At 38.7% G+C, this 72,089-nt stretch overlaps 2 protein-coding genes across 2 annotated transcripts; one reads left to right on the top strand and one right to left on the bottom strand.

Annotated features, from left to right (window-relative positions):
* Positions 1-1,895: 1,895 nt before the first annotated feature.
* Positions 1,896-3,610, bottom strand: LOC147603627 (Galactosyltransferase family protein). Its single transcript, XM_086796036.1, has 2 exons — positions 3,496-3,610; positions 1,896-3,056 (listed from the first exon to the last, which is right to left on the bottom strand). Exon 2 carries the CDS (start codon positions 2,975-2,977, stop codon positions 2,063-2,065), a length of 915 nt encoding a protein of 304 aa, XP_086652162.1. The 5' UTR covers positions 2,978-3,056; positions 3,496-3,610; the 3' UTR covers positions 1,896-2,062.
* A 38,643-nt stretch (positions 3,611-42,253) lies between these two features.
* On the top strand, positions 42,254-45,237 carry LOC147603626 (uncharacterized). The gene is made up of 3 exons (XM_086796491.1): positions 42,254-42,405; positions 44,789-44,996; positions 45,094-45,237. Exons 1-3 carry the CDS (start codon positions 42,383-42,385, stop codon positions 45,172-45,174), a joined length of 312 nt encoding a protein of 103 aa, XP_086652617.1. The 5' UTR covers positions 42,254-42,382; the 3' UTR covers positions 45,175-45,237.
* The last annotated feature ends 26,852 nt before the right edge of the window (positions 45,238-72,089 follow it).

Here is a 72,089-nt window from a genome sequence, read left to right as displayed (position 1 = left end):
TTCAAGGATTTCTAGGTTTTGAGAGTGTTTTGAACAACATTTGTTTGTATTCAAAACTAGCATTACAAATCTTTTTGAGGAGCTTGCGTTTTGAGATTGGTTCAAAAAATTGGTCAAATGTTGTCTCTATTGAAGCATTTATAGGAATTGTCTCATAATAAGACTTGTTTTTTTAATCAATGAAGATTAATTTAATCATGACATTGAAGTTGTGCGATAAAAGTAGTTATATTTTGCTTTCTAGTAACGATAGCAATAATTTTGTATTCAAAGTGAAGCTCTTTGTTGTGAGTCTCTAATGCAACTTTTGTGTCATGTTTTTTTGTTTGAAATATTCTAAGATTTTGTAGGGATAGGCTTGTACTTAGACATCAAATAGTGAAAAATTTGGCAAATTTTTAATTTAGCGAATGAATCACTTACAAGTATGTTTTAAGTTAAGCAAAAAAGTCTCTTTTTAAAGTTCTACTTTATTGGGCACGTCAAAGATTCTTTTGGTGCTAGATTTGGATTGTTTTTAAAGGATTTTTTTGGTCTCTCAAAACTACAACTCACGATCGGTTGTATTTTCAAATGGCTGGGTGTTAAAGTCATTTTTGACATTAAGCAATTCACAATCATTCCCTTGCAACACGTCAATACTTGTGATATCTTCTCTTCCCTACTCTTGCTTGCATGTATGCTATTGGATCTTGCTTGCTTGATGGATGTATGCTAGATAAGTTTGTTTGTAGGTTTTCCTCTTGCATTAGCTTCTTCTTCTGCTCCCGCTTTTTTGTGAAAGAGAACCTTTGTGAAGGATCTCTCTTTTTGCCTCTATCTAGGCATGGAGGTCTCTACCTTCACCCCATTTGCAACACCCCCATTTGCAAAGGAGCATTTTGGTGTGCGTTCCGGTGTGACAACGGAGTGAGGATGCGATGGACGAGCTAGGGAACCCATATTGAAAAAGTAACTTTTCTCCCCTAAAATTGGTGATTTTAACTAAATAATCTTACTTAATCGTTATCAATTAGCTAGTAAAGTGATACGATAAACTTGTTATAGTATGCCTCATGCTTGGGACAACATGATTGATTTCTAAGGTGTAGTTTATAGGATTGGACTATTAATAAGTCTTGGGTTAGTGATTGATGTTGAAGAATGGTGTACTTATCACTTAATAACAGGACAGAGAAATTAATTTCTATAACTTACTTTGCAAATGCGATTACGAAAAATTACATGCCATCACTTTTCACTATAGGAATGGGTAGATTTGAACCCAGCACCTCCACGAACTCCACGTAGGGAGATGTGGGTGCTACCACTAGGCTAGAACCCAGAAGGCTTTTATAACTTAGTTAAGATGCTTGCCCTTCATACAAAGGGGCAAGAATAGAAATTGAATTCCCCAATACATAGAAGCTCACATACTCTACTACTAAGCTACATGGACTCGTTGTGTGGCTTTCATATACATAGGTTGTATTTTATTTTGGGTTGCTATCTTTCAATTGAAGCGACTTTAGTAGCACATCACATAATAATTTTGTGGAATCGACAAATAAAAATCATCATATCACACAATATCAATACTTTTCACCTATGCAATTATGATTATATTTTTAGAAATTGTAATAAGTGATTTATTTTTTTAAACGTATATACATGTGTTATATATCTAGTGCATGTGTACGTGCGTGTGCATGGTGAGAGAGAGTGTGTGTGTGTGTTCAAGTAAGGGGCTTACCTTAGCCTTGTCGAATCATATGTCATTGGGCCTTGTCTTAGAGCCACAATTAGAACAATTAACCCTTCACTTGTTTAATCTATAGTAATATAGATTTACTTAATTGTTTATCATGTCTATGGATGCTATTTTTAATGTATTTTTTAACCCAATGGATGGCTTTAAAGATAGTATTAGATATTAATCATATCATGTATACAATTTGAAAAAAAAACATCAAATTTCATTACAAATGGAAAGCAGGAGTAATTTACCATAAAGGCAGTGGCTCCAAATCAGCGTAATGGATGCAAGAATTGGCCAAAATTCCATAACTGGCTGTTGTGTTGTTTACTGTAATAGTAGATGTGGCTCAAAGAAGGAGAGCACATTAATCCATCTCTTTGTGCTGGTGATCTGATGAATAAGGATGGTCTCTGACACAAACTCATGTGCACAAGCACCCCCATACTCAGGGTGATCATAAAACAAAGGCTTCTTGCTAACCCTATTCTTGGCTTTCCCTGCCTCATCCAACCGATCTCCAACGAACTTATCTTCAGGCTTAGAGTCACTAATTAATGCATTAATTGACAAATTGCCAATGTACTCCACAAGATCCCATGACAATACATAGCCCATCCCTGCCATATACATCTTGTATGCATCCTCATTCTCACATGGCACCACATACCCATAATATAAATCCTCTCTTGGCTGGCTTACAAGAGATTGGGCAAGATTTGATAGCCTTACATAAGAATCATCTTCCACTTTCATCACATAATCATGCCTCATTCTGCCCATCTTGGAGATCTTTGAGAAGAAATTGTATGTAGCAGTGGTGGGTTCATCTGCATCAATGGTGATTATGTCATTGAAAAGCCTTGTTTCTAAGCTAACAAAGGCTTTCTCCTCCTGTGTAGTAGGGTTTCCTACAGCAAAGACTGTGTCAATGGTGGCTTGTGAGCAAGTTTGCAAGCTATATGCCATTCTGAGCAAGCTTCTGAGCTCGAATTTTGAAGGGTGGGTGAAGATGGCAAGCAAGATGGTGAGATCTGATGATGGGTGATGGGGATGTGAAGGTGATCTTATAGGAAGGCCAGGGGTTTCTTTAGGGTTATATAAACCTTGGGAGGTGAGGTTGCATGGGGGGCAATTAACATACACTTGATTCTCTTTGAAGGTGATGATGGCCCTGTTGTCTTCAAATGTTTCTTGTTGCCTTGCTGCATTGAAGCTTACAGTTCTCATCTGCAGTAGCATCTTGCTGCCCCTAGCTGTGGTGGTGCTCGCCCATGATCCAAGCGTTTGTATGTAGTCCACATGATGATCAGTCCAGAGACTGAGGCAAATGAAGGTTATGATGAGGGTGATGAGAAGAAGCGACGATAAGCATATGCAGGAGGTGATGGGTGATCTGTGTGGTTTGCGTCCCATGGCGAGAGAGAGAGAGAGAGAGAGAGAGACGACAAATGATTCAATCGAAGCCCATCATGCACAGTGATAATATGAGAGAGAGAGAGAGAATACAGATGATTCAATCGAAGCCCATCATGCACTGAGAGAGAGAGAGAGAGAGAGAGAGAGAGAGAGAGGGGGAGGACAAATGATTCAATCGAAGCCCATCAAGCACACTGATAATATGAGAGAGAGAGAGAGAGACTGCTAAGCAATTGGTTAAATACAAGCCCATAATGCACCCTTCACTCGTGATTATGTGTGTGTGTGTGTGTAAGAGAGAGAGAGAGAGAGAGAGAGAGAGAGAGAGAGAGAGAGTGTACCTTAATCAAAACCCTAAGGAAGATTAGCAGTAATTGATGAGTGTGTCGTCTTGCTTCTTGAGATGAGGGCGCCTCGAGTACAAATGCAAAAACGCTTCAAAGCACTCATGCAGGCACCCGTGCTCACAGGGCGAAATGGAGAAGAACGTGGCTTATTTATTTATTTATTTATTTTTTCAAAGGCATAAAAGTTTGCGTGCCCTTCTTCCAGATACATTCACAAAATGAGAGTGAGCTATTAATTAATCCGTGTTTGTATTATTATTATTATTATTATTATTATTATACACATTTTCTTTCACCCCTTTGGGAAGTGAGGGCCAGAAAACCCGCATCCTCCGGGAAGAAGGGCGTCGCCTTAACCACCTGACTATTGTCTTGTGTTTGTATTAACAACCTATGAGCTCCACTTTTTAATTATATATTTAGAAATACTTGTTTTTTGTTGTTCGTTGGGCAATGGGAAATTGGAATGCCACTTAGTAAGAGAATATTATTAAAGAGAGAGCAATGGAATCATCATTAAGAGGGGAAGATGGAGACTTGAGCCTCAATGTAAGCTTAAGCATATAAAATTCTATTAGAATGTAAAAAATTGGCTTTTATACAAGTGTGTGGACCCTATGTGGATGACAAAGGGCTCTTCATATAAGCCTTATAACCATTAGTCCACCTATATTGTATTTTCTACTCTTTTCTTTTATTCTCTATCAACTAATACTAGAAAGCACGAGTGTAGGCACATTTGAAGGTATAGAAAGCATGAGTGTAAGCACATTTAAAGGTATAGAAAGAATGAGTGTAGGCACATTTAAAGATTTACCCTTAATTTATTCCAAGCTTCTAAGCTATCACTATATACAAAGTTGTAGATGATGTGGAAATCTTTTTGGGTGACACTGTCATGTAACGAAAATATGATATGCAGCTTACCGAGGTACTCCTTTTCACCAAGTTTATCACTTGATCATCACTATCTTTCAAGTTTTACACGTTGACAATCATCTTTATAAATGTGTGTTGCATGTGAAACCATCTAGGACCCATATCCATTTAAAGTACCAAACCATCCCTATGAATGTATGTTGCATGCAACATCCTCATGAAACCATCTAGTACCAATATCCATTTAAAGCTTTAGGACCTAAAGTAGGGCTATTTATTGCTATACTCTAGGCTTGTCCCCCTAGTAACCCCAATCATATCACCTTTTTTATCTAATAGCCCCACTAGTGTCCTCAGGGGTTTTTCATCTCCCTTGGGCCCCACCACATCTGGTTCGGCTGAAAAGTAACCCTAAAAGTTGAAAATTTTTGTTTCCCCTAAAAAATGTGATTTCATCCCAAAAAAAGTGCTTCCATATTATTCTATAGTGAAAAAAGGATTTTCCAAGCTTCCTAGCTCCTTTCTATGTTCTTAACTAATTACACCTGTAAACCATTAATCCTAGAGCTCTCTGATCCCTCTCTAATCTTGCATGCAACCCTCTAATCTCTTTCTAATCTTTGTTGCAAGCTTGTAATCTATCTCCAATCCTATTGAGTGTCTTTAATCTCTCCTTACTCTTGCAGAAAGTTTCTAACCCTCTTGCAAGCTTTCGTATCGCTATACTAATCTTGCTATAACCTCTTTAATAATTCTCTAACCACTTCTAAATCTTACTGTAAGGTTTGATGGCTCTGTAAGATCTTGTCTAATTCTCTAGTAGCCTTCTAACTTCCCTATTCCTATTCCTCCTCTAATCCCACTCAAGTCGCTTTATCTTTTTTTAAGCAAGTTCTCAGCCATGGAAACATCTAATAGGAGACCTAGTGATTCCATCTCTGGGTATGTTCTTAACAACTCTAGGAATGAGCAAGATATGTGGGTTGGAGAGAGATTCAAGGTTAACGATTAGGTTTACTTACAACCAAGCTCAAGAGGGCCACACACAGTCAAAGCTTATGGTGTTTTGGAACATCATTGGAAGGGAAGATTCCTAGCTTTCAAGAAAACTTGAAATGAAGGCATGGTGGCAGTGGTTTAACATGTCTACATGGCTTCAGACATTCATCTTCCCCCTCAAATGGCAAAACCAAGTTTCCTTGTAATTGTAAGTATTCTGTTACTAATGTGGTTCTATTCAAATCATTTTGTTATACCCTTGTTGTTCACTTCTTTTTTTTTGGTGGTTTTGCAGGCATATTCCCATCAAGTTACATAGAGAAACAACCATTGAAGAGCATAACAGGGACCTTCAATGCTTTCCATTCCACTATAGGTGAGGTTTTATTTCCTAACAAGGACCCCAGGACACTTCTTGGCAGTATAATATTCTTTTTCACACACATCTTACATAGTTCTCTCTAGGCCTAAAGACTTTGGAAGACTTGAAAAGCTTCCTTTTCTCTCATTAGGCAGTATTGAGTGGCCAATCCTAGACAAATGGAGTGTAGATGCCTTCAAACAAAAGATGATTAGTGATATCCAATCCTCTTTAAAATTTATAAATCCTTCTCAATCAGTAGGTCTTAGTTGGTATGCTTCCATTCATCTTTTTGTGTACTTTTTTTTGTAAGCTTTTGCCACAAGCCACTCCAGCAATGTTCATTTGCAAGAAATTGCAATCTGAACAGATGAATGGTTTATTTGGAAATGGTTGGGATATAGTGGAAGGGGTGCATAAGGGAGATGTATATTCTTACAGAGTTGTGATTTTAAGTATCATACTTAGATACTTGAAAGCACGCTCAAATTTATACATACGATTCTTTTACGAGCGATGGATGAAGAAAAAGGGGGAGTGGATACCATTATAGTCATGTGAGGGTGTTGATTCACCCATAGAACTACTGGTCAAACTACCCAATGGCACCATTTAAAAGCTTCCAGCTAGAACGTCGAAAGGTATTAGCTTTTTCCTCATTAACTTTTGAGTTGATTTTTCTTAACCATCCATGGTCTGATGATATTTGTTCATACGTGTTTGTGTAGATTAGGAGACGTATGGAGAAGTCTTTCATGGTTCATGATTCTTGGAGGGACGGTGGTGTGGAATTGTAGTTAGGAGTATAATTGGATAATGTCATTGTAATTGCAATTAGGAGTGTAACTGGATAATGTCATTGCAATTTTTTTTTCTCGTTGTAATTCAACTTTTCCCTCTTTGGTCGATATGTAATGAATGGCATGGACTATTTGGATCAAGCTTGAATGATTGAAATAAGTTCAATTTGGATAAGTTTGTACAAAATTATTATTTGGATACGTTTGACTAAATCTATTACTTGGATTAAGAACTTTGATTAAAATGACTACGTTTAATAAAGTATTTTGGACGGTCGGTCCTTTTTTTATAAGTGTGAAATTGTCGATTCCAAACTCTAATTTTTTCTATAAATAGGGAACCTCCCTCATTTTTGTCATTTGTATCACTAGCACTTTGCTAGCATACATTCATTAGAGCTTTGCTTGCACTCTCATCTTGATCCTAATGGATCATTCCATGGTGTATGAGAACTTTCTTACATTCCTAGAGAGGACTGAATGATTTGGCCACCGCAAGAGTTATTTCACATTTTTTCTCGCACCAAGATCTTTGCTGTGATCATCCCTGATGGTAACACTCTCTAGGTCCCGTGCGAGCTTCTATACTACATCAACATAACCAATGCAAACTATCCTAAGAGATTGCGTAGGTACCAAAACAAGCCATGTAAGAAGATGGGCACTTCAAGGTGCTCTCACTAAGGAAATGGTTGCCCTTGGTAAGGGAAACATCAGCACCAACTTTTTGTCATGGATCTCAACATTTATTCTCATGTTGAATGAACAAGAGTCCGATGTGATGAGGTTGAGGTCGGTGACGTTGCCTTGGCCGATTTAGTTAAGGGCAATGAGGTGGATCCAAAGCCTGAGCTCCTCGATTAAGTGGCGGAGCAAGCTGTGGCCTTGGTTCTTCTTCAAGAACACAAAGAGGTAGAAAAAATTGAAGGTACAACCTCACGGGCCATTGGAGAAGGGTCATCAGTGGGAGGGAGCAATGGCGGCTGTGGGGATGTACCCCCCGCCGCGGATGAGGCCAATGAGATAGGGGTAGCACTAGATATGCCCACGTTAGCACTAAGTATGCTTAGCTTTGTTAGTGGTGGATGGAGAGGAGTTTCTCTTCTTGCAGGACTTAGAGAAAATGTTTAAAGTAAAGCAAGATGAGTGCTTGTATCTCCTTGCCCATCGGGCTAGATTGTCCACTTGATAACAAAACCTCTCAATACATGATGGAGAAACTTGTACATATTGATGGTATGGTATTAGAGAGTGTCCAATTTGTTCAAGGGAAAATACAAGAGGTTGAGCAGGGTTAGGTGCCCGAGGAGGAATTTAAAAAAGTACAAGCTAGCTTGCCAATTGTCAGCTTGGTGCATTTGCCTCCTCAATAATTGGAGGAGAACAAGTCCTCAATTAACATTGAGCAGCCAGATGTGATAGCATCTGATGAACTACACTCGGTAAGTTAATAATCCCTAGTTTTTGACTCCTAGTCATGGCATGATTGATTACTAAAATGTTGTTTGTATGGAGTATGTCATGGAGTTGGATGCTTGGGTAGCACAGTGTAAGGGCGGCTCAAGGGATCCCTTAGAACTAATTCAGCATTGGCCCATTACATGGGCCGTATTCCAACTAAAGACATTGTGGTTGTCCACAATGCTTTTAGTCCTATGGGAGGATTCCAACTTCTTGCTCTCAAGTCCTTATCTAAAGTGTTGTGCTTGTCTAGCGTCTCTAAGAATGTGGAGAAAATTATCCTCATAGCAAGTCGGCCGTTTTTGCAACGGCTATACTCCTAAGGTCCTTGTCAATACAACCCTTGTAGAAAGTGTAGGAGAGAGAGATGTAGATGCCATCATGTTGGGCACTCTTCCCCTCGACAAGAGAAGGCACAAGGCCACAAAAGAAGCAATCAAAAGACTTAAAAAAACTATGATGTAAATTGTAATGCTTTTCATGTAACCCCCCTTTTCTGGAAATACAAATACACTTGTTTTGAAGTCATCTACGCTGGGGCCAATTTTAATTTTTGTAGTAGAATTTTACATGAAGTGAATTTTTTAACTGTGCAATTGATTTTGAATTTGCAGTTGAATTTATTTTTAAAATCAATTCCAAAAAAGAAAAAAAAATTCAAACATCCCGAAACATTTTTTAAAGGCCCCTGTAGGCCTTTCAAGCCCTCCCCCAGGCCTCAAGGGGGCTAGATGGACCCAAAAGGTCCTAGGCCAAGCAGGAGGCAATCTGGGGCAGACAAGCCTAGTTTCAGGATGTTTGAATTTTTTTTCTTGTTTTTCTAAAATTTATATTAGAAATTCAAAATTCAATTGCACAATAAAAATTTGTAAATCTATAAACTCTCAAAAGGAATCTACAAAAAATTTACACTTATGTGTTTTATGACTTGTTGTGAGAAAATTGGTGCAACCTAGTTCAATTTTGCACATGGTACATTAATAAAATATATTTCAAAATGAGTTCTAAAACAAAAATCCATGATTATTCAAGCTTAAAATGAGACAAGACAAAAAACTTGAGCTTTCCATTGATAAAGATAAATTTTTACATAGCACCACCGCTGATTACAAGTCATCACGTTTGAACTCCTCTCTAAACTAAATACGTAATGTGATTAAGCTTATAATATGATTTTTTTGATGGCTTATGATTAAAATAAAAATAAATTTGCATGCATTTTAAGTGAAGGAATGATCAACATTTAGGTAATCTATATTCTAGGTGAAATAAGTGAAAGGATAATCGAGGCTTGCCTTTTGGGGTGTTAGTAAACATCGCCCCTCTTAAAATTGTAAGTTTTATATTTAAAAATTTACTTATTCATATTATCAATTCTTATTTTATAAGGAGTTTTAGTCACCTAAAATTATTGAGCTTTTTGTAAATAAAACTTTTGAATTCATTACCAATTTATTAATAAAGTGAGGTGATTAATCTCTATGGTATGCTTATCAATTAGGTATTAATTAGTAAATAGTGATAGTTGATTTATATCTTAGGATCTTGGGATAGGGTGCATGTTGAAATTAGAGCAATGTGATGAGCTATGGTGGATCAAATACTAGAATTAACATCATTAACAAAGTGATTAGATGATAATTAAGATGTGATTAGTGACTAATAGCTTAATGTAGGCATGGATAATAAAAAACCAGCAAATTCTCATTAGGCCAATGCCTCAATTTATAGAGTTTACATCCAAGCATCTAATCCCACTGATTTCTCCTTGATTCACTCCACCTCTTTTGCTTAATTCTCTCCACCTCTTCACTTTTCCTAGAATATTTCCACACTTCCTAAATCTTCTCATGCTACCCTTTATTCTCTCCTAGTAGATTCTTATCACCTTTTCACAAGTTCTCTCACATTTACAGATTCTCTTTTACAGCCTCTAACCAAGGGCTTGTTCTCGCACACACCTTATTCACTTGTATATTTCAACACCTCCCCTCAAGTGAATACTCCTAGAACACCTAGATCCTATACCAAGTTTCCCTCTTACTTGATAGTCCGCGACCAGTGTCTAGCACACCTCCCCTCAAGTGAACTTAGCACACCTCCCCTCAAGTGAACTTAACACACCTGGACCCTGTACCAAGTTTCTCTCTTACTTAATAGCCCACGACGAGTGCCTCAAGTCCCTAAACTCATAGTCCTTGACACACTCTCTCTCTATGTGTCCAAGGCTACTACAAGTGCCTGTGACCTTGACTAAAGTGGTCACACATACATCTACCACGTGGCCTACATCATCGGCGGTGGCTCAGAGGTGGTTTTACTTTGTTGGGGCAGGTTACATGGGTTGTGGGGTCTCTCTCTCTCTCTCTCTCTCTCTCTCTCTCTCTCTCTCTCTCTCAGAGATTTTCACATGGCTCCTCACTCTTTGGAGCCTCACATCTTCTCTTGTCTTCTGTCTTCTTCTCGTGGGGCAGCTTCTCTTCACGCGTCCATGTCTTCCTCTTCTTTCAGTCTTCTTGTTGGCAGCTTCTCTTCTTGTGGCAGCTTCTCTTCTCGTGTCCATGTCTTCCTTCAATTCTTTCTTTAGATCTTCTTCTCGGTGTGGGTCCTCTTCTTGGAAAGAGATATTCTTCTTCTTTCATGGCTGGGGCCATGAGCTTGTTCGTCAAGTCTTTTTGCTCCATGTGAGCAACATGTTTAAACATTTTGTTGACAGTTCTTTTGGGCTTTTGATGTTTATCTTGTATCATTATGCAATGCAAACCCAAATTTATGCAGGTGGTCTTACCTCTTGCCTTATTCTAGACAAGGGCAATGTCTGATCCCATTTTTACACTGATGCAATGTGCCCAATACATAATGCGTATAGCATTCATTCTTATGCACATTCCCAAATGCAACTTTGGCTGTGAATAATCTTGAATTTGAGTGAGATTTACAGGCATTAACCAAGGGTTAAATATAAAATGATGATTATCACAAATTTATCAGCACAATTTTACCAAAATTTACATTAAATCAAGGGTAACGAATTTGTACGGAATGGTTGGACTATCAAACCAACTTCGAATCGCAATCTGAAGTTATAGGGATCTGCATCAACCAAGGGTTAAATGCAAAATGATGATTATCACAAATTTATCAGCACAATTTTACCAGAAATTACATTAAATCAAGGGTAACCGGAATGGTTGGACTATCAAACCAACTCCGAATTGCAATCTGAAGTTATAGGGATCTGTATACCTAATGGTTAATTTGAACCCTCAATTGTACCAAAATACAGTGATTAGCACTGATTAATCATTGATTAGCAAATTAATCCTCTGTTTTGTGTGCAAAAAATAGAGTATGCGGGGAGTCCAGATCTAGTGCCTTAGACTTCAAATGAGCTCAAATGCTTTCAAGGCTATCAATAGCAATGAGTCTAGTAGAGGATTAAGCCAATAAACACAAGATTTGACCAAATATTGAATGCTTAATCTTTGTTTTACCAAAGTCACCTTCTGCAGATTTGATGAAGAGCTTGGATCTCACTGTAGACTTGATCAAATTGATTTCTGACTTCACCTTCTGCAGATTTGATGAAGAGCTTGGATCTCACTGTAGACTTGATCAAATTGATTTCTGACTTCACCAACTTGTAGAGCATGCTTGAAAACCCATGGAGCTATGAGGAATTAGAGCAATTTGATTGGATGAAGACAAGATCTGCAATCTTCTCGGAAAAAATTACGCTGAAGAAAAACGCGATTTCTCCTTCATCCGACGGCGGTTTGTGCTTGTGTTTCGACTGGCTTGAGCTCCTATTATAATTGGCTATGTACGGCTACAAGCAATGGGCCTAATTTTAAGTGTGCAAGGAGAGGGAGCTCCTCCACTGGCTGGGGGTGCAGAGACTAGTTGAAAAAAGAGGGAAAAATTATAATTTTCTACTAATCCTAAAATTAGCAAAGTAATTAGCAAGATAATGGGCTCACAAATTGATGGATTCTAGGCATGGCTCTAATACCATGTTGAAATTAGAGCAATGTGATAAGCTATGGTGGATAAAATACTAGAATCAACATCATTAACAAAGTGATTAGATGATAATTAAGATGTGATTAGTGAGTAATTAGCTAATAGCTTAATGTAGGCATGGATAATCAAAAACCAGCAAATTCTCATTAGGCCAATGCCTCAATTTATAGAGTTTACATCCAAGCATCTAATCCCACTGATTTCTCCTTGATTCACTCCACCTCTTTTGCTTGATTCTCTCCACCTCTTCACTTTTCCCAGAATATCTCCCAGAATATTTCCACACTTCCTAAATCTTCTCATGCTACCCTTTATTCTCTCCCAGTAGATTCTTCTCACCTTTTCACAGGTTCTGTCACAATACAGATTCTCTTTTACAGCCTCTAACCAAGGGCTTGTTCTCACACACACCCTATTCACTTGTATATTTCAACAGTGCATAGTGATTGATTTCTATGGTGTATTTCATCAATTAATCAACATGGCTAGGTGATTGATTTCTATGGTGTATTTCATCAATTAATCAACATGGCTAGGTGATTGATTTCTTAGGATCATGGGGTGATTGATTTTTTATAAGGCATAATTCTCTATTAATTAAAAGGGCATGGTTATTAGTTTCTAAGGGTATGCCTTAATCAAAACGTCCACCTTCATACCAAGGAACCCACCCTTTCTATAAATGTGACGAGAATGGGGTTTAAACTACCACAATATATCTAAGTTCACACATTATACCACTATACTACATGATTGTGTTGTGTGGATTTTGCATATGATAAATATACACATTTCTTAGATTTCTCTTTTTAATACAACTTAACCACCAAATACACAGAATGCTTTTGTGGAATCAATAAAAAATCACCGTATCACAATCCTTCTTCAACCATGTAGTTATGGTGGCATAGTTTAAGATGGTTACAATAGTGATTATCAATTTTTAAAAAGAAATATAAGCATGATTAGGAATACAAAACTTCTAATCGAGTTACTATCGATCTTATTGGATACACTCGAAATGTGTGACATTGATAACAAGTAGGGTATGACAATGACATCTGCCTAGAAAACAACACCATCTAATTTTTTAAAATTATGTTTTATTTGATGGAAGGTTTTAACCTTACCCCATCATATTAAGAATATTTGACTTTTGGCATTTATAAAAATTTGTCTAGTCTACTTTGTATGCTTATCAAATTTCTCTCTTTTTTTAATATTGAGTTAGCTGCAATTATTTGAAGTCTTAATTTACAACGTTATTCATTTAATTGATTCCCAAGTAGTAAATCTCAACTGTTGACTCTAGTTCTTTATCTTGTTACAAATTTGAGTCAAATATTGTGGGTTAATGACACTATCACAAGCACATGTGCACACACACACACACACACACACACACACACACACACACACACACACACACACACACACACACACACACACAATTATATATACGCAAACATTAATCTAGTATATAAGCCACCACGAAAGGAACCTTAGAGAGTCATTGACACTTAAGAACTCGACCTTGTTTTTAGACCAAGTATACACATGCGTTGAGTATTCAAGGATCAAGTTTTTTACAATAAATAGTCAAAAGACCCAATGAGTCTATAAGACCAAAAGTGATACATAGTGTCCATGTAATCTCTTTATAGTACACAAAAGAAAAATTTGAGCTTACAACATCATCATTAGGTATTAAAAAAAAGTAATTACACAAATAGTACTTATTTCCCTTGATGCATGGCTAAACATACTATTGTAGAACCTACCTTAAGATTCAATACAATGAAGCAAAACACAAATAAAATATTAAATTGCAACACTAATATCTAAGAGATATGCCCATGAAGAGGTAGGCATGTGGATGTGGTGCAAATCCTAAGGCACTCACTCTAGTGCTCTGCTTTGGTGTTGCTTGTTCCACGCTAAAACTTTTTGAAGGGTTTGTACCATAGAGCATGGTTTGTGAAGCTCCGGGTTCTTGTGCCTTCTCTTGCTCTTGGCATAAATACTTCAAACATTTCTACTCTATGACATCTCCTTGACCAAAGCCTTTGAAAGTCTCCTTGGCCAAAGCCAATAGATCCTAGAGAAAATTATGCTTCTAATGTTGATGCATGTATGGTTGCTGTGTCAATTGTGGGTGGAGAGAGAATTGCTTCCCCCTAATGGGTTATCACCCCCATCCCTTGATCCTAATATGCATCTTAGTTTAGGCTTAGAATGGGTTCTTTTCAGGTCTTTTCGCGTAGGCTATTTGTGCCACTCTTATGAGCTGGAGTGTCACTAGCCATCAAAGGTTGGTAGCTCCTGTAATGAAATCTCTAGACGTAGTGCTCTATTGGAGCTCCTGTAATGAAATCTCTAGACCTAGTAGTAAACAAGAATTCTCTTGAGAATGTGTAAGGAATTTGGTGAGTATCTAATGTGCAAAAGCCACTTGGAGCTCGTCTTTTATACACGGTTGGCTAGACCTTAGCTCTTACGAGTCTTTGCTATCACTCGTGTCATTGATTGCTAGGGCAATGAGGCTCTTATTAGTCCTTCTAATGGATCTCAATGAACCATCTCCACCCTTGAGGCTACTTGAGATGATTCACCATTGTTTGAATCACTTTCCTCTAAGGGCGGACTATATCCCACTAATCTCCCTGAACACATGTACAGGAAGGCTAGGAGCCAATTGGTTTTAGCTTATGGTCTCTTGTAATTGATAGGTTCTACTAATTTAGCTATATTTTCCATCTCTAGGTCTATTTGAAAACATGCAATTTGAGAAGAGAATGACTTGCAATTCCGTGAGGAATAGCATGTTTTTTGATAAATTAATCACACACAATTCCATAAGAGCAATGCGTAATTTTATCATGCGACACTTTGTTATTATTTAGACATAGAGAATTGTATGTAATTTGATGAGAAATTTTGTGTTGTTTGGGTAGGGAGGAATAGCACATGATTCGTAGAATCACACATAATTTCGCACATAATTTGTGAAGAATCTCATATGATTTGTAAAGAATTACACGTGATTTGACAATCCCTTTTTTCATTTTCTTAGTGGTAATTTGGTGAGGAATTGCACATTTTTGGAGGTCTCAAATACACATGATGATTTGTTGTGATTCTTGACAATCCTGTTTTTCATTTACTTAATTTAATGGTGCTTGATTTGATGAGGAATCATGTGCTTTTGGATGTCTTGAGTAACACACTATATGGTGAGGAATTGTACATGATTTGACTAGTTCTTTTTTGGTTGATTTTTATTTTTTAATTTATTATTACATTTTTCCAAGGGTTTCCAAGCTAGTTAAATCACACATGATTCATTCAAAAGAACACATTATTCAATCTCTCATGATTCCTAAGTAATGTCGCATTTGAATAGCCAAATGAGGTGTTTGATTGAGGAATGATGCGTAATTCCAATCTCACAGGTCAGTGTCAAACCATGTTTCACACATACCTATAACTAATTTTTGGCTGTTTCACCTAGGGAGTGGTGTATTAGATTATTTATTGCCCTTTTGTTTACCCCTAATTCCTCTTAAAGACGGACAATAATTTAGGTGTGTGCAAAGAATGATGTGCTCAGCTGCCCAAGAATGACACATTTCTAGATGATTATTCCTAGATGAGAGTTCATGATTCCTCTCTGGGCATAATGTTATTCCTCTGGAGAAACCATGTTTCAATTAGAGTTTGGAATTAATCCCTTGATTTTGTTATTTTAAAGTTTTTTTTAAAAGTTTTAATGCTAAAAGGAAAGATGTTGATGAACCCCTAATCTTTACAATGAGATACCCAATATATTCTAATTATTTATACACAAATATTAATGGTTACATTAAGTGCTTAAAAAAATAAAATTGAACAAAAGAGCAAAAAATAAAAGGAAAAGAGGGTTGCTTGATTCTTGATGCTCCAAGCTTTCTCCTCACCTCCAATTCTCTAATGGAATCAAAATACATTAACAAACAAGCAAATCTTAAATAATTAGTGGATTTTCACTCTCCAAGGGGCAATGTAAAACACCAAGTTCAAATTATAGTAATGGAGTCCTAAGCTAGGGCACTTCCCTGAAAGTGACGCCAAAGATGTTCACCAAAATGGGAACAGTTGTGCCATCCACAAGGGAGATGAAGTCACGAATACAAGGTTCTTTGCCGTTTGAACCCTTAATTGTTCACAAGGGAACAACCCTCTCTTGTAGAGAAGTAAGGTTCCTTAATGATAAGCTCCATTGGTGTCACGACAATGGAGCTTAGCATTTGGGTTGGAAGAAAGAGGGAGAGAGCTATGGAAAGCTATATCTCAACCTCTATGCCAATCATGAGTGCGAGAATAGGGGATAGATAGAGATGGAGTGGGATAGGTCACCCACACACAATCCATTAGCAAGCAAGCAATAAGCAACAAGAGAAATAAAAGCAAGCTAAGAAGCCTCATCACAGAGTACATGAACGTTTTAAATTGTGATGATGAGAGTCTATATTATGATAAGTTCACCACAAGAGCACATGAACGGACTAAATTGTGATGATGGGACTATGTGTATTCCGATAAGTTCCTCACAATAGTTATATGCACTTACTTGTTCTTATCGAGGTTGGAGTGAGGAATAGCATCTTTGGTGCGATTTTTGGTAAGCAAGTGGTTGTGTCATGGGACTGTTAATCCCATTTTGGATTAACCAGTATGCTGCTCCAATTGAGGACATTAATAAGTGTCATGAGGAAAAGGCACTACAAAAGTTGTACATTATGAGATATTGGCCACCCAAGGCCTAGTTAAGTAAGTTTTGGGCGTCCAAGTGTGAATAAGGGCCAAATATATATAAGGCATTTTCTCATAATGAAAAGACACAATCCCCCTTTGTACTATTGAGAGCTCTTCTTTGTGTCTTGAGAGAGAGCATTCTAGCATTTGTGCCTCTTCTATGCTTGTATGATTCATGCTTGTGTGGGAGAGTGAGAGAGAGTGATTGCCTTATGCGACGGTGAGCGATCTAGGTGACAGCGTGGAGGTGGAGCTTAACAAGTGAGCTTGGAGACCTCAAGGGACTCAAGTTCAAAGCATTGGTAAGTGTCCTACGATAGTTGTGTTCTATTACTCTTCCTTTAGGTGAGTGCATTGAGTTCCCTCTTGGAGGTGTTGTAGCCCATAACATTTTTGGCACCGCTGTCGGGGAAACACCTTTGTTTCTTCATTCCTCTTGAAGTTTCATCTCCCATTGCATAAGATTCATGATTGCCTCTGTATTCTAGTAGTGCATTGTGTAGGAAATGAATGGATAAGATTTGTATGGAAGTAAACAATTGTGAGAAATCGGTTGTGTTTGTTGTGTATGTGTGTGGTGGAGTGGTCTTAGAATAGAGCTTCACTATTTTTTCTAGTTAATTTTGATATTTGCATCATTGGAATCATCAACATGAACGAGTAGGTTGGTGTTTTATTTTTTTTCTTTTTAAAGATTCACAAAAATTAAAAAAATAAGGAGCCATTGACTGTGCCTTAAACTTGTATTCCACTTCTTAGACGTGGCACAATCATTTTGGGAATTGTTGGATAATTATTTTGCACCCAAAATCACATTAGTCGACGCGGGAAGTTCTCATGTGAAACTGTAGGAAAATGTTCACATTGTGAACTGTTTTCTACAACTTCACGCCTTGAACCGCTCTTGACGTCAGCGTCGTGATTAATGCCGCAATTCACGGGATTACCTTGCCAAAAATAGGTAGCCTTATCCTGACACCTCTGACGCCACATGAGGTCTCACAAAAATTAAGAATTGTGAAAGTGCAGAAAATCATTCCCGACGTGAACCAATTCGTTCACGACGTGAACCATTTTAGAAACTTTTAAAGTGTGAACCATTTTTTGTTCTCACAACGTGAATCCATTATTTTTCACAATGTGAAACCTTACCTCTTCACGGCGTGAACTTTTTCTTGCAATCTCACGCCTTAATCAAATCTAACTCACAAGCTTGGTATAGTCAGGTTAAGGCTAAGGAGGTCTTGAAAAGATTGACACCCACCATAACAAGGTAACGTGGAATTCTGATCCCAAGAGAAAAAATTTTTAAATACGTGAAAGTGCAAAAAATCGTTCACGACGTGAACTATTTTGTAAAACTTCAGGACGTGAATTGTTCTCTGCAATCTCACGGCCTCAAGAAAACAGGTCAACAAAATTTGATCAAAACTTAATGATAGTGAAATAGCTTATCAAATCATACATACATGCACTTAAGGTTTGGAAAGCTCATCGGAGATGATCTTACACCTGAGATAGCGCATTGAAACTAGTAGTGTGGGTTTAGGCCACCCTCACTTGAGTGTCTTAAAAGGAATCTGACCACCATTGAAACTAGTAGTGAAGAGTCCATGGAAGAAGGGCTGAGGTACTGTGGGTTTGGGGATGGATCCAACCATTGATCTTAATGTAGCCGCAACAAGGACGGACCTGTTGAATATGGCCGTAGAAATGGGCCGAGGAATGGTCAAGGAACTAGGCATTGCTTTAGAATCCCGACCCTCCCACATGAAGCCACACATCATTTCCAAACTCATCCAAAAATTCTATGGGGATGGAGATCCTATCCAACATATAGATATTTTTGAATCCACATGCGAAACCTATGAGTCTGTCAGTGATGTGACAATGATTCATGCTTTCTCAATGACCCTAGAAGGGAAAGTGCATTAGTGGTTCCAAACCTTCAAACCCGAAGATAAGGTTAACTTCACATGACTGAAGAATGTGTTTGTGCCCAGCTTTGCCAGAAGTGGTGACAGATGGAGCCCTGTGGCACAACTGCACAATATTAAACAAAAGTAAATGGAATCAATGAGAGACTATGTGTCTCAACTTAAGCACTTAAATTCAAGGTGCAAACTATGGGAGAGGTTATCGCCTTGCGTCCGGAGAGGAGTTAGAGACCACAAGATGCATGATTATGTGCTACTAGCCCGACTAGCCACTCTAGATGCGTGTTGCAAACTAGCAATTGAATATGAAGATAATATGCTAGAATTTTTGCAACTGGAAGATGTTAGAGTATCTTCAGCAACAACAACTTTGCGTGTTTCGAGTCACCAAGAGATTGCAACTCGGAGCAAGTAAGTCGGAAACATGACTGTGGACGAGCTCAGTAACACAATACTAGAGAAATTGAAGATAAAGGAGGGAAGAGAAACATCTGGGCATGGGCATAACCATCTTTACCCTCATAGGAAATTGGTGTGGTGCTCTATGTGCAAATTAAATCAAATTACCACCAAATGTCTACAATTAAGAGCAAGGCCATTACTCTACTGTGCGCACACTGTGTCAAACTAGGGAATCATGACACTTCAATGTGCAGATATCCAAGGTTCCAAGCAATTACATAGCTACCAGCACCTAGAGCTCCATTGGCTTTAACAGTACCACTGAGACAAATCACCGCAGTTGCAAGACAACCCAACTCTTCCTATTTGCCTAGGGGGATGTTTCGGGTATAGGACACTTCACCTCTACCACCACATGTTCTGCCACCACAACCACCACAGGCTAAAATCAACCAAGTATTGGTTGAAGAGCTATTAGAAGATATTGATATAGTATGTGAAGTAGAACTTAGCGGAGAGTACTATGAGGAAGCTGTGGAGGTCACACTTGAATTATATGTCCTACAGAATAACACGCCAGTACCTGTTTTTCAAACCACAGTACAATGGAAGGGTAAGGACATGGTGACTTGAACATGAGGAGAGGACTGCTACGATGTTTTGGTTGTGGAGGGCCGCATCCAATCGCTAAGTTCCCAAACAAGAATGTGGTTCATATGCACCAACCCCAACAATTGAGTGCTTCGCTCCCAATGACATGCCAATACTCACTTGTACTAAATGTGGTATTGATCATTTGATCAAGGATTGTCCATATTGCGCAAGTGGTTTGACTTCCACTTCTGATTAGGCCACCATCCAAACCATTAGTGTGCAACTTGGAAATATCACACCACTCAATGTCCTGACACAAGCCTAAGCCTAATTGGGAGACAAGGGGAAGAATCGAGCAGAGTAGCCATTTCTAGAACCGGCCACAGGAGAAGAGTGAAAAAAGTGGGTAAGTGTGACACCAGGGTCACAATCCAAGATGGATCTGATGAAAATACGATGAATACCAGATCCGCCAACTCGAGAGAAGAAGGGAATCAAGGGATCAACCCCAAAGAGCCGGACCTAGAGGAACAAAGGGGGTCATAACAGAATTGAGTCTCATTTAGGGATCCATCAGTCCAGCCTAACCCCATCCAGTTCCGTGGGTTAGCCAACCGCCCAACCATCCAACCACTGTGGTGATGGGATCCATTTAAGATTTTGGTTAGGTTTTGTCTCGGGTACCAGGGAAAAGAGTTCCCAGGCCCCCTAGCTGGATATTCATGCAAACTTAAAACTTTTTCACAGATTTAGCTGTGAAAACAATCTTTTAATAAAACTATAGTATCATTAAAACTAGTCATGTGCACCACTTACATACCCAATATGAAATTGCCTTTTTCTTAGATTCAGATGTCTTTAAAACAATCTTTTAATGAAACTATAGTATCATTGATCATAATCCTCCAAAATATCCGGTTGAATTCTAATTTCCAATTTTTCCTTCATCGGTGTACCTATTGCATCATTGGCAACCAGAACGCTCACCACTGGTCTCCGTTGAATATCAGCAAGATCAACCAACAGATCCATATAAAAGAGCCATGGACTCATCCGTTAGGACCAACAAGGTCAATCAACCAGATCCATGCCCGAATTTAGAAAGCAACTCTTACTCCTTGATCCAAATATCTTCCCCGACGCACGTGTGGGTATCTTCGGCGACCCAGAGCCCAAGCACTGTATGGTCAGCACCCTCTAGGATCCTTCGCAGGTCACCTAGCACTTTACTCATAGGCCGCTTCCTTGGTCCCTCATCCACCATACCAGAAGCTCACCATTTAAATCGAACTGAGGCTGGTCAAGACCTTGGCTGACTTTGCTACGCGAGACGTCCTCCGTTGACTCTCCGTCACAGCTGTTGCAACTTTATTAGTTAGGTCTCCCACGACCTCATTCACAAGACGGTCAAAATGATTCCCTAACATTCTTGACATAAAACAGTCATTTAAAAATAGGTCGTAAATACAGTTTCTATAACGAATTCTCGTCTTTCCACATTATTCCACATCAATCCACATTATTTAATCCACATCCATTTCATATGTATTCCCATTCTCATCCAATCACATCATTTTCATCTCATCACATCTTTCCTCATTTATCCTCATCAGATCTTATCCACTCGCATCTACCTATATCCACATCTCATCACATCACATTCATTCATATCTCATCACATCACATTCATTCACATCTCATCCATTCATATCTACCCCGATCCACATCACATCACATCACATCCATTTCACCTCACATCTCATTCATTCACATCCCGATTCACATTACATCACATCTTATCCATTCACATCCCATATCATTCATTCTTATCACATCTCATTCACTCACATCTATCCATTTCACATCACATCACCTTCATCCATTCACATCCATCACATCATCACCTTCATCCATTCACATCCATCACATCATTCTCATCACCATCCCATCACATACATTCTATCCACATAACATCACATCACATCTATCCACATCATATCTCATTCATACACATCTCATCTCATTCATCCACATCCATCCAATCGTTCACATGTACGACTACCCACATCTATCCATACATTCATATCTATCACTTCACATCCACATATATTCATGTCACATCACATCTCTTTATATCACATCACATTCTTTCACATACACATCCACATCCATTCTTTCACATGCATCCACATCCATTCTTCACATACACATTCACATCCATTCTTTCACATACATCCACATCCATTCTTTCACATACACATTCACATCCATTCTTTCACATACATCCACATCCATTCTTTCACATCATATCCACATCCATTCTTCACATACACATCCACATTCATTCTACACATACGCATTCACATACACTTTCACATCCATTTTGCACATACGCATTCACATATCCATTCTTTCACATACATCCACATCCATTCTTTCACATACATATCCACATGCATTCTTCACATACATTTCCACATCCATTCTTCACATACACATCCACATCCACATCCATTCTTCACATACACAACCACATCCATTCTTTCATATACATCCACATCCATTCTTTTACATTCACATTCACATCCATTCTTTCACATACACATTCACATCCATTCTTTCACATACATCCACATCCATTCTTTCACATACAACCACATCCATTCTTTCACATACACATTCACATCCATTCTTTCACATACATCCACATCCGTTCTTTCACATACACAACCACATCCATGCTTCACATACACATTCACTTCCATTCTTTCACATACATCCACATCCATTCTTCACATACATCCACATCCATTCTTTCATATACACATCCACATCCATTCTCTCACATACTTCCACATCCATTCTTTCACATACATATCCACATCCATTCTTTCACATACATCTACTTCCATTCTTCACATACACATTCACATCCATTTTCATCACATATCATCCATTCACATCCCATATCATTCATTTACATCCCGATTCACATGACATCACATCTATTCACTCAGGGATCGCTTCGTTCGTACCGGAAGTGCACCATTTTTCAACCATACCTGGGCAGGCTTTGTCGCATGAGCCGTCCTTTGAACACTCCCGAGTTTTCAGTTTGATTTTCTTTTGATTACAAGGAGTATTTCTTGAATCAGTATCCCCAAAACTTCTTAATCGAAATTCATAATTTCATACCAGAATTCCTCGAATTCTATAACCTTGATCCTTAGATCAATTCGAAGGGTCTCAACTTAGTATTTTTCTAAATTGGTCACACCTTCCTTCCTCGAAACTGACGAAAGAGTTTGGTCTGTCATAGTCCGATTCAAGGTTCGAGTTGGATAAGATTTTTCCTGAACTATCTTTCTCGAAAAGGTTTGATAATTTAGTTACTATTTTACTAAATTTCTTTCTTTGAATATTCACTTAACTGATTTCTAAATTAGTTACGAATTCCAATGAGGAATAAATTAATCATTTATCTGAATATCTCGATCTCTCGATAGATTTTCTGAATTTTCTTTTTACAATCTGTGTGAATATAAAACGATAAAAATTTCTCTCTTAGAGTATTTAATTACTCATTTATCAAATACTCATAGAATTTAAACATAGAATTTCAGAGAATTCAAATTTTGATATAAAAATCCTTTATGCATCTATTTATGCATAAAAATTAACTTAAATGGGAATAACACTTTTATAAAAAAAATCCTTTATGCATAAAATCAAATTTAATAGGAATAACACTTTTAAAATAAAAAGAATTTCTTTATGCATCTATTTATGCATAAAAATCAAATTTTATAAGAATAACGCTTTTATAATAAAAAAATTTCTTTATGCATATTTCTATGCATAAAAATCAAATTTAATAAGAATAACACTTTTATAATAAAAAACAATTTCCTTTATGCATCTTTCTATGCATAAAAATCAAATTTAATAAAAATAACACTTTTGTAATAAAAGAAGAGTTTAATTAATCACTTAGTTAATCTTTCTAGGATTAAGAAAGGTTGGAATGTAAAGAAGAGAAGGGGGGGTGGCCTTTTCATCAAAGGCATAGCATTTGAATTTAATTCAATCATCTGCAAGCATAAAAATTAAGAAAACCATAGATTTTTCATTAAAATCCGTAAACAAAGTAAGAAAATTAGCTTACATGGAGCTTGTAAGCTCTCCTTTGGCTTGAGGGATTGAGGGTTCTACTCTTGTTTGAAGCAAGAGTGGCCACCAATTCACTTTGGAGAGGATTAGGCCAAAAACAATTGAATTATTAAAAAATTCAATGTAGATGGCTCAGGACAGCAACAGTGCATAAACACCATTAAGCTTTTACAAAGGGGGAGGCTTCTATTTATAGGAAAAAGTGAGCCTCTAACCAAGCAAATTGATTCTAAAATTTTCCAGATCAATTTGGTCAAATTTTGACCATTTTTGGGTTAGTTCAGCTTACTTTTTGGATCTAGTTTTGAAATAGGAGAGAGGAGAGATGAAAATATCTCATTTTATTGATTAAAAATTGGGGTAATGATGAGAAAAAAGGCACCTACTTCGTGAGGGGAGATCCCCACACTGAGGTGTCAAAAATGCATCATTTCCTCTAAATATCTCATTTTTTAACTAATAAACCTCGTACTTAGTCAACTCTTCATCTTATGTGAGCATTTACTCATTTTTGGGTATTTTCTTTTATTCTTTGGATTTATCTCATCCCAACACTTGGATTAATCTTATTGGCCCATAGGAACCTTAATTGGACCATAATCCAAAAATTTCTTAAAATTTGGACCCTTAGGCTTGTTAAGAAAACGTGGTGCTCATGCTAGATCAAGTGTGTGGAGGAGAGAGACACAAAATACAAGAACAATATCTTGCTTATTAAGTTGTTTATGAATACAACTAGGCCTTGCTCCATACAAAATGCCTCCTTGCTCCACCTTTAAATAGATGGGCTAGTGGACCTTAAGTCCCTTCACACTCACACCCTTCTCTTCCCCTTCTACATAACCTTAGTCTCTTAATAGCCCCCCTCAATACCAACTATGAAAGAATGAAATAGGTGGTATTGGACATAGGATGCCTTTATAACATTAGGCGTACAAGGTTTGGAATATAGGTGTGATTACATTGAGATTTAAAACAATTTCTCAGTGGAGTTAGAGGCTGAAACAAAGTTTGCCTCTGACTCTTTGTTAGGACATTTAGAAGTGATATGTCCTGTTTGTTTACATTTGTTACATTTCATTTTATTGGGATATTTGATCCAACAATTATTTGCCAAATTACCCACCTTTTTGCAATGGGCACATATTACCTTGACCACTTGATGTGACAAGGCTTGTTCGATATTCGATGAAGTGGTTGCATTTGAAGATTCAGCTCCTCCCATTGGCCTCTTTTCTTCATCAAGACAAGATTGAATGACTCCTTCGAGGGTGGGACTAGGTAAAGTCATAAAAGCGCATCTCTAAGTTGTGTATAAGCCTTTCAACAAAGGCTTTAGCCAATGATATTATATCATTTTCACTACCTCCTATCCCACTTGTAAGAAGAGATGCGTATTGAAGAGCATGATAGTGTGTTCTTCCTTCTTTATCTTTGTATTCAAGAATTCCATGTCAGGGTGGTGACTAAGGTGGGGTACACCTTCTTGACTGCTTTTAGCAAAACAGCCACTGCATCATCTTCATCCATTCTCGCATTCACTGATGCAAGTTGAGCCATAAGGCCCTTCAAGTGAGAGATGAAGGCTCCAATGCCGTCTCCCTCTTTGAGTTCCAAGCTGAAAAATTCAATTTTAAGTGAGATCTTGGAATTCTTACCACGAGCTCCATAGAGCTTATCAAGCTCATCCCATTTCTCCTTTGCAGTTAGAAGCTGGTCCACATGGTGAATGAGAGCCTCATCAAGATGAAGCATGATGATGGCTTGTGCCCTCTCATCATCTTCAATATCTTCAGCCTTTGTTTGATCAATAACCTTAGTGCCGGAGATGAATGGCCAAAAACCTTTGGACATCATCTTGTACTTGACAAGGACTTGCCAACTGTGGAAGCCCTCTCCCGAGAACTTCTTGATTTGGGTGTTTTCCTTTGACATTGGGGTATTGACAGAGGTTATTAGAAAGTAATGGGCTGATTTATAAAGAAGAAAAAACCAAAAATTTATAATATTTAGGCTTAATAAGAAAGAGAAAGGCTTATGAGAGTGCAACAACCCTAATCAAGTCAAGGATGTTGCATAAATAAGAGATTAAGATGGTAAATATATGGCTTAGCATTTAGGGTTTGTGCCCAACCATGAATACTGTTTAGAGAGCTTAAATAGTGTTAAGGAACACTTTCTTTGGTGGTTAAAATCACCATTAGTGTTTAGCAACACTATTAGTGCTTAAAAGCACATGATTAGTATCTAATGATACTTGTGTTGGTGATTAGATTCACCATTAGCATTCATGAACACACTTAGTGTTTAAACACACTTTTAAGAAGCTCTCCTTTGTTGGATTAATAACATGATTAGTGTTAATCAACACTTGTTGGTGTTTATAAACACTTTTGACAAAAGCTTGAGCAAGCTTCCATGGAAAAAACTGTAGCCGCTTGGTTTTTTCCTTCCCACGGCCGATTCACGCCTCCATTGCAGCTGAAAATCAAGCTGTAGAGGGGAGAGAGTGGGCTTCAAAAGCCCTAAGGCAATGTTGCCTCTCTAATGGCTTGTAGGCAGCGAAAACATGTACGGCTAGCTGTGTTGTAGAAAAAACGGTGCCAGGCCGAACCAGACAGAATGCCGCGGGCAGAGAAGAGGAATCCACAAATTGATGGTATGAAATCGAACGCCCGGATGCCCTCCACAACTCCCTAGTTGAAAGCACCTCAAGTTATGGCCTCTACGAATGGCTAGAGGTCCTCCACCAACAGGGGGTTGAGCTCCACACAAGAGAAGATGAGGATTTTGACCCTATCTACACCACAAATGTGACCTACTCAACCAAAGCTCTAGATACCATGTTAAGAAAACGTGGTGCTCATGCAAGATCAAGTGTGTGGAGGAGAGAGACTCACAAAATACAAGAACAATATCTTGCTTATTAAGTTGTTTATGAATACAACTAGGCCTTGCTCCATACAAAATGCCTCCTAGCTCCACCCTTAAATAGATGAGCTAGTGGACCTTAAGTCCCTTCACACTCACACCCTTCTCTTTCCCTTCTACATAACCTTAGTCTCTTAATAAGGCTAAGGTCCTTTATACCTATTTTCAATTAATTCCAATTGCACATTAGAAAGTTCTTTTTGAATTTCTGTTTCAGGGGAAACCATTTTAGACACTAGGAGGATTTTTATATCCAAAAATATCTCAATTTTGAATTACCTCCCTCTAGACATTTTCTCTGTCCAAGCCAAAATAGGATAAAACAGGATCTTTCTTTTATTTTAGAGAGGGGAATAATTATAAGATCAGAAGGGAAGGTTCTCACACCTGTACACCTCAAAAGCTGAAGGGAGGAATCTTACATCCTACCCCACTTAAAAAACGCGAGATGTCCTCATCTCGCAGCTGGAGGACAACTCTTTCCATTAAGATCCAACTGATTCTGGGGTTCCTTATAGTTTGGTGAACCCAACAGAATCCTGGGATAAGATCCCTTATATAGAACTCATCATCAGATAACAATTCTTTTAGATCATATCATTCATATCCTTAACACAATAATGGTCCATTAGGCTGAAATTTTCATCTGAACATTCCTCCATGGGAATTTCAATTATACAGGTTTTTAATTTGTCATCCCTTAACTTGATCCACTGGGTCAAGTATTATCAGTAGCAATCTGTCAGCACAATCCACTAATCTCATAGTGATTTGCTGAAGTCATTATCATCATACCAGTTAAACGAACATTATCACAGGGACTTGTCCCATTCATCCTCATTGTGCTTTGCTCAGCTTATCGCTTTTCAACCAAAATTTAAGAATCATCATTTTTCATTCAGAATCCAAATCAACTCATTAGTTCTCAACTAGAGTTTTAAAATCATATCAACCACATTCGAATTCATCATCTGGATAGCATTTTTGTTTATAATTTCAAGGTCATAGATTTACTTCTATATAGTGCCAGTAAAGAGCTGCAATTATACCCTCGGTATATACGGGTAGTCACGGTCCTTGGAATTATAAGGTAAATACCATCATGTCTAGGCCTCAAGCAAGTGAGGGATTCCATACAATTGCGGTACTTCCATTTGAAGACCCAATTACCTATTTATGAATCTTCATTCTGAACATCAATTTGTATGAATTTCATCACAATTATAACCTTTTATTGCTACTTCATAAATTTTTGACATTTTTGGTTTCTCAGTTGATCCACTTTAGTCAATTTGCTTTGATACCAGCTGAGAGATCCCTGTCCCCACCGCGCAACGAATTCTAGGGTGCTAGCAGTGGAAGTAGTACTTTTTGCGTGGGGCAGGGTCCCTCACTCGAGGCCTTGCCCACGTATATCCGGACAAGAGACTAATCCCTCAGTTCTTCTAGAACCAAATCCGGAAAAACTTTCCTCGCCCTCGGAAAGCACGGGCGATTCCTCCTAGATAATTTTACTCTAACGTAGTCAAGAGCCTTAACTAATTGAACTAATCTGATCGAACCCGTAAGTCCCATAATCAGATCAAGAAAAAGACTTGCACTTGGATCATAGAGACCAACGCTTTTTTCCTCATTGAGAGGCACAGCCATTGATTCTTTTCCATAGAATAATTTTTATCCGGGATTTACTTCATGTATCGTACCATAACAGAATTGAGTCTCATTTAGGAATCCTTCATGTATCGTACCATAACAGAATTGAGTCTCATTTAGGGATCCATCAGTCCAGCCTAACCCCATCCAATCCTGTGGGTTAGCCAACCACCCAACCACTGTGGTGATGGGATCCATTTAAGAATTTGGTTAGGTTTTGTCCTGGGTACCAGGGAAAAGAGTTCCCAGGCCCCCTAGCCGGATATTCATGCAAACTTAAAAGTAGTCATACCACTTACACACCCAATATGAAATTGCCTTTTTCACAGATTCAGCTGTCTTTAAAACAATCTTTTAATGAAACTATAGTATCACTGATCATAATCCTCCAAAATATCTGGTTGAATGGTAATTTTCCATTTTTCCTCCATCAGTGTACCTATGGCATCATTGGCAGCTAGAACGCTCACCACCTGTCCACTCAGGGGCCTTTTCGATAGTTCCTAGCTCATAGTACTCGGCAATATATTCACTAAAAAAAAATCAAAATGAAATCTTTGTTGAAGATTAGCAAGATCAACCAACAGATCCATATAAAAGAGCCATGGACTCATCCGTTGAGGACCAGCAAGGTCAATCAACCACCAGATCCATGCCTGAATTCAGAAACCAACTTTTACTCTTTGATCCAAATATCTTCCTCGATGCACGTGTGAGTATCTTCGATGACCCAGAGCCCGAGCATCGTATGGTCAGCACCCTTTAGGATCCTTCGCAGGTCACCTAGCGTTTCACTCATAGGCCGCTTCCTTGGTCCCTCATCCACCATACCGGAAGCTCACCATTTAAATCGAACCGAGGCTAGTCAAGACCTCGACCGACTTTGCTACGCGAGAGACGTCCTCTGTTGACTCTCCGTCAGCAGTAGCTATTACAACTTTATCAGTTAGGTCTTCATGACCTCATTCACAAGACGGTCAAAATGCTTCCCTATCATTCTTGACATAAAACAGTCATTTAAAAACAGGTCATAAATACAGTTTCTATAAACGAACTCTCGTCTTTCCACATTGTTCCACATCAATCCACATTATTTTATCCACATCCATTTCATATGTATTCCCATTCTCATTCAATCACATCATTTTCATCTCATCACATCTTTTCTTATATATCCTCTCATCAGATCTCATCCACTCGCATCTACCCATATCCACATCTCATCACATCACATTCATTCACATCTCATCCATTCATATGTATCCCGATCCACATCACATCACATCACATCCATTTCACCTCACATCTCATTCATTCACATCCCGATTCACATCACATCAAATCTCATCCATTCACATCCCATATCATTCATTCACATCTTGATTCACCTCACATCTCATTCACTCACATCTATTCATTTCACATCACATCACCTTCATCCATTCACATCCATCACATCATTCTCATCACCATCCCATCACATACATTCTATCCACATAACATCACATAACATCACATCTATCCACATCATATCTATCCACATCATATTTCATTCAGACACATCTCATCTCATTCATCCACATCCATCCAATCGTTCACATGTACGACTACCCACATCTATCCATACATTCATATCTGTCACTTTATATCCACATATATTCATGTCACATCACATCTCTTTACATCACATCACATTCTTTCACATACACATCCACATCCATTCTTTCACATACATTCACATCTATTCTTTCACGTGCATCCACATCCATTCTTCACATACACATTCACATCTATTCTTTCACATACATCCACATCCATTCTTTCACATACACATTCACATCCATTCTTTCACATACATCCACATCCATTCTTTCACATACATATCCACATCCATTCTTCACATACACATCCACATCCATTCTTCACATACACATTCATATACACTTTCACATCCATTCTTTCACATACATCCACATCCATTCTTTCACATACATCCACATCCATTCTTCACATACATCCACATCCATTCTTCACATGCATATCCACATCCATTCTTCACATACACATCCACATCCATTCTTTCACATACATCCACATCCATTCTTTCATATACACATTCACATCCATTCTTTCACATACATCCACATCCATTCTTTCACATACATATCCACATCCATTCTTCAAATACACATCCACATCCATTCTTCACATACACATTCACGTCCATTCTTTCACATACATCCACATCCATTCTTTCACATACATATTCACATCCATTCTTCACATACATCCACATCCATTATTTCATATACATATCCACATCCATTCTTTCACATACACATCTACATCCATTCGTTCACATACATCCACATCCATTCTTTCACATACATATTCACATCTATTCTTCACATACATCTACATCTATTCTTTCACATACATATCCACATCCATTCTTTCACATACACATCCACATCCATTCTTTCACATACACATCAACATCCATTCTTTCACATACTTCCACATCCATTGTTTCACATACATATCCACATCCATTCTTTCACATCCGTTCATTTCCATACTTCACATACACATGAATCACATCAATTTTCATCACATATCATCCATTCACATCCCATATCATTCATTTATATCCCGATTCACATGACATCACATCTATTCACTCAGGGACCGCTTCGTCGGCCCTCGTCTATCGTACCGGAAGCGCACCATTTTTCAACCATACCGAGGTTGGTCAAGACCTGGGTAGGCTTTGCTGCGTGAGCCGTCCTTTGAACACTCACCGCCAGCAGCCAGCTGATTGTAACCGAACTTCCCTTAGAAAAACATAGATCAAATGTGTCTTCCAACATTTAGGCGAGACAGTTCTTTAAGAAAACAGGGTTTCTATGCGAGTTTTCAGTTTGATTTTCTTTTGAATACAAGGAGTATTTCTTGAATCAGTATCCCCAAAACTTCTTGATCGAAATTCAAAACTTTATACCAGAATTCCTCGAATTCTATAACCTTGATCCACAGATCAATTCGAAGGGTCTCAACTTAGTTTCAGATTTGGCAGAGTTTTGAGTGTATTTTTCTAAACTGGTCACAACTTCTTTCCTCGAAACTGACGAAAGAGTTTGGTCTTGGTCATAGTCTGATTCAAGGTTCGAGTCGGATAAGATTTTTCCTGAACTATCTTTCTCAAAAAGGTTTGATAATTCAGTTGCTATTTTACTGAAATTCTTTCTTTGAATATTCACTTAACTGATTTCTAAATTAGTTACGAATTCTAATGAGGAATAAATTAATCATTTATCTGAATATCTCGATCTCGATAGATTTCTTGAATTTTCTTTTTACAATCTGTGTGAATATAAAACGATAGAAATTTCTCTCTTAGAGTATTTAATTACTCATTTATCAAATACTCATAGAATTTAAACATAGAATTTAAGAGAATTCAAATTTTGATATAAAAATTCTTTATGCATCTATTTATGCATAAAAATCAACTTCAATGGGAATAACACTTTTATAAAAAAATCCTTTTATGCATCTATTTATGCATTAAAATAATTTTAATAGGAATAACACTTTTAAAATAAAAGTAATTTCTTTATGCATCTATTTATGCATAAAAATTAATTTTTATAAGAATAATACTTTTATAATAAAAAAATTTTTTAATGCATATTTTTATGCATAAAAATCAAATTTAATAAGAATAACACTTTTATAATAAATTTTTTCCCTTTATGCATCTTTCTATGCATAGAAATCAAATTTAATAAGAATAACACTTTTGTAAATAATTTTTTTTTCTTTATGCATCTTTCTATGCATAGAAATCAATATTAATAAGAAAAAAACTTTTGTAATAAAAAACATTTCTTTATGCATCTTTCTATGTATAGAAATCAAATTTAATAAGAATAACACTTTTGTAATAAAAAAGTTTCCTTTATGCATCTTTCTATGCATAGAAATCAAATTTAATAAGAATAACACTTTTGTTATAAAAAAAATTCCTTTATGCATCTTTCTATGCATAGAAATCAAATTTAATAAGAATAACACTTTTGTAATAAAAAAATTCATAGAAATCAATTTTAATAAAAATAACACTTTTGTAATAAAAAAAATTTCTTTATGCATCTTTCTATGAATAGAAATCAAATTTAATAAGAATAACACTTTTGTAATAAAAAAAATTCCTTTACGCATCTTTCTATGCATAAAAATCAAATTTAATAAGAATAACACTTTTGTAATAAAAAAAATCCTTTATGCATCTTTCTATGCATAAAAATAAAATTTAATAAGAATAACAATTTTGTAATAAAAAAAATTCCTTTATGCATCTTTCTATGCATAAAAATCAAATTTAACAAGAAGAACACTTTTGTAATAAGAAAAATTCCTTTATGCATCTTTCTATGCAGAAAAATCAAATTTAATAAGAATAACACTTTTGTAATAAAAAAATTCCTTTATGCATCTTTCTATGCATAGAAATCAAATTTAATAATTAATATCAGTGATATCCGTGCGTATTCATAGTTGAATATGTACATGGAGTAATTAGAATATTTCTTTTAGATGCAAAAATGGTGGGAATTACTCTTTTGGAATAACATAAAAACAAACTTCCTTTTTCACAAAATTTTGAAAATTTTTGCCATAACCTCCTTTGTATGGCTGACCATGTCTCATTTTTTATCTTTCTCCACTTAACTTAATTAACCCAATTTAGAATTATAGAACTCTAATCTACACAATTTTCTAAATTCAAGAGAGTAAACAGTAAGAAGAGTTTAATTCATCACTTAGTTAATCTTTCTAGGATTAAGAAAGGTTGGAATGTAAAGAAGAGAAGGGAGGTGGCCTTTTCATCAAAGGCATAGCATTTGAATTTAATTCAATCATCAAATCAAGAAAACCATAGATTTTTCATTAAAATTTGTAAACAAAGTAAGAAAATTAGCTTACACGAAGCTTGTAAACTCTCCTTTGGTTTGATGGATTGAGGGTTCTACTCTTGTTTGAAGCAAGAGTGGCCACCAATTCACTTTGGAGAGGATTAGGCCAAAAACAATTGAATTATTAAAAAATTCAATGTAGATGGCTCACACGGACAGGAGTAGAGTAACAGTGCATAAACACCATTAAGCTTTTACAAAGGGGGAGGCTTCTATTTATAAGAAAATATGAGCCTCTAACCAAGCAAACAGATTCTAGAATTTTCTAGATCAGTTTGGTTAATTTTTTACCATTTTTTTGGGGTCAGTTCAGCTTACTTTTTGGATCTAGTTTTTAAAGAGGAGAGATGAAAATATCTCATTTTATTGATTAAAAATTAGGGTAATGATGAGAAAAAAGGTGCCTACTTCATGAGGGGAGATCCCCACACCGAGGTGCCAAAAATGCATCATTTTCTCTAAATATCTCATTTTTTAACTAATAAACCTTGTACTCAGTCAACTCTTCATCTTATATGAGCATTTACTCATTTTGGGTATTTTCTTTTATTCTTTGGATTTATCTCATTCCAACACTTGGAGTAATCCTATTGGCCCATAGGAACCTTAATTGGACCATAATCCAAATTTTTTTAAAAATCTAGACCCTTAGGCTAAGGTCCTTTATACCTATTTTCAATTAATTCCAATTGTACATTAGAAAGTTCTTTTTGAATTTCTATTTCATAGAAAACCATTTTAGACACTAGGAGGATTTTTATATCAAAAAATATCTCAATTTTGAATTACCTCCCTCTAGATATTTTCTCTCTCCAGGCCAAAACAGGGTAAAACAAGATCTTTCTTTTATTTCAGAGAGGGGAATAATTATAAGATCAGAAGGGAAGGTTCTTACACCTGTACACCTCAAAAGCTGGAGGGAGGATTCTTACATGCCCAAGAGGAAGCAACTCGGCGATTCGAGGAGTTGGATGCTGCAAGGATGGTCCGCGAAACCGCAATATCAAACCTTCTCAGCACCAATGACTCCCGTCTACAAGAGTTGAAACGCCAACTGACATATCAAATCGAAGTCAACGGCAAGAACTTATGGACCCAACAATCGTGGCTAGTGTTCGATTTTTGAAATTGCTCGTGGTCCTGATTGGTCAACCCAAAGAGCCCTATGATGGATATGAAGCTGAACAACTACAATTCGACATGAACCAAGGCCCATTTGATAGGGGTATGATGTTGTATTACCATCATCTATGATGTCTTCTGGCATACATGCATGTCACGTTCGAAGACATGGTGGACACAGGGTTCTGGCGTTCACACTCAGCATTAAGAAGAACCCTCAAAAAGCTTTAGTCACACACCGAAACTTCTATCGTCATGAGTTTGGTGACCAAGTCTTTAGACCTCGGTAACAAGTTTTGAGGATAGAACCTACATCAAGTAGGGGGTGTTAATCCGAGTTTGGATTAACAAGTATACTCCTCCAATTATTGAGGACATTAATAAGTGTTATGAAAAGGCACTATAAAAGTTGTACATTATGAGATATTGGCCACCCACGGCCTTAGTTAAGTAAGTTTTGGACGCTCGAGTGTGAATAAGGGCCAAATGTATATAAGGCATTTTCTAATAATGAAAAGACACAATCCCCCTTTGTGCTATTGAGAGCTCTTCTTTGTGTCTTGATGAGAGAGATTGAGAGAGAGCATTCTAGCATTTGTGCCTCTTCTATGCTTGTATGATTCATGCTTGTGTGGGAGAGAGAGAGAGTGATTGCCTTATATGCGACGGTGTGAGCGACTCTATGCGATGACAGTGTGGATGTGGAGCTTGGAGGTTTGGAGCTTAACAAGTGAGCTTGGAGGCCTCAAGGGACTCAAGTTCGAAGCATTGGTAAGTGCCCTACGACAGCTGTATTCTATTACTCTTCCTTTAGGTGAATGCATCGAGTTCCCTCTTGGAAGTGTGGTAGCCCATAATAGGGACCTCATGTACTTCTTGAAGAATTAATCAAACTCACAAATTCATCAAGGAATAAAACATAGACTTGAATTAAATTAACAAAATTGAAGTATAGCATAAAATAAAAACAAGAGATGGAGTAGACATCACCATCAAGACACTATTGGGTGTAATCTCCTCCCTCATGCATGTAGCCCCACTTCCATGACATGAGTATTTATGAGGATTGTATTTCAGATAATACAGCCCAAGGAGATATTAATAGTTATGCATACAAAATTGGGCTTGATTTTCCACTGTTACAAAAATAGCTCAAGCACTAGAGCTTGTTCACACACTAAGTGTAAAATAACTAAAACTCTTCTAACATGTATGCTAATAATCAATGCCACACACAAGCATGCATAAATAATTTGTTACAAACTTTTGGCATGTGTCCAACAAAAATAACTCATAAAATAACCTTGTGCATACTTGTACATAAAACAACCTTGTGCACATTCGCACATAAAATAACCTTGTGCACATTTGCACATTCCATTTATTAAGCTAGTTTCTGCACATAGTTAATCAAGCATATTCTTCTACAATTATTGTGCATTAAAAATATAATAAAATATATACCTATAACAATCCTCCTGTTTGCAGAACAACTATCCTCAGTTGTGTAGAAGAAATCGAATAACACAAATTCTGTAACAACAACATCGTGTTCTTCGCTCGCTAATGCTAACATAACTTGCGAGGTAAACTCAAAGTTCTAAACATGGCTTAGAGGCTAATCAGGCATGGCTCAGAGATTCTTATGGACATGGAATACCATAAATAGACTCCGAGGTTTAGGGACCAAGCATGGCTCAAAGACGCAAAGGCATGGCTCTCAGAGGCTTGGGTGAACATGGACTGTAGCAATAAAACTCATGTGGCACCGAAATCGGTGACCCTCACACTCATCATCAAATCACAAATAATAATATGAAATAATAATAATCCGAGATGATATGATATAGACAAGATCCTCCATGTGCGACACATGCACTGCTTATCACCTATCTCACAAACACAAACACATTAGTTTTTCTGATTAATTATCTTCTCTACAAGTAATCCCGATATGAAATGTTGATAGGCACAAGCACAACATACACTCACCACTTATTTCACTACGATGAGAGTGTCATTATACACATCATCTAGCAAGACGTGTATTGCTACTTGTTATGCCTCAACAACATACACCCATCGAGAATAATCTCAGGCTATACCAATAACCCTAGGTAACTAGTATTTAATGTGGGATCACCCATGATACCAATTCACTAGGATGGCACACTAGCATCCGGGCATCCCCCTTCAACTAAAAGGCGGACATTATGTAGCATCCCTCCTGCTTGGATAAGCAACTGACCTCAGTTGTGTATTTGCTTATTGCGAGCAAAGGAGATCATTGTCTTGCCATATACGAATTCTAGTATGTTCTTTAATTATGACAAAGAGACATTGTATCAAGGACTTCTATGTGTAATTAATTCTATGTCCCATACCACTAGAAACTATTCCACATAAATCTAGAGATAAGTATACATTAGAATCCTTCACACAAGATTAATCTTTGTGTCCCATACCACAAGACTAATACATAGTCAAAAATTCATAAAGTATAGTTCAAGATGGAAGGGGAGGGTGGGTAACATAGATGTGGCACAAGCAATGGGGTGTATCATAGTTTAGTAACGCGAGCAAAATTGACACACAAGCACGGGTGATCGTGGTGCATGTAGCACGATGTCACATCTCTAGCCACCATCAGTTAAAGCTGGACATTTCACCATTCATTTAAAGCTAGATTAAAGCATGTTTATGATACAATTAGGTCCAAGTAAGTCTTTTGATACTCAATTGAACCTTAGTTAGTCTTTTAATTGGGACTAGGGATTAGCAATTTCTTCATTGGGGACCTAATTAAGTACTCCATCAAGTCTTGATTAAGTTATTAATCCAATTTAGTTAATGGAGCCCACAATGATTTAATTATGCACCAAACTTTAACCCTTATTAATACATTGAATGACTCAATCTAGAGGCATCATTAATCTAAATAAGCCCTTAAACACCATATTGGGGAATATGGGAATTTCCCACAAGTTTGGGACACGTGGTCAAAAGTTTGGATTAACCATAACTTGAACACCACTAATCCAAAATGAGCGCATTATAGCTCTTTAGATTCCATTTTTCAAGCGCTTTCCAACGATAGGTCAGATGATAGGGTTTTGAGAAACTTACAAACATGTTATCCATGTCCCCCTTTTTTAAGTATTCAAAAATGGGAATTGGGAAATTCCCAAATTCACTAATATGGTGTTCTTAATTAACATTAGATTAAAGGCTAATTTAGTATCAAATTTGTAAAAAAATTAAAGATCAAACAATCACCAATTTCCAACCAATTTGAGCTCTAATTTTTTGCATAAGTTGATTAATAATGGTTTTGCTTGTGGCCTTATGTCTAATTATTATTCAATTAAGATCATAAAACCATCAATTGGCATATAAATTGGATGATAATGAATCAATAGTGGATCTTAGGTTCAATTTACGAGAAATTATGAGCCCAATTCCTACTTAGTTCATGCCTCAATTAGGGTTGAAGTAGAGGCGTAAGTTGAGTCTAATTAAGGTTCGCCAGGATGATAGCTCCACATTTATGCCACTTGCATGGTTAGGATGGGTGATATCCCACCAATGGTTTATAGGCTATGTGATAGTCATTTTGGTTTACTAGAGTTAGGGCATAGTTATAGCACCAACTATGTAGCCATTTTGGTTTACTAGAGTTATGTGATAGCCATTTTGGTTTACTAGAGTTATGGCATAGTTATAGCACTAGCTCATGTAGTCAAGTTTACACTATGAAACGGGATGGACCTTTGTATATCATAGCAGGAGAGTACTTTCTTTGATATTATGTACTCTTATCTTATGTTATGGTAGTAGAGAAGAGAAGAGAATAGAATTCAACCATCCATGTCTCTTGTGTGCTTGTCTACTCTTATGTGTGTGTGTTTGCTCACCCTGTCCCTTGCATTCTTCTCTCTTGTGGTGATATCTGTTACAAAAAGACGGTTTTATAGTATGTTTCAGTTAATGCATTTGTTATGATTTACTAAATTTATTGATTAAGTGACAAACTAGCGTTCATATGTGTGAGATAGGTGAAGAGGAATGTAATGGAAGGCATTATACGTGCAAGTGAAAGGCATTATGCAATAAGCAACACTTGCACTATGCAATAACGAAATGTGCGACAGGTACACCTTGGAGAGAATATAGACCAATTGTTTGGGGTGCCTTCAAACTTGTAGGATTTCTAAGGTTGGGTAGACACAGGAATGGAGCTACCCTCGCGGGCCTCGAGACTGTTGTTGTCGACCTCGCCTGCATGAAGCAGGTGCACGTCTGTACTAGATTCAGGCTCCTGACCGCGCAGAGCTCTCGCATAGATTCGCGAGACTCTAACTAACTGACTTACCTTGGCCACCCTTTTATAGGCTCTTGGTCGGTCATCGGGCGTTCACACATAAGCGCCCGTGCTGCCCGTGAGTCCATCCCTAATCATCCAGCTCGTCAATCAGCTTGCCTACTAGCTCCAAGCTACCCGAAGCCTCGAAGCTAGTCTTGTGTGCGTACTGCAACACGGTAGATACACTCTGTGCACATGACGTAGAAGGAATAAGAAGCCCATATGTTAAAAATGGATGAGGAGTGTCTCTAGTGTGTGCACCATCCCCTCCCATGGGGTGGTTTGTAGTCGACAAGGAGCCTTGAAGAATAAGCGCACGTAGGCGCTATTTCATGCGAAAGGCGAAGAAGCCAACTGCCGGCCGAGTGTCGAGAGTAGGCCGCGCGAGCACGTCAGCCGGCTTCCCTCTCCTGCGTTCCTCTCTCTCTCTCTCTCTCTCACACGTCTCTGCACGCGCCACCCCATTGCTGCACGTGTGGCCAGCCTCAGCCGTGAGATCTACTCCTCGCGGCCTCTCGTTCCTTCATATCACTGGCACCCGCATCTCTGCTTTTGAATTTTTTCTGTTCAGTCACTAATTACCCGTCTTCGTTAAGCTTCTCATCTCCTTAATTGCCGGCCCCTGACATGCGCCAATCATTATCCTGCTCAACTCCATGACCTGAAGAATGCAGCTCTTGGCTCCACAGAATCACGGTATTAAATTCTGATCAAACCTAGTAGATAATCATGTTTTGGTTGTAATCAAACTAGTAGATAATCATGTTTTTGGTTGTAATGAGATTCGCAGTAAAATGTAGGTTGTAAACCCGTGTGTTGGTGTAGAAATACTCAACCGTTCATGTATCAGAATCCTTGCAACAACAAGAGCTCTACCTAGATTAGGGTCGGTTTTTCTGACAACAATGTGCTGATATACAAAGATTTAACATAAGATTAGGGTCTAGATTAGTGCCAATGGTGAGCGTTTTTAGTCTCTCTAGAATTAAGCACTTCAAAAATAACAATGCACAATAATTAATTAAGCACTTCAAAAATAACAAGCACAATAATTAATTAAGCACTTCAAAAATAACAAGCACAATAATCAATCATTACTATTTATTCTTAACATGACTTCTAATCCTTGCTATGAAAGAATAATAAACATACCTCTACTTTGTGTTAATGGCAGCAAGAGGACAGTATGATGGGCATCTAGAAAGGAAAGATGATGAGCACCTACTACAAAGGAAAGATGATGAGCACCTACAAAGGAAGCTGAGGTTGAGGGTGTTGATAATGAGGAGGCCAAGAAGGGTTATTGTGAGGGTGGGATTAATGTGTGAAGAAGGGGTAGCCCAATTAAGAGTTGGGGTAAGCCATGAGAGAAAACAAAGGGAATTTAGAGTGAGGGTGGTGTGTAATGAATTCGATGACAAGTTCAAAATAAGGGTGGCAATGGCCCAAAGAGCAAGTGGTGGCCTAAGAGTGCGTGTTGGTGTGCTTCAACTTGACAATAACTCCTCTTATAGAGTTGAATATGTTCGCAAAAAATGCAGATTTCAAGTTAGAGGCATCCAACAACAGAAGAAGGTGAACTATGATGGCCCGATTGGCAACACACTTCAACTTTGTTCGTCTTAAGTAATCCCTTTTTCTTTATATGTATGTTTCTATTGTCACATTTGTTTCATATTCATATGCATGTTTCCCTTGTTCCTCCATCACACAAAAAGAGACAAAACTAAGAGAGGAATATTCATGAGACAAAACTAAGAGAGGAATATTCATGAGACAGTGACACAAAGAAGAAGATAAGAGAAACTTGAGACTAGGAAGTCCTTTTACAGCCTTTTGTTGCATTTCACAAAGTAATGGCTAGAAAAAATGAGGATTAAAAATTGACATAAGAGAGTATACTTCTTATGATTTTACACAACCATCAACATTAACAAGGTGAAATTGTTTTATCCGCTCTTATTTTAAACCCAACTTTGATAACCTCTTTGTTAAACATTACTCTAGTGAGGTGACTTCTCATACACATAATCATATTGTTCTTCATTCAACGTGCCGGATTGCACGTTCCTTCAAAATATAAAGATGCTTAATGCATGAATTTTAAGAATGATGAATTTGGAAAAGGCTCTTCCAAGTCGCTAGGCAAAGTTATGCAAGTTAAATAGGAAGCACTCATTTTTTGTTCACATCCTTCAAGTGTGACAACACAAAATTGAGACATAACCATATTCCATATTTGAAAATGTGGCTCTGTTCTTCTGATGGCCCAATTAGTGTCATGAACAACACTCTCCTTGCATAGAATCTCCTCTTCATGTACATTTGAAGAGGTAGGTCTTCTCCCACCAACTGGTCACCTACCTGTAACATAAATATACTCCGGCCTATGACTGTCATGCTCCATCACTGTAGCAGGAGTGGCAGAGCCTCTTTGCCTTCTAATTTGGGTTTGCTCCATTGATGGCCTTTGCACTTCACGTGTCTGAAGCCTAGCATCTTCTATAACAATAACAATGTGGGCAACATCAACTAGTCTCTTTGTCGACACATTGCTTGAATCTCGTATCATAATCCTCTCCCTCATTTTGTCCAAAGTAGGTCCTGTTCCCAAATGTTTGCCAGACATGTAGGAATTGTAGTGTGCACTTTGAAGCACAGACATTGCAAGGTCTGAAGCAGTGGCCTCATATAAGCTTATGTGTTTAGCATATCCATGAGCATCCCTCATACTTGAATGCTTTGTTTTTGATAAATTCACAAAAGGAAAGAATCTTGTGTCCTTATGTTGTTGCATGAATGATCCCCTGCATTGGGAAACCCGTATATCCCACCTTGCCAACCATGTCTCAAGGGCAGACAACTCACCATCTTTTACATGCATAGGTGTCCACCACTTCTTTAAAGCATCTTTACAAATCTCTGCACTAGCATTATGTCGCTCTCTTCCAGTTTCTACACAGCTGCTTATGCTCTTCTTGAAAAGGAGGCCTAATGCATTTCCTTGTATGCTCTATCATGCTCATTTCCCAATGAAAACCACATGTTCTCTCTTTACCCTCCATCACATTATCAGGTCCACCATTATACACTATTCTAATTGCAAGCTAATTTGCACCTGCTCCATCTGCCATCATAAAGCCTCTAAATTCTGGAAAAGGGAATCCATTTTTTAATATTTGAGCATTAATGAGCTGCCAAAACTTTATTTGTGCACCAATGTCTTTGAGCTTAAATTCACATGTAGCACTCTCTCCTCTTACTCTCTCCCCTTAGTCTTTAGCCCCCCATCATTTTGTTTACTCCTCCAGCAGAGCGAGTCGCAGGTCGCACAATATCCTCCAGCAGCACCGCATGATATCCTCTAGCAGTGCGAGCGGGTGGGTCGCACGACATCCTCCCCAGTAGAGCGAATGGGTCACACGACATCCTCCAGGTTAGTATTCTCTAACCTCTTTTCTGCATTGCAATGGGCCAAAAAAAAGGGCGGAGATGAGGGCTCCCAGGTGGCCATGATATGCAATACCACATGATATCCTCCAGCAGCACCACGGGTGGGTCGCACGACATCCAAAAGAGCGGGTGGGTTGCACGGCGTCCTCTAGGTTAGTCTTCTCTAACCTCTTTTTTGCATTGCAATGGGCCAAAAAAATGGGCGGAGAGGGCTCCCCCCAGAGGCCGCGATATTGCGGCCTTCAGGGAGCCCTCTCTGCCCATTTTTTTGGCCCATGAAAGGGCAAGGTTAAGCACCTTAAGATGTGATTGTGTGATGAACTTTATACATCAAGGATGATGGCTGTGTGTGTGAGAACAGGCCGCGATATCGCAGCCTCCTAGGAGGGGGCTATGACAAGCAGAGGGGGACTTTCAAGAAGACCAACAAAATAGGGCAAGGTTAAAAATGTTCTTGTTGCAAGGTTTTGATGACCATGTTCTTTCAATATTTCAGGCTTTTCTCAGCCCCTTGAAGGTGAAACAAAATGGACACAGGGGGCTCTCGGGAGGGTGCGATATTGCGGCCTCCCGGGAGCCCCCTCTGCCCATTTTTTTCACCTTCATCTCCCTTAACTTAAGCATCAGATGCTATGAAATGAATGAATGATGGACTGAAATGATGGAATGATTGAATGATTTCTTTTGCTTATACATATGTGAGGAACACTAGTTGGCCACAGCAACAATCCCCATTGTTTGGGTGCGCTTCACTTCAATATTGTCATTGAGCCCCTTTGAAGGGCCCTAAAAAATGAGCAAAGGGGGCTCCCGGGAGGCCGCGATATCGCGGCCTCCCGGGAGCCCCCTTAGCTCATTTTTTAGGGCCCTTCAAAGAGGCTTGACACTCTTAATTATATTTTATATGTGCAATCTCCCACAAGGGCATAAAGGTGAAAGCATATGGCAAACTTGGCTTTTCTGAGCCCCTCTTGAAGGTGAAAAAAATGGGCAAAGGGGGCTCCCAGGAGGCCGCGATATAGAGCCCCCTTTGGTCATTTTTAAGTACCCTTCAAAGAGGCTTAATAGTCCTAATTATATTTTAGATGTGCAATCTCCCACAAGGGCATAAATATGAAAGCATATGGCAACCTTGGCTTTTCTGAGCCCCTCTTGAAGGTGAAAAAAATGGGCAGAGGGGGCTCCTGGGAGGCCACGATATCGCAGCCTCTTCGGGAGCCCCCTCTACCCATTGTTTTCACCTTCATGGGGCTTAACTTAATCATCAATGATGCAATGTTTAGCCTCTTTGAAGGGCCCTAAAAAATGAGCAAAGGGGGCTCCTAGGAGGCCGCGGCCTCTCGGGAGCCCCCTTTGCTCATTTTTTAGGGCCATTCAAAGAGGCTTAACATAGGATTGATGAAAAATATTAGGGAATAATTGAGGCATTGTTCGGGCCCTTTGAAGGGAAAAAAATGAAGGCTTTTTTTTATATGTAATTCTTTTCTACAGATGGATATGGGGGAAAGTACAAATCTTCCTTTAAAGACTAGAGGGAGGGGCAAAGACAAATCCTCAACACCTCCAAAGAAGATTGGGAGAAAGAGAAAGCCTCCAATTCGTGGAGACATTGAGGAGGGTGATCATGGTGGGGATAGATCCGAGATGAGGCTCCTAAAGGCATAGAGGACACATTTACAGATGTCCATGATTTACACAGAGGGGGAGATGCGACAGGCTCTTTCATTGAGGACATTAGCTTGGATCTTGTGGGATGGGGTGATCATTTTTAGATGTAGGCTATAAAGTTCAGATGAGTGCCCTATAATCCCCCTTATGTAGACTCATTACTTATGCTAGAGTAAGGTGATTGAGAAGTGATGTTGCTGCACTTAAGAGTAAGGTGATTGAGAAGTGATGTTGCTGCACTTAAGAGTGCATTCCAGTATGTGAGGGATACCTCCTAGAAAAGGGTGCATTTATAATTTCTATCTGCACAAGCAGTGGGGAGGAGGAGACCTAGGTTATGCCAGCACCACCGAGGGAGTCTTGGTCACCCATGTGGAGGGAGGTGGATGAACTATTTGAGAAGGAGTTAAAAGTTAATCTAGAGTTCCAATACCTTTCTAGGAAGATGTTCTATGTGTGGGAGGGCAACCATAGAACCATGGCTTGGATATCCGTGATTGCGGAGTCGTATAGAGAGACTTGAGCATGGCATATTTGGGTCATGTACACTTTGATAGACCCACGGAAGATAAGTGAAATTGCGATGCTTTGCAAAGCTACAGAGGATGAACTCATAAGCCTTTTTTGCTTTTTCCTTTCTTGTTTGTGTCTACTTTTATCTTATTGATTCATTTAATTTTGAAAATTTATGTTTGTAGATTGAATGAGCATGCGGTTATCAAACCAAGATTGAGGGATGCACTCATGAATGCTAATAACATTTGTGAGTGCGACGCTCAAGTTTTCATGAGCTCTCTGACTCCCCAAGAGTGTCACGTCATAAACAATGCCAAAAACAGGGAGGTGAAAGGAACTATTGGCTGGTACCCTTTAAGTAGAGGGTATTTAGCAAGACTTGTATTTCAGGTGAGAGAAACGTCCCTTTTCTTGCATCTTGTTTTTCTCGGGTATTGACTCCTATTTTTTGGAGGTACATTCTATTTGCTTTGTCAATGTGTTGCAGGTTGAGTTTAATGCATACATCAAGAAAGCATTGAAGAGGATAAAGGCTACAATTCCCGTGGAGGAGAAAGAAGCTGTGTAGAGAAGAAGGAGATTGATGCAGTGCAGCGAAAAATATCTAATTAGATGAGGCAGGGTATAGTATCTACACTCTATTTTTGACATTCATAAAAGTGGTGTTGAGAGTGAGAAGTTTGAGTCTTTTTACTCTTGAGTTAATGTTGTGTAAGTCTTAAATTGCCTTGACCCATAGCTTGGAGATGTCTGGAAATCGAAATTATTTTCCTTGAATTTTGAGAATGCAGATAAGGTCATCAATCTAGAGAAAATTAAGTGCATTGCACTTAGTATCTCTCTTTATTGGAGGCTAGTGCTATCACGAGGAATATGTATTACATGCCTTCAGTAGATATTCCTTATAGAGGGTGAGCTTTGTATTTGAGAAGACATAGCTCGATCACGTAGCACATAGGGTTGTCTTTAGGTAAGCACTTCATTCATTCTTTTTGCTAATCTCCATTTAAGTTTCATTATCATTGTGCCATGCATAAATTTAATAGTTTCTTTCAGTTGGAATGACCTAGATATCTCACGTACTTGAAGAGTGAAGGAAAGATTGATGACCTTCCTCAACATTGCAAGGGTGGACCTAGATTGCAACCCCTGCAACATCCATGTATCTAGTCTCCATGCATGGCCTCTCCCAATGGGAGTTGGCCAATTTCTCTTGGTGGTTGGATTTTTTTGGTGGAAATGTGTTAACACGAGAGCTTGATCTCTATAAATGGTATTATACCACCAAGAAGACTGATGATCCACCTAAGGGTAAAAGATACTCCTGGAAGGTTAAGATCACAGAACAAGGATAAGAAGGACTACAAAAAAGAAGGTTGGTTTTTGCTCAGTGTTTGCAACATGCTACATGGAGTTTAATATACCCAATGAAGTATGATTATATGGTGTTTAACTTTTCTTTTTTGTTCTTACTGCTGATAGTGGTGGATGTGGAGCGGACACTATCTCCGCCACTTGGAGATTCCACTCTTGATATTCACGATGGCGGTGATGGTACTCATATTATGGATGCACTTATAGTGAATCCACATGTGTTACCTCTATTGCAGACATCCGTTTGGCATGAGAACTCGTAGGGATGTCAAAGAGGTTGGGGAGGATGATTATTAAATAGATCCCACTTCTAATCCCTTTGATGACTAGTGAGACACTTTATTTTCATTTTGCAGTACTATGTATATTGTCTAGTGACATGCTTTATTTATGTTTGATTAAAAAATGGCTCTTGTCATGGAATATTTTTTTCCTAAACCTAGATGTTTGATTTTCCTTGTGATTGCGGTATAAGAGAATGGTTGACTTAACATCATTATCGTAATGGTTCATATAATGATACTTGGGATTTGGTTGCCTTACCATAACGCAAGAATGTCATTGGTTGTAAATGGGTTTATAAGGCGAAATGCAAGTCAGATTGCTTGATTGAGCATCATAAAGCATGGCTAATTGCTAAGGGCTATGCAGATACCCAAGGCTTGGATTATGATGACACTTTCAGTCCTATAGCAAAACATGGAAACTGTGAGGTCAGTTATTGCCCATGGCTATGGAAAGTGGTTGGGAAATGCATCAAATGGATGTCAAGAATGCATTTATAAATGGTGATTTGAAAGAGAAAGTTTTTATGGAGTAGCCAGAGGGTTATGGACACCCAAGGTACCCCTTTCATGTATGCAAGTTGAAGAAAGCACACAAGGTACGCCCACTCATGTATGGAGCACCTTGGGTTATGTACACCCAAGGTACCCCACTCATGTATGCAGGTTGAAGAAAGCACTTTATGGGCTGAAACAAGCACCTCGTGCTTGGAGTGATAAGATAAGCCGATATCTTATCTCTATTGGTTTTAAGGTTTCTATGGCAGATTCTTCACTATATGTGAAGAAGATAGATCATGGGATTGTTGTGGTTGTCATCTTTGTGGATGACTTGATTCTGATAGGTGACTATGCTATAGATATTATGCATGTTAAGAAGGCATTAAGTGGGAAGTTTGATATGCAAGTCTTGGGTGATTTGTGGTATTTTCTTGGCATTGAAGTGGTCAAAGATCATGCAGGAATATGGCTAAGTCCAGCGTCAATATGCATTATGTTGGCTAGATATGGGATGATTGGGTGTAAACCCATGAGTAGATCCTTGGAGAAAAAAATGTGAAGTTGAGGCTGATTTTGGTGAAGAGTTAGAAGATCCATCTATGTACAAGAAGATGGTTGGCAGCCTCATTTACATGACTATTACACGGGCCAGACTTGAGTTATGCTGTGGGACTAGTGAGTTAGTTTATGCAAAGCCCTAGGAAGCCTCATTTGGACGTAGTGAGACGGATCATGCGTTATGTAAAGACCACTAAACATTATGGTCTTCTTTATGAGCATAGTAAAGGCTTAGATGTATATGGCTACATAGATGCATATTGGGTAGGTAGCTCTTATGGACATGAGATATACTAGCAGTTATGCCTTTACATTTGGGAGTGCAGTGGTTAGTTGTGTTGAAATTTGAGCATAATGATGAGCTATGGTGGATCAAACACGAGAATCAACATCATTAACAAAGTGATTAGCAAATGATTAAGATGTAATTAGTAAATAATTAGCAAATAGATTAATGTAGGCATGGATACTCAAAAACCAGCAAATTCTCATTAGGGCTAAGCCTCAATTTATAGAGTTTACATCAAGCATCAAATCCCATTGATTTCTCCATGATTCACTCCCAGAATATCTCCACCTCTTGCCTAATTCTCTCCACCTCTTCTCTTTTCCCTGAATATCTCCCAGAATAACTCCACACTCCTAAATTCTCTCATGCTACCCTTTATTCTCTCCCAGTAGATTCTTCTCACCTTTTCACAGGTTCTTTCACAATTACATCTCCTCTTTTACAACCTCTATCCAAGAGCTTGTTCCCACACACACCCTATTCACTTGTATATTTCAACACCTCCCCTCAAGTGAATAATCCTAGCACACCTGGACCCTATACCAAGTTTCCCTCTTACTTGATAGTCCGCGACCAGTGCCTCAAGTCCCTAAACTCCATAGTCCTTGACACTCTCTCTCTCTATGTGTCCAAGGCTACTATAAGTGCCTGCGACCTTGACTAAAGTGCTCACACATACATCTGCCATGTGGCCTACATCATCGACGGTGGCTCAGAGGTGGTTTTACTTTATTGGGGCAGGTTACATTGGGTTGTGGGGTCTCTCTCTCTCTCTCTCTCTCTCTCTCAGAAAAGATGATCCGACTCCACTTCCTTTGGAGCCTCCATGAAGTTTGCCGATGTCGTTCCTTCTTCACTGGGTTTGCTGTAGCAGTCTCTCGTCATGTGTCCTGGCTTTCCACATTTGTGGCAAGTGAAGGTCCTCCCTCCTACTCTGCCTCTTCCTCGTCCTCATCCTCGAGAGAATCCTCCTCGGGTGAAGAATGCTTTTTCTTCTCCTGCTGTTTTCTTCTCTTTGTCTTTGCTCTCTTGATCTAGTAAAGCTGCTTCTATCTCGTGTATCTTCAATTCAGGTACATTCTTTAGTGTTGCTACAATGTTTTCATAATCTCCTTTGTCCACACTCTTCAGAAGTACAGCTAATGCTTCATCATCTTCTACCTTTTTGCCAATAGCTGCTGTTGCTTAATGCTTTTATATTTGTTCAAGTGTGTGATTAAAGGTTCACTTTTCTTCATGTCCAATTTGTAGAATTGCATTAACAGATTTATCTTTGAATTTTTTGCTTGTGTACCAAATAATTTATTGAGTTCATCCCATGCATCTTTTGCCCATTGTATCCCTGTGATGTGATGAATGATTTCATCATTTAAATTGAGTGCAATAAGTCCCAATGCTTTTTCATTCCTGCTCTTCCACTCATTTTTCCCTCTCTCTGGGCATTCATCTCTCCCTTCAACTAATCCCCACAGATTTTTCCTTATCAGCAAATACATGGTTTTTGTCTGCCATGTATAAAACTGTTCCCCATTAAATTTGGCTATTTCCTGTGCTGAACTCATGGTGATGTGAAGGGGGTCTTACCTCTTGATCCAATTTCAAGATTCAAGGGTAGTGTCTACCCTTTTACAACTCAATCTGGTGTTTAATAGATGATTACAACAAATTTATCAGCATAAAATCACCAGAAATTACATTAAGTCAAGGGTAACCAACTTGTACGGGTTGGTTGGAGTATCAAACCAACTTCGATTTGCAATCTGAAGCTATAGGGATCTGTATCAGATACCTAATGGTTAATTTGAACCCTCAATTGCACCAAAGTACAATGATTAGCTCACTGATTAACAAATTAATGCTCTGTTTTGTGTGCAAAAAACAGAGTATGCGGGGAGTCCAGATCTGGTGCCTTCCACTTCAAATTTCAAATGAGCTCAAATGCTTTCAAAGGCATCAATAGCAATGAGTCTAGTAGAGGATAGATGAGTATTTTAATGTAATACTGGCATGGTATAGTTCACAGATTTTTTTACAAAAGACTAAGGATCTATTTATAGGTGAGGGAGACCACTAACTGAAAAGATGCAGGGGGAAGAGAGCTAGAGCTCTTGCAAGCACACACACACTCACAAAACCCTAATAGAGAACACACAAGGTGAGAGGCTAAAAATCTTCTTCTTCTTCACTCAACACTCAACACACCATATACAAGATAAGAGTACACACAATATGAAAGGTACTCAACCAAATACATACAAGGGTTCTCTATAGTGTGAACCCAACTAAATGAGCTGGCGCTATAACTATGCCAGTCTCTAGAATGGCTGTCACACAGCCTGTCATCCCACTGGCCGCATATCACCCAAGATCTCAACAACCATGCCAGTGGTGTAAGTGTGGGGCCTATCCCCCAAGCGGGTCATCAGTGTCCACCGCCTCACTAGACGAGCTCGATATCTCAACACTCCCCCTCGAGCTCAACACCATCTCATGTACACCAAGTGAAGCTCTGAATCTGCGGAGCTTCTCTGTACCCAATGCTTTCGTGAAGATGTCAGCTACTTAATCCTGTGTGCTGACATAAACAAGGTCAAGGTCTCCTGCCAAGACCTTCTCTCTGACAAAATGGTAGTGGACCTCTATATGCTTCGTGCGAGCATGAAAAACTGGGTTCCTGGCCAACTGTATACTGCTAATGTTGTCATAGAAAATGATAACTTGTCTATCCACTGAGAGACCCAAATCTGCAAGTAACTTTCTCAACCAAGCTACCTCACATGCTGCCATAGCAGCTCCTCTGTACTCGGCCTCTGTACTGGATAGAGCAACCGTAGGCTGCTTCTTGCTGCTCCAAGTCACAGCAGCACTCCCCAAAGAAAACATGAAGCCACTAGTAGATCTTCTATCTGAGATACTACCAACCCAATCAACATCTGTGTACCCATGTACACATATCTCTGTCCCAGTCTCATAAAATAGTCCACAATGCAAAGTAGACCTCACATACCTCAGTATGCGTCTCAATGCTTCCAAATGCGGTTTCCGTGGAACTTGCATAAACACCAACTCAATAGCATAGCTCTAATTTGCTCTGGTGATCATCATGTAGATCAAGCTTCCTACTATGCGCTTATACATAGTAGGATCCTCCAAGATCTCTCTTGAATCTGCACTCAACTTGCCATTCTGATCCAATGGCACAAAAATAGGCTTACAGCCTGTCATACCATACTTGGACAACATGTCCAAGCCATATTGCCTCTGCAGTAATCCAATACCATGTGGTGTTCTAATCACCTCAATGCCCAAGAAATATCTGAGCTCCCCCAGATCCTTCATCTCAAACTTCTGTCTAAGCAAGATCTTTACATCAAAGATCTCTGCATCATAGTCCCTCGTAATGATCAAGTCATCTACATAGATGACAACAAGCACAACCTCTCTATCACCATGTCTCACATACAGCGAGAAATCTGTATTGGCTACATGAAAGACAATAGTGACAAGATATTCAGAAATCTTGTCAGACCATGCTCTTGGTACTTGTTTTAAGCCATACAAGGCTTTCTTCAACCTGCAAACATGCTCGGGATGACTCACATCCTCATAACCAGGTGACTGCAACATATACACCTCTTCTTGCAAATCCCCATGCAAGAATGCATTCTTTACATCCATCTGATGTAAAGACTATTGCTTTGATGTAGCCACTACTATCACAACTCTCACTGTTGTCATCTTGGCAACAACTGGGCTGAAAGTTTCCTCATAATCAATGCCATATGTCTGCGCATACCCTTTGGCTACCAATCTAGCCTTATACTTGTTTATACTTCCATCACTGTTATGTTTTACTTTGTACACCCACTTGCATCCAATGGCTTTCTTGCCTTCAGGCAATTGCACTAAATCCCAAGTTTCATTTCCATATAGTGCATCCATCTCCTCATCCATAGCTTTCTCCCAACACACATTTCCAACAGCCTCCTCAATGCATGTGGGCTCTACAACCTGCACATCCTTTGCCATATATGCATAGTGATGTGCCACATAACCATCATAGGTAAACCTCTGCATAGGGTTTTTCACTCTCCCAGATCTTTGCAGCTTTTCATTCATGGCTTCCATAGCCTTCTTTACACCAGGTGTTCTCATAGCTCTGGGATCCCAAGCTCCTCATCAAGGCTCATATCTGAGAGCCACTAGACTCTCCATCAACATGAGAATGCCCTGCAGAAATGTCAGGCACACCAAGGGACTCAACCACTTTCTCTTTTCCTTTACGTGATGTACTAATCACATTTGCAGGATTGGTATTATGATGCAACCTGCCACTCCATGGTCTATCAATAGACCCACTAGATGAGGACTCTCCTGGTCCACTCAAAGATTGTGATTGCTGACCTGCATTCTGTGCAACCACACTTCCACTCACATCAGCCCCAACAGCTTCTTTTCCAGCAGCATACTAGCTGCTCATCTCATCAAAGACAACATCCCTACTTACACTCAACTCACGTGTAGCAGGGTTATAACACCTGTATCCCTTTTGCTCAAGGGAATATCCAATAAACACACATTTTTCAGCTTTTGGATCCAGCTTAGTTCTTAGCTCATCTGGCACATGCACATATGCAATGCATCCAAAGACTTTCAGATGAGACAAATCAGGTTTTCTGCCAGTAAACCTCTCCTCTGGAGTTACATCATGTATGGCTGCAGTTGGAGTCCTGTTCATGTATGGCTGTAGTTGGAGTCCTGTTCATGATGTAAACTGCTATAAAAACAGCCTCAGCCCAATAGCTATGCGGCATATCCTTCTCTTCCATCAATGCTCGCGTAATCTCAGCAATGTGCCTATTTTTCCGCTCAGCAACTCCATTTTGCTGCGAAGTGTATCTGCATGTAAACTGTCTCCGAATACCATACTTCTTCAAAAATTCAGAGAACTCATTGGAGAAGTACTCTCCCCCTCCATCTGACCTTAGGCACTTTACATATTTCCCGTTTGCTTTTCAACCAAAACTCTGAAATTCTGAAAGTGAGTGAACACCTCACTCTTCTCCTTCATGAAATATACCCACACTTTCCTTGTGTGGTCATCAATGAATGTCACATAATACCTGCAGCCTCCCATAGACATGGTCTTCATAGGACCCCATATATCTGAATGCACAACATTTAGTGCATTTCTACTCACATATCTGTTACATGGAAATACATGCTTTGTTTGCTTTCCAAATTGGCATGCTTCACATATTCTCTGCATACCTTCTACTTTAACTTTAGCAGTCCTATCACAATTCCTTTAGTCTGCATAGACTTCATTCTCTGCACATTCACATGTTCAATTCTTTTATGCCAAATGTCTATGTCTGCAACAATTCCTGAACCATTTGCAAACATCGTAGCACTCATTTTAGGCATGTCTACATTCAACGTAAACATTCTACCCACTCTGTTTCCTTTTGCAACCAACTTGTACTTGTTTTTAAAATCTTCAACATAACAACCATCAGGGTTAAACCGAACTTGCAAACCCTGCTCAATCATCCGGCCAACTGAAACCAGATTCTTTGTTATGTTCGGAACGTGAAGTACATCTGCAAGGTACTTCACTTTGCCATCCTGCATAGACAATGGCACATCTCCAACATGGGCAATTGGATGAGCAGTGTCATCCCCTGTTTCCACAAAACCTGGTCGTTCAAGGTGTTTCATCATCTCCTTGAACCACTCCCCATGACTTGTCATGTGGTTCGAAGCACCTGAATCCACATACCATACATCATCTTTTTGTGCTGCTTCAACATTTTCAGACATGGCATTCACGACATGCTGCATAACAAACAACCTTTCATTATCCTCATTGTTTCTGCTTGAGGATGCATGGTTGTTCTACTGCACTTTCCCATTTTGCATGTCAGCTTGCTTCTTATGACATTCTGCTTGCACATGTCCAAGCTTACCACAATAAAAGCATTCACGTCGTGCATCATTATATTGCCTTTGCCAATTTCCACATCCTCTTTAACTCCCCCTGTCTCTGAATTTGCCTCTTCCACTTGTGTGTTGTTGATGTTGTTGTTGTGTATTTTGGAACTATTGTTGCTGCTGCTGCTGGCCATAATTCTGATTACCTGTTCGGTCACCTCCTTGACCACGTCCACGGCCTCCTCTACCTCGTCCTCTACCTGAACTTGTGTAGAAAGCCTGTTGCTTTGAACTGTTTTTGTTTTGTGAAGACTGTTGGTCTTCACCCAAGCTCTTCTCTTCTATAATCAGCATAGACACCAAATCTGTAAAGTTGGGAATGTTTTCCCAAGTCTGAATAGACATCTTGAACGCCTTGTATTGTGGCCCGAGGCCACGTAGACAGACTTCCACCTTATCATCATCATCTACTAACACACCAATAGATGCAAGGGATTCCACAATACCCTTTATCTTCAATGCATAGTCATTCACAGACATGCTCTTTTTTTCCATAGTATGAAGTTCATTCTTCAACTGTATCTTACGTGCCTTGGTATTTGTTTCATAGAGTTTTACCAAGGTGTCCCACGCCTCCTTGGGGGACTTGGCATCCTGAATGTGCCCAATCATGGTGTCTTGTATACTAATGGAGAGTCAATACATAACTTTCCTGGCTCCTTGGTTCCAGTCTTTAAACTCTTTCACATCTGCAGCAGTCAGATTTATGTCCGGTATCTCATGTGCCTCTTCATGCTCACCTTCTATGTAGTCCCAATAGCCCTTTTCCATCAGGAAATTCGTCAACCTGGACCTCCAAACATGGAAGTTGTTCTTATCAAGCTTCTCAGCCACAATCTAGGTTATGTCATCATTTGACATCTTGCCAGACACACAATTTTACCAGAAATAGCACTCTGGTTTGTCCTACACAAACTGCACAGCGGTACTATAGTACTCTCAAATTTTCTGCACAGTGGTACTATAGTACTCTCAAATGTCACAACCAGTGACTTCAATATGCATACATATACCCAATGGCAACTGTTGACCTCTTTGCAGCACCCAGAGTGTCTGCACAGCCAATCTGTCTTCCTGTAGTTCTTAAAACAGAGTTCTGCAGAGAATCGACCCCGCAGTGCTTGAAATCGCTTGCTTTCTAAAAAATGGAGGTCCAGACGCGCCCAAAACGTATTTTCGGCCCAAAAAATGAAGTCCGATAGGACAATATAGCTGCCCTATAGCTTTACTCCCGCGAAGAAAGCTCCTCAATGAGAGATCGTTTGTCGGTGCCTCCCGTAGAGCTCCCGACAAGAGTGTAGTCACCAACACAAATAGGGAAGAGTAGTTGAAGCTCTTACCCTCGTACCGCTTCCTGTGGTTCTCTTGCTTGCAGCTCAGCCCTTAGCACGAACCAGGCTTTGATACCATGAAAAGATGCAGGGGGGAAGAGAGCTAGAGCTCTTGCAAGCACACACACACTCACAAAACCCTAATAGAGAACACACAAGGTGAGAGGCTGAAAATCTTCTTCTTCTTCACTCAGCACTCAACACACCATATACAAGATAAGAGTACACACAATATGAAAGGTACTCAACCAAATACATACAAGGGTTCTCTATAGTGTGAACCCAACTAAATGAGCTGGCACTATAACTATGTCAGTCTCTAGAATGGCTGTCACACAGCCTGTCATCCCATTGGCCGCATATCACCCAAGATCTCAATAACCATGCCAGTGGTGTAAGTGTGGGGCCTATCCCCCAGGCGGGTCATCAGTGTCCACCGCCTCACTAGACGAGCTCGATATCTCAACACTAACCAAGTCCAACTAGGTTCTAGAATTTTTCAGGTTCAGTTTGGCTGAATTTGGACAAGAATTGGACCAATTTGGCTCTCTTTTTTATCCAATTTGATCTAGGAGAGAGGAGAGATAAAAATATCACAATGTTTTTGAATTAGAAACTCATCCACATGTGTGAATTAGGTGCCTACCTCAAGAGTCTCCCCCTCCTTACCAAGGTGTCAAAAATTCATCATTTCTCCAAAAAATCTCATTTTTTTAGTAATATCTCATAGTTTTTAACTAATAAACCTTGTACTCAATCAACTCTTCATCTTATGTGAGCATTTACTCATTTTTGGATATTTTCTTTTATTCTTTGGATTTATCTCATCCCAACACTTGGATTAATCCTATTGGCCCATACAAACCTTAATTGGACCATAATCCAAAAATTTCTGAAAATCTAGACCCTTAGGCTAAGGTCTCTTATATCATTTTTAATTGATTCCTAATGCACATTGGAAAGTTCATTTTGAACTTTTGTTTCAGGGGAAACCATTTTAGACACTAGAAAGATTTTATATCCGAAGATATCTCAATTTTAGATTATCTCTCTAGACATTTTCTCTCTCTAGGCCAAAACAGGGTAAAATAAGATCTTTCTTCTATTTTAGAGAGGGGAATGATTACAAGAACAGACGGGGAGGTTCTTACATCTTTACACCTCAAAAGCTAGAGGGAGGAATCTCACAAAATAGGGGATGACACTGCTCATCCGATTGCCCATGTTGGATATGTGCAATTATCTATACAGGATGGTAAGGTGAAGTACCTTGCAGATGTACTTCATGTCTTGAATATTACAAGGAATCTTATTTCCATTTGCTAGATGATTGAGCAGGGTTTGTAGGTCTGGTTTAACCTTGATGGTGGTTGTTATGTAGAAGACTTTAAAGATAAGTGAAAGTTGGTTTGCAAAAGGCAACAAAGTGGGCAGAATGTTTACATTAAATGTAAATATGCCTAAAGTGAGTGCTACAATGTTTGCAAATGGTTCAGGAGTTGTTGCAGATATAGATATTTAGCACAAGAGAATTGGGCATGTAAATGTGCAAAGAATGAAGTCTATGCAGACTAAAGAAATTATAACAGGACTGCCTAAGTTTAAAGTTGAAGGTATATAGAAAGTATGTGAAGCATGTCAATTTGAAAAGCAAACAAATAATGTATTTCTACATGATAGAAATGTGAGCAAGAATTTACTAGATGTTGTGCATTTATATGTATGGGGTCCTGCAAAGACTATGTATATGGGTGGCTACAGGTACTACGTAACATATACATTTAGTGATGACGAGACGAGGAAAGTGTGGATGTATTTCATGGAGAAGAGTGAAGTGTTCACTCATTTTCAGAATTTCTGAGTGATGGCTGAAAAATAGACAGGAAAGCATGTGAAGTTCCTAAGGTAAGATGGAGGGGGAGAATACTTCTCCAATGAGCTCCCTGAATTCTTGCGAAAGAATGGCATTCTAAGACAATTTACATGTAGATACACTCTGCAGCAAAATGGAGTTGCTAAAACATGCACATTGCAGAGACAGCAAGAGCATTGATGGGCAAAGAAGAATATGCCGCATAGCTATTGGGCTGAGGCTATGTCTACAGCAGTTTATATCATGAACAGGACTCCCCATACATGATGTAATGCCAGAGGAGAAGTTTACTGGCAAGAAGCCTAATTTGTCTCACTTAAAAGTTATTGGATGTATTGCATATGTGCATGTGTCAGATGAGTTGCATACTAAGCTGGATCTAAAGGTAGAAAAATGTGTGTTTATTGGGTATTCCCTTCAGCAAAAGAGATATAGATGCTATAATCCTACTACACGTGAATTGAGGGTAAGTAGGTATGTTGTATATATTTGTTGAGATGAGTAGCTCGTATGTTGTTGAAAAAGATGATGTTGGGGCTGATGTAAGTGGAAACGTAGTTGCACAAAATGCAAGTCAGCAATCACAGTCATTGAGTGGACTAGGAGAGTCCTCATTAGCGGTTCTGTTAATAGACCATGGAGTGGTAGGCTGCGTCATAATACCAGTCCTGGAAAAGTTATTGGTGCATCACATAAAGGCAAAGAGAAAGTGGTTGAGCCCCTTGGTATGCCTGATATTTTTGCACGGCATTCTCTTGTTGGAGAGTCTAGTGGCTCGGAGATGAGCCTTGATGAGGAGCTTGGGATTCCAGGATGAGGACACCTAGTGTGAAGAAGGCTATGGAAGCCATGAATGCAAAGTTATGAAGATCTAGAAGAGTCAAAAATCCTATGCAGTGGTTGACTATTGGAAATGTGTATTGGGAGAAAGCTATGGATGAGGAGATGGATGCATTGTATGGAAATGAGACTTGGGATTTAGTGCCATTGCTTGAAGGCAAGAAAGCTATTGGATGTAAGTGGGTGTATAAGCTGAAGCATAACAATAATGGTAGCATAAGCAGGTACAAGGCTAGATTGGTAGCCAAAGGATATGCGCAGACACATGGGATTGATTATGGAGAGACATTTGCCCTGGTTGCAAAGATGGCAACTGTGAGAGTTGTGATTTGCGGTGGCTGATAAAGGTTGGTTTTTACATCAGATGGATGTAAAAAATGTGTTCTTGCATGGTGACTTGCAAGAAGAAGTGTATATGGAACAGCCACCTGGTTTTGAGGGTACAGGTCACCTAGAGTATGTATGTAAGCTTCGTAAGGCTTTGTATGGATTGAAGCAATCTCCACGAGCATGGTGACTTGCAAGAAGAAGTGTATATGGAACAGCCACCTAGTTTTGAGGATACAGGTCACCTAGAGTATGTAAGCTTCGTAAGGCTTTGTATGGACTGAAGCAATCTCCACGAGCATGGCATGACAATATTATTGAGTATCTTGTTACTATTGGTTTTCATATGGCAGATGCAAATCACTCTTTGTATGTGCACAAGAGTGATGAGGGTATTGTGATCATCACCATATATGTAGATGATCTTATTGTTGGGGGTGATAACTTCGAAGAGTTTGAGCATGTGAAAAGTCTTCTCAAAATAAAGTTTGAGATGAAGGATTTAGGAGATTTGCGCTACTTTTTGGGAATTGAGGTCATTCGCACACCTGATGGTATTTGGTTGTCACACAGACAGCATACTTGGACATGTTGTCCAAGTATGGGATGGCTGATTGTAAGTCCATCTTGGTGCCATTAGATCAAAATGGAAAGATTAGTGCGGATGTAGGTTATGTGTTGGAGGATCCCACTATGTATGTACATGAAGATTGTAGGGAGTTTGATTTATGTCACCATCAACTTGGCTAGATTTGAGTTACATTGTTAGCTTAGAGATCCAGTTTATGCAGGTTCCGCACAAACCACATCTTGACAGTGTGTAATGCATACTTTGGTTTAGGCCACTGTTGATTATGCATTATTTTATGCAACAGGTGTACCATTGGAGCTATATGGGTACACAGATACAAATCAGACAAGTAGCATCTCAGATAGGAGATCTACATTGGATTTATGTTTTCATTGGGGAGTAGCCCACAGTTGCCTTGTCGAGTACAAAGGCAGAGAGCTACGGTGCCAGCATGTGAGGTAGCTTAGTTACGCAAGCTACTTGTTGATTTTAGGTTGCAGTGTGGAGAGAAAGGTTGTCATATATTGTGACAATCTTAGCAGTATACAGTTGGCTAGAAACCCAGTTTTCGATGTGCATACGAAACACATTGAGGTACATTACCACTTTATCAGGGAGAGAGTCTTGGGCATGCGACATCGCCTTGGCCTACGTCAACACACAGGATCAGGTTGCTAACATCTTCATGAAGGCCTTGGGAGCTGAGAAGCTCCACAGATTTTGAGATATGCTTGGAGTTCATGAGCTAGAGTTGAGCTTGAGGAGGAGTGTTGAGATATCAAGCTCAACATGAGCTGACACTCACGAGGTGCCTGCATGACCGTTTTCGAAGTTTACATCACTGGCAGGTTTGGTGGTCTGGCACCAACATATCTTCGCCAAGGATTCTACAACTCGACTACACCAACTAGTCCACACCTACCCACTCCACTTAGCGTGTTCACACCTACCCACTCCACTTAGCGTGTTCACATTATGTACCGCTTGTATATTCTCTATTATGTGTGTTAGTCACTTTATCTTCTTTGTAGACTTCTTTTGTTGTGTGAAGAAGAAGAAGAATTTTCAATCTCTCACCTTATGTGTCCTCTTCTAGGGTTTGTGTGAGTGTGTGTCTGCTTGCAAGAGCTCAAGCTCTCTTCTCCCATGCATCTTTTCATAGGTTGCTACTACTGGCTCCCATTGGAAGCTACCGGCATGCCTAGGTCGCTACTGGCATGCCTAGGTTGCTACCGACATGAATTGGAAGTTACCGGCATGCCTAGGTAGCTACTAGCATGCCTAGGAAGCTAGAAGCTCCCATTGGAAGCTGTCGGCATACCTAGGTTGCTACAGGCATGCATTAGAAGCTATCGGCATCATGCATAGGAAGCTATTGGCATGCCTAGGTAGCTACCGACATGCATTGGAAGCTACCGGCATGCCTAGGTAGCTACCGGATCCCATTGGAAGCTACCGGCATGCCTACAAAGCTACCGATATGCATTAGGAGCTATCGGCATTCATTGGAAGCTACTGACATGTCTAGGTAGCTACTGACATGCATTGGAAGCTACCGGCATGCCTAGGATACTACCGGCATGCCTTGGAAGCTAGCGGCATAACTAGGTTGTCTACCTACATATGCATTGGAAGTTACTGGCATGCCGGTAGCTTTTGCATATGGCTAATGCATAAGTCTCATGCATGAGGCTAAGCCATATGGCCATCGCTTGAGACAAGCATAGCTCTCTAAAGGCTATCCATAGAGCATGGAAAAAATAACAAACCCTAAACTTACAAACCCTATAACATGTAAGAGCATAAGAGAAGAAACATACAAGAAAGAGATCTCTTAACTTGTGAGGCTTGTATGTGTTTAAAACCTACAAAATCAAACCAAATTTATAAAAAAGTATTAATAACAAACTCTAATCTTAAAATCCCTAAAACTTACAAACCCTATAAACATGTAAAAGCATGAAAGAAGAAACATACAAGAAAGAGATCTCTTGTGAGACTTGTATGTGTTGAAAACCTACAAAATTAAACCAAGTTAAGAAAAAAAAGTATTAAGAAAAATCAAGATCTCTTACCATATGAAGCTTTAATGGAGAGCTCTTAATTAGGGAAAAAGAAGAAGGGAAAATACTCATAATGGTTAAGTTTCAATAAGAAGGAAAAAAGAAGAAAAGAAAAACTTAAAAGAAAGGAAAGAGAAAGGAAATACTCACAAGAAAGCTTTCATGGTGGAAATCTTTTTGCATAGGAGAAAAAGGAAAAGAGTAGACATACCTTGCTTGATCTTGAGAAGAATAGGGTAGGAGAGGTAGAAGTGATAGATAAGGCATAAACGTGCAAAAAAACTTAAAGTACAAGTTTATTGTATTCAAAGTACAAGTTTATTATATTCAAAAGATAAAACTACGCAGCAAAAAAAGTGGGATATTTCTACAATATATTAGTATTTTTTCACTGCTACATACGTTGCTGAACAGTAATTTTTTGCCACTGAGTAGTGAGAAAACATTGTGGAGAAGCGACAAATCACTTCTCAACATCGTTAAAACCCTTGATAGTTTCCTTCTCAAAATGTTGTTGTGCTCCCGATGTGTTGTAGTGATTGTTCTTTTTTAATATAGGAAAATGTAGTAGGTAGATCTTCTCGTGAGGGGTACGGCTATGCTTGTCATAATGGGATCTCATCTAGATTTGAATAGTTGCATCAACAGGGTGTCGCTTTTGAACAATGATGCTATGCCCATTGTAAGTTACTTTTTTGAACAAGTTTTAAAAGTTCATATTCTTTTGGTTTTAGAAGCTTTTAGAATTTTATGTTATTTAATCTTATGTGATATAGGAAGATGAAGAAGATGCAAAAGGCAAGGAGGATGAGGATGATGATGATGATAATGATGATGATGATGATGATGATGATGATGATGATGATATTATTTAATCTTATGTGATATAGGAAGATGCAAAAGGCGAGGAGGATGAGGATGATGATGATGATGATGATGATGATGATGATGATGATGAGTAGAGACCGACCTACGTTATCATTATGTATTTTACCTTTTTCTGTGTATTCCCTTTTATGTAACTTGAGACTCGATGTAGCTTGCCTATCATGGCATTTTGGCTTTAATACAAGATGTAACTCGCCTTCTATGGCATTTTGCATTTCGTACTTGATGTAACTTGCCTTCCATGGTATTTTGGATTTAATAAAAACAAGTTTCCAGGTTTTAATATATTTTAAATGTATGTTTCACTTGTTTTAATTACTTATATGTTTGAGTTATTTTTTACATGTATTTTGATACGTTTGTGTAAAAATTTTGGATCTGTCATTTGTTCAGCATATCCCCGTCTGTCATTTCTTGGGGCAAATTGGGGATAAAATCTTTCCTTAAAAAATTACTCTTAGCGTTGCTGAGCGGCGATTATAGCATCATTTATTCCGAGATAAAACACACACACAAGAGAAAACCCTTATAGATTGATGTAACCCTAACCATAGAGGGAAACCATATCCACACTCTCATAATGCATAATAGAAGAAGACTACACAAACACAAACTACATGTGTTATGTTCACACACAAAATAACCCTAACTAATGTCCACACACATGCTATTGTCTACCATGCCAGCACAAATCGTGCCTGTCATCAAGCTTGTAATCTCAACAACCCCTCTCAATCTCATGATGTATAGCTAGATAAAGCAACAGTGGGTTGCTTCTTGCTACTCCAACTTGTTGAAATATACAAGTGAATAGGGTGTGTGTGGGAACAAGCTCTTGGATAGAGGCTGTAAAAGAGGAGATGTAATTGTGAAAGAACCTGTGAAAAGGTGAGAAGAATCTACTGGGAGAGAATAAAGGGTAGCATGAGAGAATTTAGGAGTGTGGAGTTACTCTGGGAGATATTCAAGGAAAAGAGAAGAGGTGGAGAGAATCAGGCAAGAGGTGGAGATATTCTGGGAGTGAATCATGGAGAAATCAATGGGATTTGATGCTTGGTGTAAACTCTATAAATTGAGGCATAGCCCTAATGAGAATTTGTTGGTTTTTGAGTATCCATGTCTATATTAATCTATTTGCTAATTATTCACTAATTACATCTTAATCATTTGCTAATCACTTTGTTAATGATGTTGATTCTAGTGTTTGATCTACCATAGCTCATCATTATGCTCAAATTTTAACATGGTATCAGAGCCATGCCTAGAATCCATCAGATTTATGAGCCCATTAGTTAATTAATTAGGATTAGAAGAAAATTAGCAAATAATCAAATTTTTAGTTAGTTTTTCACTTCCCCCTTCACCCCCAGCCAGTGGAGGATCTCTAGCACCTTGCACACATAGAATTAGGGCACAAGCTTCTACAAGCTCATCAAGACGGCGCAGCAAACCGCCAGCGAAGGAGGGAGAATTTACGTTTTTGGTCGGCGCATTTTTTCTGAGTAAATTGCAGATTTCTCCTCCATCAAATCAAATTCTTCTAATTCCTCCTAGCCCAAGGTGTATTCAAGCATGCTCTACAAGCTGGTGAAGACAGAATTCAATTTCAACAAGTCTACAGTGAGATCCAAGCTCTTCATCAAATCTGAAGGGGACTTTGGTAAAACAGAGATTAAGCTTTCAATATTTGGTCAAATCTTGTGTTTCTTGGCTCAATCCTCTACTAGACTCATTGTTGCTATTGATGCCTTTGAAAGCATTTGAGCTCATTTGAAGTGAAAGGCACCAGATCTGGACTCCCCGCATACTCTGTTTTCTGCACATAAAACAGAGCATTAATTTGCTAATCAGTGTACTTTGAATCACTGTACTTTGGTACAATTGAGGGTTCAAATTAACCATTAGGTATCTGATACAGATCCCTATAGCTTCAGATTGCAAATCGGAGTTGGTTTGATACTCCAACCAACCCGTACAAGTTGGTTACCCTTGATTTAGTGTAATTTCTGGTGATTTTATGCTGATAAATTTGTTGTAATCATCTATTAAACACTAGATTGAGTTGTAAAAGGGTAGACACTGCCCTTGAATCTTGAAATTGGATCAAGAGGTAAGACCCCCTTCACATCACCATGAGTTCAGCACAGGAAATAGCCAAATTTAATGGGGAACAATTTTATACATGGCAGACAAAAACCATGTATTTGCTGATGAGGAAAAATCTGTGGGGATTAGTTGAAGGGAGAGATGAATGCCCAGAGAGAGGGAAAAATGAGTGGAAGAGCAGGAATGAAAAAGCATTGGGACTTATTGCACTCAGTTTAAATGATGAAATCATTCATCACATCACAGGGATACAATGGGCAAAAGATGCATGGGATGAACTCAATAAATTATTTGGTACACAAGCAAAAAATTCAAAGATAAATCTGTTAATGCAATTCTACAAATTGGACATAAAGGAAAGTGAACCTTTAATCACACACTTGAACAAATATAAAAGCATTAAGCAACAGCTGGCAGCTATTGGCAAAAAGGTAGAAGATGATGAAGCATTAGCTGTACTTCTGAAGAGTGTGGACAAAGGAGATTATGAAAACATTGTAGCAACACTAAAAAATGTACCTGAATTGAAGATACACGAGATAGAAGCAGCTCTACTAGAGCAAGAGAGCAGAGGCAAAGAGAAGAAAGGGCTCGACTCATCAGAGCAGGAGAAGAAAAAGCATTCTTCACCCGAGGAGGATTCTCTCGAGGACGAGGACAAGGAAGAGGTAGAGTAGGAGGGAGGACCTTCACTTGCCACAAATGTGGAAAGCCAGGACACATGGCGAGAGACTGCTACAGCAAACCCAGTGAAGAAGGAACGACATCGGCAAACTTCATGGAGGCTCCAAAGGAAGTGGAGTCGGATCATCTTTTCTGAGAGAGAGAGAGAGAGAGACCCCACAACCCAATGTAACCTGCCCTAATAAAGTAAAACCACCTCTGAGCCACTGATGATGTAGGCCACGTGGTAGATGTATGTGTGAGCACTTTAGTCAAGGTCGCGGGCACTTATAGTAGCCTTGGACACATAGAGAGAGAGAGTGTCAAGGACTATGGAGTTTAGGGACTTGAGGCACTGGTCGCGGACTATCAAGTAAGAGGGAAACTTGGTATAGGGTCCAAGTGTGCTAGGATTATTCACTTGAGGGGAGGTGTTGAAATATACAAGTGAATAGGGTGTGTGTGGGAACAAGCTCTTGGATAGAGGCTGTAAAGAGGAGATGTAATTGTGAAAGAACCTGTGAAAAGGTGAGAAGAATCTACTGGGAGAGAATAAAGGGTAGCATGAGAGAATTTAGGAGTGTGGAGTTATTCTGGGAGATATTCAGGGAAAAGAGAAGAGGTGGAGTTATTCTGGGAGATATTCAGGGAAAAGAGAAGAGGTGGAGAGAATCAGGCAAGAGGTGGAGATATTCTGGGAGTGAATCATGGAGAAATCAATGGGATTTGATGCTTGATGTAAACTCTATAAATTGAGGCATAGCCCTAATGAGAATTTGCTGGTTTTTGAGTATCCATGCCTACATTAATTTATTTGCTAATTATTCACTAATTACATCTTAATCATTTGCTAATCACTTTGTTAATGATGTTGATTCTAGTGTTTAATCCACCATAGCTCATCATTATGCTCAAATTTCAACATGGTATCAGAGCCATGCCTAGAATCCATCAGATTTATGAGCCCATTAGTTAATTAATTAGGATTAGAAGAAAATTAGCAAATAATCAAATTTTTAGTTAGTTTTTCACTTCCCCCTTCACCCCCAGCTAGTGGAGGATCTCTAGCACCTTGCACACATAGAATTAGGGCACAAGCTTCTAGCATATGGTAGCCAACTCCTTTGGCTACAAGCTCATCAAGACGGCGTAGCAAACCACTAGCGAAGGAGGGAGAATTTACGTTTTTGGTCGGCGCGTTTTTTTCTGAGTAAATTGCAGATTTCTCCTCCATCAAATCAAATTCTTCTAATTCCTCCTAGCCCAAGGTGTATTCAAGCATGCTCTACAAGCTGTTGAAGACACAATTCAATTTCATCAAGTCTACAGTGAGATCCAAGCTCTTCATCAAATCTAAAGGGGACTTTGGTAAAATAGAGATTAAGCTTTTCTATTATCCCTTAAAAATTCTCTACTTTTGGAGAGCTTGGAGCTTCTCTCTCTCTCTCTCTCTCTCTCTCTCTCTTCAACAATCTTGGAGCTTTCTTCTCAACATACTAAACCAATTGATTGGTTGGGGGCTTCCTTCTAAGATAAAGAAGTAAGCCAAACCTAAGGGTAAGAAGAAGTTCTTGGTTTTTGATTATATTCTCAATGATTTCACTTCTCAACCCCTCTCAACCTTGAGAAGTTTCTATTTAGTTGTTTTTAATCCAAATCAAGATTTCTCTAAGAGTTTTAATGATTAATCATAAAAAAGTTAATCTTTATGCTTAATTAGAATGCTTTTTATGTATATATCTCTCTCTCCCACCCAAAAGAATAGTCATTCCTATGACTAATTCTTTAGCAAATGAATGCTTCTCATTGATAAATTCTTAATTCAAAATCAATATCTAAGCTTGTTAAGCTAGAGGTTAAGAATGTTGGATAAATGTAATCCCAGCTCCTTAGTCCAATTTAATATGTGGTTGATAGGCTAGTGGTCAGTGTTGGTTGGTGTGTAAAGCCTACAAATGGTTGGTGCATGTTGTTCATGCAACTCATGCAACTAAAAATAGGGTAGAGGAGTCTCTAAATAAGGTACAAGTCGTGATCAAGTGATTATGTAAGTTTGGTTCATGTCTAATTACAATTAGTGTCTTCTTGTGTTAATCTCATATCAATTTTCTGCATATACTAATTTTTGTCCCTCAAATTCATGATGTCTTGTACAATCTTTAATCCACCTTGAGTATGTTTTAATCAATCTTCATAGCTTAGTTATCATATCTAACATTTGGTATCAGAGCTTGACTCAATTAGGTTTAGTTTATTAGAAAAAATCCTAATTAATTTCTTAATCACCATAGCTAATTTTTCTCAGTTTGAACCACATGCTGTAGTTTGATTCCATGTGTACAACTGAGTGGATGAAACCCTAATATTTTGCCATAGGCTCTTAGCTTAGCTTCCACGCATGCTACAACTCCAAGCTCATGGCCTAATTTTGACGCAGCTGTGCGAATTTGTCATCGCCACTAGCATGTTCAGTGCAGCCATTCGTCTCACTGTCCGTACGAATTGAGTCAATTGCTTTGAGGTGATGCAAGTCTATTATGTGGAGATTCAGCACACAAAATTTGGAGACATATGGTCCACTGTAGTAGCAGCTGCACGCATCATTTTTCTAGTCGCCCCTTTTCTGCAGTTTCTACTCCAACTATATGGTGATACCTATTTTGATTTATATTGATGATATTTTTACTATTTGGGCTTAAATCATCTATGTGAGCCAGTTCTCAATATTAATCATCATATTTTATCATCATGAGTTCCAAATTCCCCAACAAATTCAACAGAACTGGGTTACCTGGCAAATCAAGGTGAAGGGCTACCTCATGAAGAAAAATCTGTGGAGTATGGTCAAGCTACTTACTGAAGATAAAGCAGGTATTTCTGCTGCAGTTACAAGAGCTACAACGGCTACACTTCAAGCAAAAGATGAGCAAGCACTTGGTATTATCATTACTGCTTTAGAAGATGATTTTATTCATTATATTGATGATGTTGAGTCAGCTATGGAAGCTTGGGAATTATTAGAACGTACTTTTGGTGCAAAGGCAAAGCATTCCAAAATCAGTTTGAAGATGCAACTCTTTGATTTAACCATGGAGAGTAATGAAAATTTAGCAGCTTTGATTAACAGGTTGAAGAGCTTAATGACACAATCGGTTTATGTTAAATCTCCTGTTCCTGAAGAAGATGCTATTGCTATCCTGCTTAAAAGCTTACCTTCAAGCTTTAGACAAATTGTGACGGTACTTAAAGAGAAGGAGCCAGTCCCTTCTTTGGAAAGTATCATAAATTCTTTGCAGGAAGAAGACAAGAAGATTACAAAGGATGTGATAGATCCTTATGCATATACTGTTACTACGACATCGACAAAGAAGAAGTGTACTATTTGTGGTCGTACAAATAATCTTACTAAGGATTGTTTCTCCAAACATCCTTGTGAGTATTGTGGAAAGACGAATCATCCATCCTCAAAGTGCTACCAAAAAGATTAGCAAGCAAAGGCACATGTGGTTGAAGAAGTCAACCAACAGGAAGAAACAAATCTTTGTTCTAGTCTCAGTATAAAAGATGTAGATGAGGAGTATGCTTTTTAGATTATGTCATGTATGTGGTTGAGTCAAGACTTATGTTGTTCCAACTTGACAAGTTGTAGAGAAGAGTACACTACCCTATGTTGTTGTTAAGTGGGGACTCTTACTCATTGTGTCAAGGAGGTTTGTTAGACTTGATTCATGTTTTGTAAGAAGCTGGTCTTAAGGGGGGATTGTTGGATAAATGTAATCCCAACTCCTTAGTCCAATTTAATATGTGGTTGATAGGCTAGTGGTCAGTGGTTGGTGTGTAAAGCCTACAAATGGTTTTGGTGCATGTTGTTCATGCAACTCATGCAACTAAAAATAGGGTAGAGGAGTCTCTAAATAAGGTACAAGTTGTGATCAAGTGATTATGTAAGTTTGGTTCATGTCTAATTACAATTAGTGTCTTCTTGTGTTAATCTCATATCAATTTTCTGCATATACCAATTTTTGTCCCTCAAATTCATGATGTCTTGTACAATCTTTAATCCACCTTGAGTATGTTTTGATCAATCTTCATAGCTTAGTTATCATATCTAACAAAGAAAATGGCTTTTTATGCTTTATGCTAATAAAATTATGGTAAACTTATGATTTAATTCCATAAATTGGATTTAAGTCTAAGGATAGTTATTCTATTCTAATTGTATTACAAAGTCTTATTCTTTCTAGAAATATTGAAAATTATCAGTAATAGCAGAGCGAAGCTATGGCAAAATTGTTAGAAATTAATACATAACTCATTTTTATGCATAATGTGAAAAGAGGACTTCCTACCATATTCTAGGATTGGACATCCTATGCTAAAAGAATGATTTTCATCAAATTCATGGGAAACCAATTTTTAGTATTTATGCATAAATAATTAATTAAAGAAAAGAGAAATTTTTGGTATTTTTATTTTTATGCAAAAAGAGGAATTCCCATGATAATGGAGATCCATGTAATTAAATGGAAAAAGAGAAATTTTGGTATATTAAAAGAGGAATTCCCATGATAATGGAGATCCATGTAATTAAATGGAAAAAGAGAAATTTTGGTATATTAAAATAATGAATATTTAATTTAAAGAGAAATTTAGGATAAATTTATTTTATGATAAAAGAGGAATTCCCATGACATTTGGAATTCAGTCCATTAAATGCAGAGGAATTCCCATGATATTTGAGATCCAAGAAATTAAATGGAAAAAGAGGAATTTTTAGCATAATTCAAATTAAGAGTATTTATCAAAAGTGGAATTTTGAGCATTATTGGGAAATATGGGTAGAATTGATTTTTGTAAATCCCATGAGTCTTTTACTCAAAAGAAGAATACTGAATAGAAAAAGTACCTTTAACTAAGCCAAGCAACTAGCAGAAATTTTAGAAAAGTCTCATCGGTATCGAAAATAGAAAATGTTACTAAATGTGAATAAGATGTGAATGCGATGTGATAAGATGTGATAGGATATGAGGTGATATAAATAGATGTGGATGTGGATGTAAATGAAGAGATGAGAATGAGATGTGAGGATATGTGAAAGGATGTGATGTGATGTAAATGGATGTGGATGTGATAAGATGTGGTGTGATGCAAATGAATGAGGATGTGGATGTGATAAGATGTGATGTGATGTAAATGGATGTGGATGTGGATGTGAATGAAGAGATGAGAATGAGATGTGAGGATATGTGAAAGGATGTGATGTGATGTAAATGGATGTGGATGTGGATGTGATAAGATGTGGTGTGATGTAAATGAATGTGGATGTGGATGTGGATGTGATAAGATGTGATGTGATGTAAATGAATGGAGATGTGGATGTGAATGAAGAGATGAGAATGAGATGTGAGGATATGTGAAAGGATGTGATGTGATGTAAATGGATGTGGATGTGGATGTGATAGGATGTGGATGTGGATGTGGATGTGATAGGATGTGATGTGATGTAAATGGGTGTGATAAGATGTGGTGTGATGCAAATGAATGTGAATGTGGATGTGATAAGATGTGATGTGATGTAAATGGATGTGGATGTGGATGTGGATGAGATGTGATATGATGCAAAGGGATGTGGATGTGAATGTAATGAGATGTGGATGAAATGTGATGTGATGTGAATATATGTGGATGTGAATATGAATGAATGGATGGATGTGGATAGACGCGCATGTGAATGACTGGATGGATGTGGATGAATGAGATGGAATGTGTATAGATGTGATGAGATATGGATGGATGTGGATGTGATGTAATGTGGATGGAATGAATGAGATATGATGTGGATGTGGATAGAATGTATGTCATGGGATGGGGATACAATGAATGTGATGGATGAGATGTGATGTGAATCGAGATAGATGTGAATGGATGAGATGTGATGTGAATGGATGTGATGTGAATCAGGATAGATGTGAATGGATTAGATGTGATGTGAATGGATGTGATGTGAATCAGGATAGATGTGAATGGATGAGATGTGATGTGAATTGGGATAGATGTGAATGGATGAGATGTGATGTGATGTGGATTGGGGTAGATGTGAATGGATGAGATGAGATGTGAATGGATGTGATGTGATGTGATGTGGATATGGGTAGATGAGAATGGATGTGATGTGATGTGATGTGGATATGGGTAGATGAGAATGGATGAGATGTGATGAGGATAGATGTGATGTGGATAGATGTGATGTGGATAGATGTGATGAGATGTAATATGATGTGATTGGATGAGAATGGATGAAGGACGATGGGAATACATATGATTGGATGTGGATTAAGCAAAGTGAATTGATTTAGAAGAATGTGGAATAATGGAAAATGATGTGGAACGATGTGAAAAGATGAGAGTTTGTTAGAAACTATATTTATGACCTGTTTTTAAATGACTATTGAATGTTGGGGAAGGATTTTGACCATCTTGTGAATGAGGTCGTGGAGACCAAATTGATAAAGTTACAACAGCTGACGGAGAGTCAATAGAGGACATCTCATGTAGCAAGGTCGGCCGAGGTCTTGACCAGCCTCGGTTCGATTTAAATGGTGAGCTTCCGGTGCGGTGGATGAGGGACCAAGGAAGCAGCCTATGAGTGAAGTGCTAGGTGATCCTAGAGGGTGCTGACCATACGGTGCTTGGCGGGCTCTGAGTCGCCGAAGATAACCACGCGTGCATCGAGGAAGAAAATGGAACAAGATGTTAGAGTTGTTTTCTAAACTTGGGCATGGATCTGACCTTGCTGGTCCTCAATGGATGAGTCCATGGCTCTTTTATATGGATCTATTGGTTGATCTTGCTGATCTTCAGCGGAGAGTCCATTTGGATTTTTATAAGTGAATATATTTTCTGGTACTATGAGCTAGGAACTATTGAAAAGGCTCCTGAGTGAACAGGTGGTGAGCGTACTAGTTGCCAATGATGCCATAGGTACACCAATGAAAGAATGATTGGAAATTAGAATTCAATCAGATATTTTGGGAGATTATGATCAGTGATACTATGGTTTTATTAAAAGATTGTTTTAAAGATAGCTGAATCAGTGAAAAAGGCAATTTCATATTGGGTGTGTAAGTGATGTGACTGTCTTGAACTTTGCTTGAAGTGCCGGCTACGGGGCTTGGGAACTCTTTTCCCTGGTATCCGGGGCAAAACATAACCAAATTCCTAAATGGATCCTATCACTACAGTGTTTGGGTGGTTGGCTAACCCATGGGATTGAGGCTGGACTAATGGATCCCTAAAATGAGACTCAATTCTATTATGGTACGATAGATGAAGTAAATCTCGGATAGTCTTGTTCTATGGTACGATAGATGAAGTAAATCTCGGATAGTCTTGTTCTATGGAAAGGAATCAACGCTTGTGCCTCTCGATGAGGAAAAAAAGCGTTGGTCTCTATGATCCAAGTGCAAGTCTTTTCCTTGATCTGATCATGTGACTTACAGGTTCGGTCAGATCAGTTTGGTTAGTTAAGGCTCTTGACTATGTTAGAATAAAAATATCCTGGAGAAATCGCCCGTGCTTTCTGGGCGAGGGAAGTTTTTTCGGGTTCGCTTTTGGAAGAACCGAGGGATTAGTCTCTTGCCCGGATATCCGTGGGGGCGAGGCCCCGAGTGAGAGGCTTTGCCCTACACAAGAAGTGCTACTTCCGTTGCTAGCACCCCTGATTTCGTTGTGCGGAGGGGGCAGGGATCTTTCATATTTCAACAAAACCTAGTCTTTCAAGACTCTTCTTTTTTTTGAACCACTCACCATGACTTGTCATGT

Source organism: Cibotium barometz, chromosome 63 (genome assembly GCF_041138505.1).
Source record: "Cibotium barometz isolate CiBa-2024 chromosome 63, ASM4113850v1, whole genome shotgun sequence".
NCBI classification, from domain to species: domain Eukaryota; kingdom Viridiplantae; phylum Streptophyta; class Polypodiopsida; order Cyatheales; family Cibotiaceae; genus Cibotium; species Cibotium barometz.
This window is presented reverse-complemented; position numbering and strand designations above follow the sequence as displayed.

Coding starts and splice junctions, on each gene's coding strand:
- LOC147603627 (XM_086796036.1), bottom strand. CDS start 2,977: ATGCTACTGCAGATGAGAACTGTAAGCTTCAATGCAGCAAGGCAACAA.
- LOC147603626 (XM_086796491.1), top strand. CDS start 42,383: ATGGGTCACACGACATCCTCCAG. Junction 42,406..44,788: donor GGTCACACGACATCCTCCAG/GTTAGTATTCTC, acceptor TTATGTTTGTAG/ATTGAATGAGCATGCGGTTA. Junction 44,997..45,093: donor TAGCAAGACTTGTATTTCAG/GTGAGAGAAACG, acceptor AATGTGTTGCAG/GTTGAGTTTAATGCATACAT.